This window comes from Pyxicephalus adspersus, chromosome 3, assembly GCF_032062135.1.
Source record: "Pyxicephalus adspersus chromosome 3, UCB_Pads_2.0, whole genome shotgun sequence".
NCBI lineage: Eukaryota > Metazoa > Chordata > Amphibia > Anura > Pyxicephalidae > Pyxicephalus > Pyxicephalus adspersus.
The window spans coordinates 104,925,751-104,992,519 of record NC_092860.1 but is presented as its reverse complement, the minus strand read 5'-3'; the positions used below and the strand labels follow the sequence as shown (position 1 = coordinate 104,992,519).

At 35.2% G+C, this 66,769-nt stretch overlaps 1 protein-coding gene across 1 annotated transcript; it reads right to left on the bottom strand.

The window, feature by feature from the left end:
- Nucleotides 1-15,021: 15,021 nt before the first annotated feature.
- EDNRA (endothelin receptor type A) lies at nucleotides 15,022-55,446 on the bottom strand. The gene is made up of 8 exons (XM_072405890.1): nucleotides 55,292-55,446; nucleotides 50,279-50,711; nucleotides 35,125-35,252; nucleotides 29,199-29,397; nucleotides 23,829-23,981; nucleotides 22,904-23,037; nucleotides 21,762-21,870; nucleotides 15,022-21,217 (listed from the first exon to the last, which is right to left on the bottom strand). The coding sequence occupies exons 2-8, from the start codon at nucleotides 50,654-50,656 to the stop codon at nucleotides 21,080-21,082; spliced, it is 1,239 nt and encodes a 412-aa protein (XP_072261991.1). The 5' UTR covers nucleotides 50,657-50,711; nucleotides 55,292-55,446; the 3' UTR covers nucleotides 15,022-21,079.
- Between the last annotated feature and the right edge of the window lie 11,323 nt (nucleotides 55,447-66,769).

The window sequence follows — 66,769 nt, the reverse complement described above, 5'->3', positions numbered from 1 at the left end:
CGTGCAAGGTTTTCTAGGTTGTCCTGGTCTTTATTAGAACACAAAATGACCTACCAGGTATAAGAAGATAGTCATGCTACTTTCTAACTCAGCCTGTTCATACCACACTTTCCACAGTTGAACAATTTTACATCTTTGAAAGCAATTAATTTTTTTAAAAAGAGTTTTCCCAGTACATCTTATCTTGATACACTACTGAGGAAAGGGACCTCCAGATAAGCATCTCTTTTTTTTGATTATGAGTAAAGGAAAGTCCACTTGGGAATTTATTTTTTGGAAAATGACTGAAAAAAGCACTAACTCCTAATTATTCTTCTTATTTTAAATAAAAACATTATAATATATATTTATATATTAAAAACTAGTTTAAAAAAAATCAGCTGTTTTTTCCAAAGTATGGGCCTCTATTCTGCCACATTACTGTGGTTCTTATCCAGTATCAAATGTTTATATTTCTTATTGCTATATTTACAAGGATCCATACTACATGCCTAATGCAATAGTTGTTGTACAGGTAGTCCCCGGGTTACATACATATAGGGACTGTAGGTTTGTTCTTAAGTTGAATTTGTATGTAAGTTGGAACAGGTACATTATTTTAATAAATGCAAATAGGACAGATGTTTGTCATAACATATTATTAGGCAGCATGGTGTCAGTTTCTGTATAAAATCCTCAATCTGAGCTAATCACATACAAAGCAATAAAAAAATATATGGGGCCTAGACATTTTTAACTTCTGGAGCAAGCTGTGCTTTGATATGCAAAAAGAACCAACTGCAGAGTTTGTCTTGGTCATTAAAGAGTTACAAGAGCTTACAGAACAGCAAAAGACTTCTTCTGCAAGTCATGAGAACTGCCTCAAGGCTTTGTCCTGCACACGAACCAGCAAGAAAGCCATGTTCGTATCTAGGAGTCGTCTGTATGTTGAATGTCCCTAACTTGAGGACTACCTGTACTGCACACACCAAATATGTATTACCAATGATACGTGACCTATATATATTTCATAAGATTTTGATGGGATATCAGAAGCGTTTTCTCCATCTTTTTGTGCCCCTCTTTTCTGTTTTTATTCTCCTAATTATTGTTTTGTTGCTGCTGTATTTGTATGTTGGTGCCCTTGTTTGGATTATTTGTGTTTTGTGTCTGTTCTTTTTGAAAATTTTATACAAAATTTATTGAAGCAGAACCCCAATCTATTTAACTGTTAAATTGACTTTCTATTGGTTTAATTGATAATATTAACACAATTTTGTGAGTTTGTAGGGCCAATGACAAGGCAACATACTGGAACTGTGACTTAGGCCATTCTTGGAGAAGAAACTTGCAATATACACACATCATGAAAATCTCCTTTAATGGTTTTAGATTCACAACAAATGAGTCTTTATAATAAAGGGTGTAGTTAGCAGGATAGGCAATCAAAAGTGGTAATATAGAGGTGACAGAAAGCATGTCCGCCCTGTGTAATAGAAAATGATGTAGACTGTTTGGGTGTGAATTTGCTCTCTCCTACAACTTCCACAAACGTTTCTTACTTTTTTCCTGCAGCACAGAGTCTTCATTTCTCATCAGCATTTTAATAAATAATCCGACAAAAAAATATGATCACTTACAAGATATATTGCCACTGGAGTTTCCAGAAGTACTGTAGTTGTTGAGTGATTTTAGTCATCATTATCTTAATATTAACCTTTCAAAAGTGCTTTTTTAGGCATACAAACATCAGTATGTTAAATTCTCTTAGTTTTTCAAAATCAATAAAAAGATTTTTACATACAAATAGTAAAACTACCACAACTATGAATTTATATTACCTTCCCATAATCCCTTATATTGGTATATGAAGAAAGAGTATCATTACTTTCAGGCAAATAGCCTAATTTTATGGTAGCAATGCTGTTAGACCAACATCTTGATTATGTGTACAGAAGGGCAGAGCACAAGAATGATTTCATGTATTTGTCACTTCTCTCTCAGGCTGGTAATAGGTCATTGACCAAGGTATGATCTCCAGTAGGGAAAAGTAAGGTCACTGACATGGCTGTCTGTCTGGCAGGAGTCCTTTTATTACAAATCTGTTTAAACAGACAGATACACTGTATATGTGTATGTTTGGGCTTTCTGGCTACTCAGTGATTCTTTGGTATGTACATTGATATTATGTACTTCCTTTTTTATTGTCTTTGCAAATAAGACACCACATAGTATTTCATTTTTAACAGATTTTATTTTCTATTTGCATTGTTCTGCTACAGTATACATGTTAGATCTTTGCCCAAGATGAGCATGATCATTCATTATGGGCAACATTTATATAGTGTGTATACACAGCCATAACAAGATGAAGCAATACAAATAAATAGACTCTTTTACTATCTTAACAAAGTTACCTTAACAAAAGCTTACTACATTAACAAAGCTATAAAATGTGCTCCTGATGACCATAGTTTGGGTAATCATAGTAATTTTGTAATTTAAAATCAAACAGACTTGATTCCCTATGCTTCAAGCTGTGGCTGCAGTCTGCAGCTAAGCAATCATACTAAACGTAATGCCACTAAAATCAGGTATAGATTACCACAGCAGCAAATATTTCAAAGTAATCATGGTTGTAAGACTACAATCTCTTGTTAAGTAGATGCAGCCTCCTACTAACAAAAGCCATTAATTAATGCCCTCCCAGCATGGGTAATTTAGTGGAAGGAAGTCAATTTAATAACAAAAAATAGCTAGTAATTGTAAGGTAATGATGTATTTTGCCATGTTGATATTATATTTGAACTATGTAATTATGTTTTTAATTAGCTTATTTAGATAAGAAAATATTTCTATATTTTGTCTTTGGAAACAATTCTGATTAGTAGATAAGTAAACTCACAATGAATCCATGAGTGATCACTTGATATTAATTTGCTTAACGCTAGCTTTCTTATTTGTGTGCGCTAAATAGAAACAGCTTAATGGATTAACAATTTTTTTTTGATCAAAGGATTTACTGAAGCTTCAGGAAGACTTGAAGTTCAACATTGATAAAACATTAAAGACAGATTATACAAATAAAGCATTCATCTCTTTGTCAAGACTGTTAAATTTTTAAAAGAAAAAACTAATGTCTAAACACAGCATTTTATGTATATGTGCAATGGCAGAGCTTAACCAATTATACTATACAAGATCATGCCCCAATTACAGTCTTGCTTTAAATACCCACTAATGTACCCCAAACAGGTGTGAGGTGCATAATTGAGAGCTTATTTAAGAGGACATATACTAAGTGAATATGTAAGCTGGCATTGCTGAAATCATTCTAAAGAATGTTAATTGTCTTGTTGTGAAAAATGATCCTATGGCTTTAGCTGAAATAGTCACACAGCGTAAACAAGTATTCATATAACTGCAAGTAAGTTGTGTCACAATTAGCTGGACACTTAAGCCCATACTGTGATTCCAGGCAGAAGATCAGAACAACAGCTAGGCAAGCAGATCATTTTAAAACTAGGTCAACGATGCTGGCTTGCAAAATATCTTTGTATATGTTCCCATTAAAGCACACAGCAAGACAATAAGAAAATTAGCTTTTTAGGGTTCCTTAAAAGTTTATTAAATGGGTCAATAGGAAAGGTAGACTTCTGGCAAGAGGTAATCTAAGCAACCAAACAATGCAAAAAAAATGACTTCCATGTCATTTAGGAGGCAGTTTGAGAACATAGCAATATTTAAAAAATATCTAAGAATTTTAAGAGGAACCAGCCAGCATTAAAACAAATGTAATTAGAAGAGGTCATTATTCATTCCTAACAGAGAAGTAAGCCATGAAATTAAGGTACAAGTACGCATGAAAATTCCTTGGTCACTAAGAGAATCCCCTGTAGGGACTAACTAACCTCACATTTGTCTGATCTGTTTATTTCCCAGATAACAGTCCATTCACCAAGCAGCCTTCTCACTGAACGGGTAGGTCTCAGGAAATTTGGTTATTTACTTAATAAACCTCAAAATAATATCACACAAGCTTCTCCTTGGTTCACCCAGTCAATATGTGTTTTCATGCTTTTATATACTAATGTTCAAAATATCCTTGGGTTTTGTAAGGGTCATACTAGGACATAACTGTAAACACATTTGGATAAAAACTCCTACTAAATGCTGTTACTAGTTCTCAGTGACAAAAACAGCTAAAATAAACTTTATTATTCAAGCAATATCCATGCTGAAGAATATTTTTGGAGTAAATTCTACTTGTCCATGATAATAAAACCTGGCAAATGGTGATAATAAATACTACATGTATTTTTTTACTACAAGCCTTCACTTTTGATCTCGGTGCTTCACTTCTCATGAAGTTTTAATAAAATGTAAAGAAATAAAAATGTTTTGACCTGTCCATGTGAATTTCATCCAACTATAGCCGTGCTATTTATGCGTTCTACAGATCAAAATATTAAACTGCTCTTTTGTTTTATGTAGTTGTGTTTGCTATTACACATAAGATCGTATTTCCAGTTCTGCAGTGTTTGTTCAGGTGCAAGAAGTGCATATGAGTGTTGTGTATGGACTGTGAACATAGATTGGGGTAGGGGGGTGTTTGAATGGAATGGGGATTAGAAGAGCTAGGTAAAGAATTACAAGCAGGTATCCTTTTGCAGTATATATTACATTTAATACACATTTAAAAAGAAACATTTTCCATGTTTGTACTGCAGTAAATTTTTGAGTATTTGACATTGTCCCCCAACATTTACCCTTCCAGATTTAATGACAGCTGAATAGCTATATCTGTATTTTTCATGAAATATCCCCTTTTTTCATTTTCTTATCCTTTCTCCCCAGTTGTGTGCCTTTTTCCTGTGCTACTTTTTAGGTGACATTTCTGATTATTATATTTAATATATACACATGTGCAGATCAATATGCTTTTATAAAGCCAAAATACCAATTCAAATATTACCAAATAACCTGTCTGCAGCTATTTAACAATGAGTTGATGAATAACCTTGATTCAAAGTACCTTTAAGTTCCTCCCCGATATAGAACGAAAAAGTGTCCCAACTGTACTTACCCACTTCATGCTCCAGTGCCATCCCTGGCTAACCTATAAACCCAAATTGTCATTTAAATGGTCCCTGGGGTTGGAAATAAAACATTACCATGCAAGCTGCGCTGTCTGGTTTTACGCAGACACCTTCTGTGGTGACTGACTGGTTTGAAAACAGAAGGAAAATATATGTATAAGAATTTTTTTTTTAAATACAGAAAGGATCTAGGGAAGGGGCTGATTCTTGAGTGGCAATTTTGTATTTACAGCTGGAGATCTGCTTTATTTTGTTTTTTTAGAAGCAGAAAGAGTCGGCAGATTTGACCATCAGTGTCTTGTTGCTTCTCCAGTGTCCAATCAGCAGACAGGGTGGTGTCACCTTTATACCTTAAATGTAAAAAAAAAGTTAGGAACAAAATTTACACATTTTTGGCAAGAATTTACATGTCTGTCTGAACTCCTGACAGCCATTTCAACTTTTGATTTTTATTTGTCATTTAAGAATAAATTGCAAAGTAAGATTTCCTATGACAAAAATGTCACCAGAAGTATTTTGAGTGCCTGGGGGCACCGTACATTTCAAGGTTTTTGGCTGTGTATAGGGTCTTTTAAACTTTTTAAACTATCAAATGCCAGAACCCCTGTAACCACTAGAGAATCTGCTCATTGACAATGGAAGAGAAGGAGGTTGAGCAAGTTTATGCTAAGAAATTTTTCCCACTGGACTGTGAGCAATATTGCCTATTAAACTGTATGCAAATCCGAACAAATAACGTCTCTTATTTGCTCCATTTGATCTGAATATACCATACATAGCATATATCATCAATATACCTTACCTTAATCTTGTATATCTGTTTTATACATGCTACACTGTTTTTTTATTATTATTACACAGTATTGTGCAAACTCCATAGTCATGTCACTAGCTGTCCCACAAAGGGGCTCAAAATCTAATGTCCTCAGTGATATGTCTTTATTACAGTCTATGGTCCATTTTTTTTTTGGGGGGGGGATGCCAATTAACCTAACTGCATGTTATTGGGATGTGGGAGGGAAACCAGAGGAAACCCACGAAACCCCCATGCAGATAGTGTCCTGGCCAAGATTTTAACATGGGACCTAGCGCTGCAAAGGCCAGAGAACTTACCTCTGAGCCACCATGCTGCCCACTCTGTTAATCTGACATTCACTCACACATTCCTTGGTGAGAATCAATTACTGCCAGTGAACCACATGGACCTGGAGAATTCCCACAAGAAATGTTTGAGGAAATTTCAGATACCCTGTTCTCTAAATTTTTTTTTATCCCTTCTAGTTCTTTTCCTGAGACTGCAAATCAGTTAGTGCCTGTGCTTTTTAGATTTGGCCAGTGCAAGTGGTTAGGTTGTTAAGCAAAAGAAAACTAAACAAGGCTGATATTACTCAGTCAACAAAAATGTTGTGTGTAGTCAGCCCACTAGAGGAAATTAGGATCTAAATACATATCTGGAAGATCAACATTCATTTTTCTGAATTTCCCAGGTTTCAATGGAGAAAAATACAGGGACATGCACGTATGTGGCAGATTTCTCCTGTATAGTTTCCATTTTACCCCTGAAGTATATATATCCCAGTAACGAAAGTCCACATATTGCCACTATGTCACTGCAGCCATGGTAAATCAAGTTCATGATTTCAAACTTCCTTTTGTCCATTTATGCATTATCAGTAAGCTTTTAGAAAGTACTGTACAGGGATTCCTGAAACCACCAGCTTGTATGTGCTTTTATTTCTTCTAAATGGTTAAAGATTCTAAAATAAAGTACATCACTTCAAAGGTAGTGCTCCACTGACTTATATATTGTATACCGAAAATAAAGTACATCACTTCAAAAGTGGTGCTGCACTGACTTGTTTACCGAAAATAAGTTTATAGTACGGGCCACATAGGTGCAAATTATTATATGACAATACAAACTTCAGCTTCCATTTTCTGAATATATCTGGAGATCTAAATACTAAACTGGAGAAATAAATAAAATACTAATGTTTCCTCTTGCACAAAGTGTTAACATTTATTCTAAGCTGATTTTAAAAAAAGAGAGTTTGACTGACTTCTGTAACTGAAGGAAACATAGCAGAGTCATTTTCAAAAGTGGTTTATTTAGCAGAAGGCATAGGAACAGAATGTCATTGTTAGATGGCAGGTTTTCGGTAAAGTATTTGTCAGATACAGCAGTACAAAAGTGGTCATTGAAATGTTGCAATTCATTGTTTACTTGTGTTCTTCCATAGGTAATGGAGCATTGAAGATATGTGCCAGACTATCTGTTTGCTAACATCAACAATTAATCATGTATTCAAGATAATGTCAGAACTCTATTAGAGATAATGGCATATTGTTTGACATACAAAAAGATACTTCATAACTCCTTTCCTCTTGTTCCTGTACCAAAGGGTCATTAAAGCAAAATGCTGCTGATAAATCTGAAAATACTGTCGAGTCTGGAAATATGATCTGCTGAAATATTTTTGTTTCATGTAAGAGTAGCTGTTATTAGGCCAAAATGTAGCCTGAGCCAAGATCAGCTGCTTGGCACAACAGGAAATGTAGTGTGTTCTTACAAATAGACTACACATTGGATTTATTACAGACGCTCAGCTAAGCCAATACGATACAACTTATTATACTACTTATTTCCACTTTAAAGGATGTGGGCTTGAAATTTCAAAAGAAAAAATACATCAAATATTTGTGTGAAAATGATCATGTTGAAAATTCAAACTGATCTTTGTTTATTTGACACTACCCATACTGTAGGTTATTGGCTTCTTTAAGCTAAAACATTTGATTTTAGATATAAGCCATTTTGCAATCAGTAGAGATGTTAACCCAAAGTGGCATGCAATACAGAAAAAGATGGAGGTGGCTTTGTAATTTATAAGGCATGACTACATTTTGTAAAGAGTGTGGTTTGTAACATGTAGAGGTCTATTTATAAAGCAGTAAATCTGACATTCAATTGAAAATTCACTAGTGGATAATCAATTACTGCCATTGGCACACATGGACTTAAAAGATTCTTCCCCAGGGAAATGACCGATTCACTGCTTTATAAGTAGACCCCCATTGATTCACCCAGTCAACTAAAAGATGATGAACAGACACAGATGAATGGTGCACGTGGATATCCCAAAGTCAGTGCAGTGTCCATGCTTATATATTAATACACACTGAAAATGATATTCAGAGTATAGGACAAGAGAAGTGATACTGTGCATGGTTAAGCCAAAATAGGAACATAATTTAGGTATTGCAGAATAAGAGAAGTGGTACTGTGGTGGGTTGAATCATACAAAATAAGAACACATACCAAGCATTACAGCCAAAATACAAACAGTGAAACTGAGTTTACTCAGCAAACAGAACAAGAAAAGTGATGTAGTGTAGTATCCAAACATACAGAATAACAACAGCAATTCAGAATTATATTCAACATACAGAAAAAATGCTCCTAGGCATGTTCCATAAATAAAAAATAAGAATAGATACTGAGAATTGTTTTCAGTATACAGAATAAGGAAAATGGTACAAGGCAGAGTCTATACATACAGTAAAAGAGAAGATACTGAGAATCTGTCTTTAATTTGGTCTCATTCTAGCATGAAACATACAGAAAAACAGAAGTACCAAAATACAATGTCAGACACATACAGAATAAGAACAGAAATTATTCTGTATAGTAGGAGAAATCTTATCCATTCCCTGGGTGATTACCCTGAAAGGTTCAACAGAGAAGAAAAAAGAACTGCTTTTAGTAATGGGCTGTTGTATTGTTTTGTATTGACTTTGTATTGATGAATAACAAAAAAATCATTACTTTGTAGAATAGGAACAGATACTGAGAATAACACCCAGTAGTGCTGTGTAGCTTCCAGAAACATAGAATAAGAGATAGAAATGGTGAAAATAATACCAAGCACCTATGCATGCAGAAGTTGTGTTTTTTGTTCAGTTAAATGAGCATACACACGGAAAATTAGCAGTAGCAGGCCCAAGACTCTTAGTACAGTTTTTTTTCATGCATTATACTTCTAATGAAAGAAGTAATTTCTTAATAGTAAATACGCATCTGTAATTTCAGAGTGGGAAGTATGTGCCCTGGGCAATGAAAGCTAAATTTTTAACATCTAGACTAATCAGGAAACAGTTCATCTAATGAATATATCTGGCCTGGAATGAAGTGAATGTGCATATTTAATGTTGCCAATTTAGTTATAGCTCCCAAACTTTGAAGCTATGGTAAACGTAGTTGGAATCATGATTGTGTCACACCAAAAGTCAGAAGATGAATGAAATCCTTGTTCTTTGTGGGAGTGACACACCTTCTCACATGCCTAAAACTGATTATAAACTTTGTTTTGAACTTGTGACAGGTATGCCTCTAGCACAGGAAGAGTTTGCCAACATTCTTTATATCTTTGCCAAGCCTTCTTCTCCAATTTAAATGATCAGGATAAAATATTAATCATTTGATGAGAAATAAAATAAGCAACTTCACATAAATGCCAATGTTTACTTAGCATGGGTATTTAAAAAATCAATGCATGCCTACATTATCTAATGCCAATCACCCATAACAGCACAATTAAGGCACTAATACTATTCTTTCGGGGAGCTTTCGGTGCTTAACTACAAAGTACATTCTCTCCTGGGTGGGATGGAAACTTCTTGCTAGTATTTTGTTTTTCTGTACAGCCTCTTTCTCTAAGAAACAGATTTCCTTACATATAAGTTATCTGACAGACATGTGTTTCTCAACCTTTTTACCATGGGGGAACCCTTGAAATAACTTTCAGGTCTTCAAGGAATCCCTTTTATAATTACTATATCCACTCTTCACAGTAGATTTGTGTGGTGGTCAGTAGGTAAAATGTCTCCTAATTTGCTGACCAGTGAATAGAATGTCACCCTTACAGATAGCCAAAAAGATCATTTGCATCACTTAACTAGTAGACCATAAAATGTGTAGAGTATAATTCATGAATATTTCAGGGTCAGCCTACCTGGATAATAAAAGTCTTTGATGGGCTGCACTGGGAATGCCCAGCATACATAATCTCATGATCAGCCTTAGGTGTGCCCAGAACAGCTGATAACATCAACCAGGGATTTACACAGTAAATGAACCTACATAAATAAGGCCACTTTAGAAAGAAAAAAGAAAACTGGAGCATAATGTTAATTGCAATTAAACACGGATAAGGTTATCTTTTAGTGAAATGTACAGATATTTGTGTGAGAATGTAAATCCAACAAATGGATTATTCACTTTTTTTTAACCACCTAACCGATAAGCCCGACCTTGGTACGGGCTAAAAAAAGTTACTATTTTCGATAACCCCAAACTTTTCTCACTGTATGTAAATACAGTGAGAAAAGTTCGGGTTTATCGATCACTTACCTGGTCCCGCTGCGATCGTCCATCCGTCGTGTTAATAGTTTTAGTTGAGCTTTGTGAATGGAGATATTGCCTAATATAAACATAAAATCTTCTTAAATGAATTCTAATTCAATTCTAATTCTAAATTTACCCTCTGCATAAAGCTTTTAACTTTTTTTTAACCTTTTTATTGGGGACATTGAGAACAACCAGGAATGTGGTCATAAGTCAATAATAAGTCCCTCCCTAGCCCCTGCTGCTCCAATATGTGTAAAAATTATGCCTAAAGAAGAATCTTTAGGTTGTCCAAAGTCACAATTCTCATAGGTCCTTAAAACAGAACTAAAGTTCTGCATTACAAAATTGGATTACAAAAAAGGGAACAGGACATAGGTAGACAGGGCTCTATGGACCACAGAAAAACACTGAAACTTGAAAAGGAGGGCCTGGTACTAATGTACCGATGCATTGCTTGGAAAGTGACATGCTGCTGTGTTTAAATGCCTGAAATTTGTCTCCTGATTGGGCAGGGAGTCGATTCTCTGAACAAATCTGTAAGCACTGATGGATTTGTACTAGAGGACGGTCCCAGTGCTGGATCTTAGATAAAGAGCGGTGTGTAATGACCATATTATCTTGGATTGTACAAATATATTCTGGTCCTAGGTTGTCAATCCTTTTTACATGGCTACAATGACAACCTATTTTTCACTTAATTTTAACTAAATTGTGGTACAGTATTATATATATTCAAAACCAAAGTTTCCTTTTTGTTTTGGGAAATCCATGACAAACAAACGTGTTGTTTCTACTATACAAGTAACTTTTTTTTTACGGACAAAGTCCTCCTGCATGTTTACGGCATTGCTGAGTAAAATTAAACTTGCTTGGAGTGTTCCTGTAAGCCCCAGGCTTGTGCATGGGTATTCACTGCCAATACCAGTTGAAGCCCGTCTCTATACAATATATCCTGTCTGTGTTTCATTAGATTGTGAGCTTCCCTGAGATAGAGTTATGGTAAATTCACACCTGCCCCCAAATCATACTTTCCTGCATGGCTCCTCATAGGTGGCACCTTGCTAACTGCTGGGACACTTACACGTAGCACTGGTTCTTAATGAGTTTGCATACAGCTAGTGGTGATAGTACTACTCACTACCCCCCATTTATTTGCCATGGGGTGCGGCAGGGAGACACTGCTATGTTGCATCTCCCAAGAGGCGACAGTTCCTGGCATGAGGAAGCGTTAAACACATTGTAACCTCACTACATGTAACAATGTAGCCTATATGACATGACTATGGACTCTGTAAAGCGCTGAAAAAGAAGTCAGCAATATTTAAATGCATAAAAAATGGACTGCCAATAAAATAAATTGTTTCCAAGTTTCTCTACCGTGTGTTTTGCTGTGGGAATCAAGATTTTACAATAGGAAAATAACTATAGGCTGATTGTTGTATTCCACCTACAGTATTGGTTTTACCTGGCTTGCTTAGTATGTAAACTAGACTGTTTCACACAGAATACTTGTGGCTTACATGATGAAACAAGTGTACATTGTTTTCCTGTACTACTTACTGAATTAATACATTATATAGAAATTGAATGCATAGTTTATGTTGAAAATATAATGTTTGTTTTAATATATTTATTTGCAATCATTAATAACTACTTTCTTTCTAGTTGCATTATTTACACACACGCATATGTAGGGGTTAAAACATTTTGCAGGATTTCAGATTTGAAGTCTCAGTATATGATTGTTGCATGCAAGGTAGGCACTAAAGGAGGTTTGCATTGGTTCTCTTCTAGCCCTACATCATAATATGACTGTCAAAGCAAAATGTAACAAATTAAGATAGAACATAAGTGTCTACTAGTTTTATTATCTGTAGCTATCAGTACAGTGTGACAAGGTTTCTGCTTTCCATCAGTAGCCTTGTCTGTCTACCCCTAGCTTCAAAAAAACAAAACTTCTAGAAGAGAGTCTCCACCTATACATTTAGGACCCTTTTTATACAATTTATACTTTACAACAAGCATCATCCAATCATTAGTAATCTTAATAATAAAACCTCAAAATGAAATAATCAAAACCAAAATGTTCTGCACATTTTAAGCTGTTCTTGTTGTCATATGCTTATCTGGACACTTTCTGCCTCTGCACTAAGCATGAGAAGTCTAGGTGCTCCGACACTCTAATTGGCTAATTTCAGGGACACTGAACTCACAAACTTGACAACATGCCAGCTAGTTATATGAGTTATTCTGCATGTGTGTCTTATGTCAAGATAACTTTTAGTCCTTTAGTTGTCTTTGACTGTGGGGGCATTGCCTACCAACAGATAAAATTTTGGCATCACTTTGCACATATGCAAGGGCAGAGAATGAATACACAAATTTATATTTTCTGTATCACTAAATGTTGTTTCAATAAATGAAGAATAAAGCACACATTAATAAAGAAGGGTCAGTATATTGTGATTTGTATTTATCGACCATTGAACCATTCTGATTTGGGTACCAATTTACAGAAAGCTGGGGTGTTATCATTTATTAACTCTGTATGATGTTGGTGGATGTATTTTGAATATCTGCCTTATATGTTGTGCTTAAACTTATTGGTCAGGCAGTGTACTACTAATCATTAAAGTATCCAAAAAGATAGTTTTTTTCTTTATTTTTTGAAGGGAGGGCTGGGGTTATACTTAAATTTAGTGATGAAAACTGCACTCTTTCTTAAAAATAGCTGGGGCATTTGAAGACCATTTCTGAGGTTTAATTTTAATAGGCGTGGCAGCAAAAAAAATAAAATGCCATTTTTTTACCAATTTTATTAGTATTATTATTTTTTATTTACTTTATTATTATTTTAGAAACTAAACTCAAATAAATATAAAGCATATTCCTACGTTCAGTATAATGATAGTACTTATATAAACTAAATATATACAGAAGCATGTCTTCAGCTTTATAGAAAAAAAATAGTATAACATTTTTGATGATCAATTAGGAAATTTGCAGAGTTGAAGTAAAATCTTGCCTAGTGTGGAGGATACGGTTTATATTAGGGAGGAAATCATACAGTTTTGTTTATTTTTATTCTAAAGAATTTAAGCCTAATTGAAGGGTGTGTTTCCTTTCCTGATGTCTGAATGGATGTTTGGGCATAGATCCAGATTGCCTCAATACGAAATTTAGGGGAACATTTTCATTAGTTGGCAAATGACAGGAAGGGAAGCAGCAAGACATCAGAATAGGGAAAGTGGCAGTGACAGAAATATGTAGCCATTGCTGATCTCTGAATATTAGTTGTCTAGGTTTAGCATCTTTATCTCTGATCCGAAACCAACATTGAAGTAATGTTATAAGTTGTAACCTGCATATTTCTGCCAGGTCAGTGACATAAATAGACCCTGTTACCAGCTTGCAAAATTGCAGGGGAAAGGTAAAAGCACATACAAATGTTTCAATGTTGTACATTCTTCAGTCTAATTACATTTTTTTCTTCAGTAAGAATTTGAAGTTATTAGTAAGTCTGATTTCTATATAAATCATTTATACCTTATACAACTACTTTCCTATTTCCACATTGTAGCCCTCACATGTTTTTTAGAGTCCCAATGCATAATATTCCAGGCAAGCTCCTCCACCCCTCCCCTTACCATGTATGTTGCTAAAAGGGGAAAAAAGGCAAAGGAGAATCTTATAGAATGTCACATCATTGACACTTTTAGGTCTGGTAGGGCTGCTGACATCACATCATAGATGGCAGTGGACAATGGTAGTCCCTGGACTTTTCAAAGTCTAGACAAGGGAGTTTTTGTAAATAACATGTATAAAATATGTTAAATGTGTATATCGTTAAATAGCAGATTGATGTGGAATTGGTCTAGTGACACAACTCTTTAAATTACTCAAGTGTCCAGAAAAGCATTACAGAAATTTTCAGAAGGAGAAATGAGTAACAGAAAGAACAACTGCTTGTGGAGGGGGAAACAGGTATTCAACTCTATCTGCAGTGGTCGGGTAGTAGTTAGGTTTATCCAGAAAGGTAATTAGGAATATTGTAGCTTATAATAAAGGCTGCCTTATTTGTAAAAGTGACCCTTGGGTGACAGGATGATTTTATGGACTGATCACCAGAAATGATAAACTATAGTTTACAAACATGAAAGTAATACAAAAGTAATTGAAAATAATTTTAAAACAAAAAAACGCTATCATGTTATTAACAAATTTGAATTCTTTCCCAGACAAGTTCTTTTGTAATAGGTTATTTAAAAAGTACTAATGTGCTATAACTTGGGGCATCCAATCAGATTTTTAGATGATGAATATGAATTGACAGTGATTAATTAGTGTCCCTTGCACACTACCATTTATTTAAAAAAAAGGGCTCATGAATGTTAACATTACTGGACATGAATGAAATGCATTCAATGCATTGCTTAGTAGACCAAACATTTTAATTTAAAACAGACCCTGGGATCCTGTTTTAAAAACAACCACATTAGTAAAAAACAAACAGATTATAAATAACATGCCACAGGCTATATTCTAATATTTTATTGGAGTAAAATACTCTCTCAAAGACCACAGGTTAATGGAAACATACACAGTAATTTATCAAACTGGACATGTTAAAAAAAATGTGTACGCTTACTTTACCCTAAAATCTCTTTTTTTAAATAATTCCCTTTAAGAGAGGAAAATGTTCTTCAAAGGATAAAATCAACTGATTAAGTTATGTGTGGTATTAGAGTATAAAAAAGTTTTAATGACATGTAGCTCCAATACTAAAAAGCAAACAGATTTAGGTAACCCTGGCCATGGTTTAATGAGATATATACGTATATATAGGTCTGGTTACATAATAGAATTTGGTGATCAGGAGCCTACAAGAGGCAAAACCCTTGAGAGAAAACCTCTCAGAAACCCTTTCTAGTTTTCCAAACGCCATAATTTAAATCTATGACCAAGTATCTGCCGTTGGGGTTGAACATGAACTTTGGACACCATTGTTTTAACAGCTTTAGAGGGGTTAGTAGCCGATTACGTTTGTTTTACTTCAGCATTTACTCCCATAAATCTTAAAAATTGGGGTAAAATGGAAATGGAAAATACAGCTCCTGTTGTAGTTCCAAATCCCCAACACCAGCCTAGGTATGATACACAACAAAGCTGGTATGTTGGATACATTTGCCTGTTCACCATTTGCACCCAGTGACAGGGCTATGTACTTTGTGAATAGGCAAGTGTAGCGGGGCAGAGACACATGCCAGCACTGGTGGCCATATTACCTGCAGTGCTAGGATTGGGGGCTGGAGTATAGTGGCAGCTCTATTTTGGCAGTTGAAAGTCTACTTTTTCAGGTGAATGAATAAAGAAACTCTGAATCTCCACACAATAGAGGTAACCAGTTACAAACCCCTCTAGCACTTTCCAAATGATGTTGTCCAGAGAATTACATTAATGCTGTTTAGTCATCGTTCTATATTAAATAAAACCCCACATGCAATGCTCAGTCTGAAGCCCATATTTTGATATATATATATAGAAATATATATATATATATATATATACATACATACATACAGAAAATGACTCTAATAAATAGATTGGATTCCTACACATAGCTGCACCTGAGTATAATTACACAGCATTGTCCAAAGGTTATATTTAACATTAAACACTAAAAAAAACTGCTATGTACATTTATTACATAATCATGAACTACCACAAGACCACATTACAAAACTTTACCAGATTTACACATGATAAAGGGACTAGTAAAATTTTACAGAGCTTGGCATAAACCGGAAGCTCAAAATGTATTTCTAAATTTATGATATTGTTCAGTTTTGTTCAGAGACTTTATGCCTCTTGTTATGAAAAAATATTTTATTTCCAAAATAAGTGCATATAAATGTAACTAATTATAAACACATTTTCAGATTGTGAAATAAAAATTGCATCAGAATTAACTGCAGCAAAATAAAGACAAGAAGAAGACATTGATGCCTTCTTGTTTGAAAGTTTTCTACAAAGTGTGCCTAATTTATTAAAGCTCTCCACGTCTGGAGAAGATAGACTATCATGGGAGAACTTGGATAATCTAGAACAATGGGTAATATATTTCTTAAAATCATTTCCTATTAGTTGGCAAATGTTTTCAGTCATGAACCAGATCCATTCCAGGTTTTGGATCACCCATGATAGTGTATTCTCTCCAGTCTTGGAGAGCTTTAATAAATCAGGCACATTGTGTAATAAAAGGTTCCACTGATGACAACATTTCACCTTTAAAGGAGGTCAATTGTTGTACTACATTGTTATATCCTAAGTATTGTTTTTATGTAGTGCCATCAGTGGCCATCCTAAATTGATTATTCATTGTATGATGTTTACAGCATGCTACAGCAATGGTTTGAATATATGTTGAATATGTGAAAAAATCTTTTGTATAACTGCTTGATGAATTGTGATTTTTAATTTTAATGTAATGATAATGATAACTGCAGCATTTACGATATCAGGAGAGTACTGTTTGCAGCTGTTTTCATTAGGTTTTTCTTTAGGTTTTATTTTCATTAGGTTCTGAAAGTATTATTAAAGCAGTTGGCAGGGGAGGTTTGACACTATTTTCGGCACAGAACTGGCTTCTTTAGCATTGATATTTCAACACTCATCAAATGAAGGATCTAATGAGTTGGAACAAGTTAAGGGTTCACGGTTATGGTCAATTTCATTTTAAAAATTAGGTCAGAGTGAGGTTAAGCTTTTATATAAATGTTTAATTTTTATTTTGGTTCAGTTTTATGGTTTAAGTAAAGAAAGATGATTGTTAAGACCAATATATTGTAATGCACAGTTGATGGTGCATTGTGTTATGGTGCATTGATTAAATTTGAATCACACTGCAATGTACAACCAATTTACCAGTTTACTAATTACCAGTTCTTAGTACTTAAAACCAACATGCCATTAATAATATACTTTTTTTGACAGTAGACATGGCTCTGTAAATAATATGTTAAAAATAATGTGGGTAGTTGTTTATGCAAAACATATGCAAATAACACTATCCATTGCATGTTTACGATAAAAATTAATGTTGCAGGAAAAAGGAATAAAATATGATTTAATAAAACTAAAGTGAAGTTATTAAATTCTAGTGAGGTCTTTTCCTAACTCTAAACACATATGACCCTAAATAGTGTAAGTTCACAACATTTGTATAATTTCAGAATACTTTGTTACCATGCCAATATCTGCCCAAACTTTTAGTAAAATAATTGCAAGATATTAAAAACAGCTTACATCAATACTGTGTTTGGTACAGTGTTATAATTTCATCAGGAATATGTACCTTGTAATGTGCAATTGTACCCACAGTGTAAACATCCATAAATCAATGTGGACTATGTTTACATAAATTGTATGAACACTATGGGCTGACTAACTAATTACTAACACTATAAAAATTATGTGCTGATTTTCGCTTTGAAGCAGCATTTCTTCATTGGAAAACCCCTCTTGCTTGATTAGGCAGCTGCGCAATTTCAACCCCCTAAGCATTTTGTGCATATAGCTGTAAATGCATACAGGATTTAATGGAAAACACATGAGAGATCTTTTACCAGCTACAAACAGTATTGTATCTATGACAAATAAAGGGTCTGCTCCTAGTTAAGGTTGGCGTCAGGGTCTGTTAACTGAACAAAATGTAAACTTAGATGGCAAAACTTGTACAGAATGATGCCTAAAACATATCAGTTGCCTTGGTGCATGGCACAGCTAGTGAACAATTCAGTATATTATTGACATTCCAGTGTTACTGAAATAAACGGAATTCCTATTTTATTATAAAGTGTCTGTTTATATAGCAGTGAATGTGGCTTTCACTAAACATTCTGTGGTGATGAATTAGTCACTGTAAATAAAATACATTCACCAGAAGGATTCACCCACAGAGAATGTTTGCTAAATGTCAGATCCAAGGCTTTAAAGAAAGACTCCTAAAAGTACATCTGTACCTGGTGTAAGGTGGCATTAGAAAGTAATCTTCCAAAGCACTCATGGAATTGTGGTGAGGTTAATTGCTTCCCTATGCTCAGAGGTACAAGTGAACTGTTTTAATTCGATTATAGTGTTTCATATCAATGAGCAAAATAGTGCATGAGAATACTCTCTAGTACCATTATTTATCTTTGTAAGGCTGCATACAAATGATGCTTTATAGCAGGGGTGTCAAACGCTGGCCCAAGGGCCATATCTGGCCCCCAATGTCCTTTTTTTTTGCCCCCAAAGGAATCCTAAATATGAACTGCAGCTGGCCTGCCGCTGCATTGAGAAAAACGTCGCTACTACAATTCCCGGCACCCCTCGCATCTATAGACCAGCGAGCTTTCTGCTATGCATGGCCCCGCATTGGACTGTTTTATAGACGCAAGTAAAGCCGGGAATGTTAGTAGCAGCGCTATTTCAGTGAAGAGGGAGTTCCAGCAGTGGGCCCCACATTGGCCGGACCTGGCATTTTCAGCATTCCACTCCAAGGCATGGACATGAATATTTGGATTTTCATAGAAGAAAATTGTTGTTACTATTGTTAGCCTGTGCAAAAAGGTTACCAAAGGCTACAAATAGAGGAAAAGGCATAAGATTTTTTCTTAAATAAAATTAAAATAAATTCTTATGCCTCTTTCTCTATTATAGGCTTGTTCCAGACTGAATGTGCAAAACCTCTTTGTTTCCATTTGAAAAGGTTTTATATCAAATGAGAAGGAAAAACTTTCTCAGTTTTTTAAATAAATTTCAAGGTTGGCCTAAATTTTTAATTTTGTCCCTCTGTGCATTTGAGTTTGACACCCCTGCTTTATAGTGATGTAAAGTGACAGATTAATTAACAAGCACTGTACACACAGCGCCTGTTCTGTTCTACGGAGGGGGAGGGGACAAGCAAGTGGCACCCCGCTGTGCTTTCCTCCCTTGACTTGCATAGGTCTTTCCCACTGGTCACGTCGTGAAGAATGTTTTGCGACCACGGTACATATGTCAAATTCTCGGAAAAGACGAACAGGAATTCTATTCTGTTATTCTCGGGTGATAGTCATCTGACCTGTGTAGGGAGCAAGACTAGTCCTACCTCCCAAAAGGAAGATTAGCCCTAAAACTTGTACAATTGGAAACACCATTTATTTGAGAAATGGTTGGTGTGATCAACTAATTATCATAACATATACCACTGAATTCAACCCAATTTCATAATTTCCAAGGGCTGCTTAAAATGGCAAAAATGTTTGGGTCCCCATAAGCTTCCCATAAGAATCCCTCCCGCTCTCCATCTTTTAGATTGGGAGTCCTTGACGAGGTCTTCTTGCTTGACCTGGTCATAAAAGCCTCTCTGTTAACCACTTTGCCTTAAACAGAGTTTAGTTCCAATTTAAAACTTGTTATCAAAAGTCAATTTGAAGACAAAAAGGATTATGACTTGTAATGGCAGGGCAAATTACATTCAATAGCATCTTTTTTTATGTTTCAATGCTAATACATTTGGTATTAGTATAAAAATAGGAGGCATTGATAAACCATTGGGATGCTTGCTTTTCCATCTAACTTCCAGTGGAAAAATAGTAGACAGTATATGATTGGTTGGCATCTACACTTTAATTTTCTGCAGCTTTTTTACACAAGGCTGGCTGTGTTTCCTACTCAATACAATGTAGATGAAATAATTTACTCATTTCACTGCATTTGTAATGCAGTTAAATGAGTTAGAAAATTAGCAATTTTCAATGAAAATGTAAAACTTTTTTTTAGTAAGCTTTTATAATCATTTTTTAATTTATGATTTACATACCATTTGACCTGTGATAAAACTCAATTCTACATTAGATCTCTTTAAGTAAACTCATGTTTATCTTTAACACACATTATTGTGTCCTTTCCCATGCTTGAAAATTACCACTTAGGTGGGCAGTCTTTGAATACTGAAGTGCTGTAAAAATGCATATCGTATGCCTAATATTTGTGCCAGAAAAATGCCAGCAACACATGCTTTTATACAATATCTCACAATCCTCTATGATTTACGATTAAAAATATACATATTTATATATGTTAAATAAAAATTGTTATATACAAAGTAATTATAGTTTTATATAATAACTCCATAGAAATACTGTTTGTTTTTTCACCCTGTGCAGGACGAGCAGTACATTCAATATTATTTGGAAATGTGATAAGTAGAAGCTAATTGCATTTCAATGATCAACCTCTGCCTCTAGATTCTTTGGTGGTCTTCAACACTGACGGACAAACAGTGGTTGTGTGTCAGAATGACTTTGCACATTCCAGGTCTGTAGAACATCAATGGTCCAACGGCTCACCCTGCCGAGCATTAGACATAAAAGACTGTATTACAGCCAATGGAGAAGCATATGCTTGCAGCTTAGATTTGACTGTGGTCCAGCAAATCTAAAAAATGGAACAGTGGGCCCAGCATTGTCTGGACAGTTTTTCTTTTTTTCTATCACAAGAATAGTTTGTTCCTCTGTGGAAAGTAACCACTTTTATGGGGTGGTTTACAGTCTTGTGCTGAAGATTGTGGCTAGTTGAGGCTGTCCTTGTGAATACTCCGGTCAGCAATAAAGTAATTTTGGTCATGATTTTTCCACTGAATACTGGTTACATTCATAGGGGAAGTGCTTGTGATGGTCTTTGTTTGACAACAACAGCACAGACATGACTAGAATAAAAGAAATAAAAATAGGTAAATGTTATTTTTTGACTTTGTATACATGTATAATTATATAATGCATGGATAATGATGATATACATTTTTGCTGTCCTTTTTTACCGGCCTTGCATTTTTTTTAGAAGGTTTCAGGTTTTCATGTTACTGGACCTAGCAATTAAATTGCTGTTCCATCTGCAAATAAAATCTTTCTACAAACTGAAGGTTTCTTTTAACATAATACTATGGATCATAGGCATTTGTATTCCTAATACAAAAAGCTGTGAATTGACAAATCCATATAGCACATTTCCAGTAAACATAAAAAAAAAAAAACTGATACTTGAATGATGGCGTCTTTACTTTGCAAACTGAATTTTGCATTATTCACTAACCTAGGTGAAATATCCCTTCCATAGGGAATAATTGATTTTGCTGAGTGAACAGCCTAAGGTATTACTAATTTTCTAATAAATCAACCCCAATGTTTTCTGAGAACTACTACATTCACCCCAGTGTGGACAGACTATTTCAAAGACACTTTACAGTTTCTTACCTGAAAACAGTTTTTAAATTTCTTGCTTACGAAGTAGAGGGCGATCGGATTAATACAAGAGTTTAATGCTGCCAAGTTAATGCTGATGAAATCCATTACCAGCAGAAAGCTAAATATGAAAAGAAAAAACAATATAACTTCCGTCTGTCTGAATTATCAGTATACCCTCATAATATAATTATCTGAGTCTCAGTACTGAACATTTGGAGACAGACATTGATAGAAACCACAGCAGTACAAATCAGATCTTACTAAGAATGAAACAGACTGTATTATTCTGTAACACATCCCATCTGTGTGACTTTATTAGCTGGATACACAGACATGAATAATACATTTAAACATCTGAAAAGGAAATCATCCAATAGGATTCCACCATAATGCTGTAATGCTATGACTTATGCATATATACCTGTGGTGCTTAGAAGGTCCGAGTTCATCCAAGATTTACAAAAACTTTTACCTGAAATGTACACTTTTTTGTTACATTGGATTCAATTAGAAAATGTGTGAATCAACTTTTACTTATGATTCATATTTAGTCTTATTGAATCTGAATCTTGGGTGAAAACATTTACAGACCCTAAGTGGGAATGAGTTTCCTTTGCGTATTTAGCTGTTTTCTTGCAGTTAATCTTTAAATTAGATCTCACCCTAGGGTGATTTAAAGAACTGACTTTCTCAACTCTCTCTTTCAGAGAATGATGGAATGAACTATAACATTTTAAAAAATACTTTTGTAAAACAACAATATGTCATGTTGTTATGAGCATTGCTTAACCTATACATAGAGTTTTAATGAAAACCACATAAGCATATTGCAAAATAATGTGCTCATCCAATGGTTGTTGAGTATGCTTTGGCAACCTTTAAATTGAGGCCATCGGGATCATTTATAATGCATTGACTCTTGCATTCATCAACATTCTTTGGTGGAAAATCTTTCAGGTGAAAAGTTTTAAATGGTAGTGATTCATTCTACACTAAAATGTTTTTATCGTCAGATTCGCTGCTTTTAAAATCGACCCCTATATGTTCTAGTGCTTTAGCTATATACTGCACCACAAAACACTTTATATTTAGACTGGGAATATGTTACATTAAAGCAGAACAGATGCAGTATTTGGAAAAGTCCAGTTTACCTGAGAAGCTCACAGCGTGCAGAATCCTTCTCATTGTACACGGTCTTCTTAATAATTCTGCTCAGATGCAGAGGAAACCAACACAGGGCAAATATCACAACCAAGCAGAACACAGTCTTTGCAACCTCACGTCGCTGTGAAGACATTTGTACACATTATTTTCCTTCCTTTGAACAATAGCCTTTAGTTTTACAGCTTAATTGATTACACAGACATTGTACATATTTACATAATGTATTCTTTTTATGAGACTCTGACTCCATATTGTACATAAAAACCTTCCTCTGCTATAAATCTCATATAAATAGTACATTATATAGTAAAAGGAAGGAGGGCTTGCTTGCCAGGAACACCAGCCACAAAACAGTGGAAGAGCAAGTAAAAAACACATGGCAGGCAAATATATAGTTTGAGGACCCCTGATCCAAACAATTCAATAGCCAAGTTGATATCTTTGAAAGGTATAGGCTGCCCTATTCTTGTTCTTATTATCCTGATCATTCTTAAATAACACATATTAAATATGAAAAGTACAATGCAAAACAAGATATAATTTAGGAGCCCATAGAATTGAACATCAAGTAGAGGACAAAGATGAATAAAAGCCAGATCCCAAAAGATACAAACAATTTGTTACAATATGACTCCTCCTGGTTTCGTTAGGTGTTTTTTGTAATGTTTTGATATATTTATATGTTAAATAAAATGGTTTGTTTCATTGTAACTATACATCTCTTGAAATGCCACTTTCTTAAACTATCTTGTTCAAAAAATTTCTAATTACAATGCAAAACAAATGATTTTTTTCTGTTAAGGTAAGGTTTTTAAATAAGTTTTTTATTCTACTAGGATTAATGACAACATTAATAATATAGGCTGTACATAAATTATGTCAAATAAAACAACAAGCCCAGTTTTTACGTACTTGTTTTAGGTGCTCACTCAATGCTATGCGGAGACTTCCCTTCCTCTGGTGTAGCATCTCACATGTCATTAAAGTATAGAAAATCCCAGTACATGCCAGGGGTACACAGAAATAGAAGCCAAATAGCCACCAATCTTTTGCATCTTTGTAAAACTGAAATACAAAATAAGGGTCACAGATGTCAGATTATTCTCACTAAAGCAAATGTATTAAATTGAAAATATTCAAAATTGTAATTGATTAATGGGTTGCAAAAGATAATGCATTGTGAAAAACACAGGAGGGTCCAGATTTCTATCTGAATGCAATACAGCTGGAATAGCTGTATATATCATAATATATGATTTGGTTGTTTAAAAAAAACACATAGATCTAGAACACATAGATCTCATGTGAATCTTAGTATTATACCCTGATATGGTTTTTACATTATATGTTTTTTATATTCAATTACAATTCAGATATATGTGTTTGCATTTAAAAGGCAATATTCCAACCAGTTTCATAGCAAGCTATCAACCAAAGCCTTAACTGCAGGAAATAAAGAATCTTCAATAGGGGCAAAGTTAGTGATGTGTTTATTTCTAGAACTGAATGCAATGAAAAAAAATATCAAAAAGAATTGTACTTTACTTACAAGTCTAAAGCTGCGTACACACGTGCAATTCTTTACGTTGGATCTTTTATGATCCTTTCCAACGATAAGAACTGCACCATGCATGAACAAGTACTGTACATATAGCAGCATTCTGCTCTATGGAGAGGGGAGAACGATGGAGCAGCACACCGCTGCGGGCTCTCCTCCTTCCCTTGCATTAGGATCGCTCGTCGTTCATCGTCCGTGGATCCGCCTGGACGGATCCACTGACGATGAACGACGTGAGCTGTACACACGCCAGATTCCCTGACTACATGTTCATGGCTTCCGATGTACAAGCTCAAGAAGGTCTGACACATTAACATACAATATTACAATAATACAAATTCTCCCTAATAATAGAATTCAGTTGTGCATAGTCAAAAGCATTAAAAAAGTGGATGTTGTACAACAATTGATGAAATATGGAATCGATGACTGGCTTTTAAAATGTTTTAGCCTGTAATAAGTTATCTGATTTTTTTATTGACTAGAATAATTTTGCTAACAATTACTTTTTTTTATGTGTTGACTGAATACATATACTTAGAAAAGGAATACATATTATAAAATATTATTATAATAATAAGTTACAGTTAAAACTGAATAGGATCTATCTGATGGCAAAGCTTCTGGTTGTACAGCAGCCTCGTACTCAACTTCTTCTTCAGTTACTGCGTGGATTGATGGAGGTCAAAGATCACTTTGTGCCGAATTAAGTCAGAGAGGCTTATCTCTTTCGCCTTTTCAATATATGTAGTGTTGCTTCTTTGAAGGCATTGATAGACTATGAGATAAAGCCAATGGGAGGCCACAAAAGTTCTATTGTTCTTTTTACTCTCAACATTCCTTGTCACTATCACTGTTACGTGTTTATGTGGGAAATCACTGACCCTGTCATTTCATATACCACTTTTATAACAAACCTTTGCAACGGTTTCCAAACAAATGTATGTTGCTACATACAGAAAGTAGGAAAAAACTGCAAGTGAGACGTGTATGCTTGCTTATACAGCCCCTATAAATGAAAGAATGAAGTTTATGTGGAGAGTCTGTGACTGATTAAATATGGGTACTGAGAAGGGTGGCCCTCTCATCTTACATCAGGGCTTGATTGAAAAGAATAAAAGTGCTTTTGTTTTTTCCTTCAGGTCCAGATGTTAACAATTCTGAAAAGGAAGTGTGCATTTAAAGCAAGCTTCCTTGTGCGCAGCGATAGTCCTAGAAGCCTAGGATGCAGATTTCTAACAGAGATAGTGCCCATTTACAATAAATTCACGTTGCAGCTGTGTTTAAATAATGGGACTAAATAAGAATAAAAATTACAATCAGCAAGGACATCATGATTGAACATGCTTTTGTAAAAAGGAGCATAAATCAGTGTAAGTATATGATTTACAATCAGCAAGGACATCATGATTCAATATGCTTTTGTAAAAAGGAGCATAAATCAGTGTAAGTATATATTATCACCCCGATGATACAAAACACTCACTGGAGTAAAGCAAACTGTTACTCACCAATCAGAATCCATGAAACACACAGTTGTACAAATAATAAGGAAATAGGGGTAGTGGACATCTGAACAGCTCAATGTATATATATGGGGGCAATGGGGTAAAAAAGAAGAGGTAGCGGGCTTAAAACTATATACAAGGCGGAAAGCATGAGCCCTACTGTATACTACACCATGATATTGTGGCAGGTTGGTAACTGGTTAAAGTGAACTAGGTAACATTATATGGTTGCCTGAAAAAGTATTTGAGGAAAGTAAGGGTGGGTGGGTGCCAAAGGATGTGAGAAATGTCAGATGTCCACTACCCGTATTTCCCTATCCTGTATGTATCAGAAAGAAAAGAGGTGACTAAAGAAGATCAGAAGTAATGTTAGTATTGTGGAGATTGGGTTTAGGATTTAGGTTTAAATACATGGTGTATATACAGTTATATTAGGGTGATCCAGACTGTAGAGTACTTTGTAAGTAAGACTTGGAATCTTGAAGCGCATCCTTTGCATGATAGGCAGTCAGTGGCTAGACTGACTTGGTGGAGTGGAGAAAAGCAACTTGTGCAGTAGTAGCAGTCACATTTAAATGGATTTGTTCTTTAGACATTCATGGGGCTTATTCAAGCAACATATTTAGCAGACATCTATGACAAGTGTACCAGATTTTGTGTAAATGATTGTCAGGTCACTGGGGGTAAGTTCTTCAATCAATCAATCAATATAACTAAAGTAGGCTTCTTGGATGTGGTATGTTTCTCTCTTTAAATGTGCATGTTTTAATCCTTCATGCTGTTTCTTTTAATGTTTGTCTATTGTGTATATGTATATTCTGGGTGTGTAAGCACAGACAATAAACACATTCTAGATGATGTCCCAAGAATAGGAAATCTATGGAAAATGCTTTTTTCCTACTTGTTCTGTCACTATAGAGAAGCAGTCCTCCTAGGTATGTGAACCACATACACCAGTGATCTAACATATTGTGTATCAATTTAATTATAGGTGTTACAATGTTGTAAAAATTCATCTTAGGGTGGTTTGTAATATTTCAAAGTATTCTTAGGAAAGCTGACAGCATTGTTTTTATGCTCTTTCATAATAATAAACACTACAATGAAAGAGCATTTAAACTTTCATGCTTCCAATAAACCACTACAAATTAGTACTTCTGAAATCAACTGAGTGTGATGTGTCCTTTGTTTTGCCTCTTGGGCCCCAGCCCTGTTTACTGCTGCTCTGAAGATGAAAGAGCATTGTTCTTGGGGTATGTCTTTAGATGAAGGAGTGTCAGTCGAACATCACTGGATACTTTCAGAGAAGTGTGTCTCTCTGACAAAATACAGTTCATGCATCTGTACTGTACCGATGTGTCATTTTTATTTGTACTTATAATATGCATGTCAGCATTATCAAACTACATGCCAAGGTTTTCCCTCTGGGAATTTTTCTCTTGTTAAGTTCCCATGTCAGTAAATCCAAAAAACATTTTTCATAATTGCCTGTTAGTTAGACACAGTGCAGTCATTGACAATGTTCCATAAAGTATGCATTGATCATAAAAAGGGCATATGTACCAGAAATAAATAATGCATGAGACTGAAATATGAAGGTTGCCTTGCAGTGACACAACATTGTTATCTGGAAACATATACTTCATATTTGAGTGCTGTGCTATCAGAGAACTTGCATATGACTCTAAACAGATGTAAATGTTCCATGTATTGTTATGCCTGTCATCCCTCCTATTGTGGAATGTAACAAGTAGGTGCTTTAGAAATAAAAGTTTGCAACCATTATATGGATAGAAGGCATTAAGTGTCTATGACTTCCAAACCAGTGTTCATCACTATTTTACATTTCCAATATTATTGGCAATTTTGTCCACTTCTTATTACGAATCTTTAATTCTAACATTTTTAGTGTGTATGCTTATTCCATGTCCACAGCATATATATACTAGGGGATTTAGGCAAAACATGTGGGCTTAATCAGTAAAGCAATGCAAAAAGGAGACCTGCAATTCTCCCTTGCTAATTACTAGGGTTGCTGGAAGGAGTATTCCCACTATGGCTACACTCAGTGGGCCTGATTTATTAAGGCTCTCCATGGCTGTGGAGGATACACTTTCATCAGTGAAGCTGGGTGATCCAGCAAACCTGGAATGGATTTCTCCAAAGTCATTTGGTAATTTATAGCAAATGTTTTAATTCCTAGACAAGATCCATTCCAGGATTGCTGGATCACCCAGCTTCACTGACGAAAGTGTATCCTCTCCAGCCTTGGGGAGCTTTAATAAATAAGGCCCAATGTGTCATTGATCTGAATGGGCTGCTGAACAGCAATACAGCTCAGTGTTGCACCCTTTAAGCTGTGTTTATCCATTTAGGATGAATAGCAATGCAGCACACAACCGCATGTTTTGTGTATTGCCGAGCATTATGATAATGCATGCATTCGTGTAAACATGTGCATTAGCACAATGTAATAGTGGGAACAGTATGTCATTCTTCAAATCAAAAACTTCTGTTTTTATGGAGCTGCACAGAATCCAAGCTTTGTAAGGGGTGCAAAACTAGCACTATGTCTTTCCTTGCCAATGCTAAAGACAGCTGTAGAAGCTCTTGTATTGAACTATTGAATATTGGGGTGACAGTGGGGCAGGGTTTAGTGTCTGAAATCAACAGATACAGACACAGATGTATTGATTTTAGACTAATGCACATATTTTAGGGCTCAAACGATTAGCTTAGACAAAGTTTGTGAATTGATAGTATAACATTTAGGCTAATATAATAGGAGCTGGCCAGACATGGAAGAAAGAGAGGCATAAACTAACAGTTATATGTAGATCATGCAGATCTAACACTGTTTTATTACTGTTTATTACTGTTAGAAAAAGAAGAAAACAAAAAAGTCCAGCATGGGTGACAACTATAGCTCCATTTATAGGTAATATGGAACATTATTACATTTACATATGAAAAAGCTGTCCTCTGTATACAGACATATTAATTGTTGCCCACCCAAATTTGTTAAAGAACAAATCAGAAAATGATAAGGAAGGGGGGTTTAGCGACTAATAAGAATTTATCTCTGTTCCATATATGTAGAAGACCTACAATATGGCCATGTATTGTATGCAGGTTCTTATTAATTTTTACATGTTACAAACATTATAAAAATGCACGCAGAGGATTGCACCTAAAACAAGAATTTATCATACATACCTCCATGAAAGGAGTTGTAGCGTTAAACATGCAAGTCCGTAATTTTTCACCCCGGTATTCAAAGGGCACCATGACAAATCCAATGGCCTCAGGGATTGCCAGCACAAATGACAGAACCCAGATGGAGATTATTTCGATTGCTGTAATAAGTGGTATTCCATTGCCTTGAACTCGGCTCCAGGATGCAACTGCTCTATACCTGGAATACAGAGAGACATCCACATAAATGTGATTCATCAACCACAACTCAGAAGAATCTGCCCTGTGTGTTAAACTGTTTGTACAGACAATAGCGGTAATGATTTAAAAACTTGACCATTTGGCCCGCCTGCCACTAAATTCTCAGTGTTGCTCATTGAGACTCCCAATCACATTAAGTTGTCTGATTTTGATTAACCATTCTGCATCTGAGGACAATTCTCATGCACACCACAATTTTCAAATGCTGCTCGTAATTTACAGAAACAATCACTGAACCAAACACAGGTCAAACAGAGCTGATGCAATTATTTTGGTGTTTTTGTGTACAACTGCAGATGGTTCTTCTCCGCTTCTAAAAAGTGTGAGTGGAAATGAAATAGACTCTACAAAAATGAACTTCACTAGCTAAATATTATATATGTACAGAATAATCATGTATATAGCAGGAAGTGCAGAAGAAATGACATAAAATACAGGATGTCATGGTGAAATAATACCTTCATTTTGTGAAAATATTGAAACTGAAAGACAATATTATATTGCATACATATGTCTGACAAGATCATCACATCACTCAGACAATGTTATTTCTAATGTTCATGACGAGACCTGCGTAGGTGAATCTAGACAAAACACATGAAATGAACACCTGTAATGTTGAAAGCATGTTGCTGACATATTTTCTAACTTGCAGTATCCGACTAATATGACCATTATGCATTGTGCCCTCATTCCTGAATTTGCATTGTGATATTATATTAGGGGCCCTCAAAATAGTAGTATGATACTAGAATATTTTGATTTCTAATTTCTGCAACCATGAAAAAAGTGATTGAGGGCCAAAAAATCATAAAAGTGCACATTTTCTACTTTTCAACATTAAAAAAGGTTGTTTCATGTTCTCCTTGATACTCTAGGTCTGATTTATTAAGGATCCCAAGACTGGAAAAAATAGACTATCATAAGAAAAGCTGGGTAATTCAGCAAACCTGGAATGGATCTGACCCAGGACTGCAAATTTTTGCAAACTAACAGCAAATAACTTTTAAGAAATCGATTCCAGGTTTGCTGGATTACCCAGTTTCTCCCATGATAGTCTATCTTCTCCAGTCTTGCTGAGCTTTGATAAATCAGATCCTCTGTGTCATACACATTCATATATAAAGATATCTGTAATAAATCAAGTACTATCCTGCTAAAAGTGACACAACTAAGGTTTTTGCCTGGAAGTCATACATGCCTGGTTCTTTCCTGGCAGCAAGATGTAAAATGTCAAAATATCTTATCATTTGGATCCTAACAAGGGCTCTTATATAACTGACCTTAAATTACAGTAATATTAACTTTGTACCTGCCACACACTTTAAGAACATGGTAAAAAAAAATACCTAAGGTAAAAACTGCACATTAATTATTCAGATCAAAAGACATCCAACATTATGTTCAATTTTAAGGTTTCCTTAACTTTCCTTATAAAAATGAGGCTGTCCTGTACATCCTGACACCTAAGTAATCCTGATGAATAGTTGCCGACAACTTCAGCTGCTTTTATATCTAAACATAGGTCATGCAGGTTTCAGTAAGAGCTTATTTAAACCCTTGTGTTGTAGTGTTTGACAGGCATAGTAATGCTTCTTATGTGCTGTGGCATAAGGGCACTGCACATTGGGAGCTATTTGAAATAATGGCACCAACGACATAGCAATGGTGTGAATGGGCACTAAAAATAACCCCTGCCTTTGTGTTCTTTATTATATGCTAAATATAAGTCGCAATAGACTGTGACAGGCTTACCTTAAACAGTACCCAAACCAAAAAATGTTTTAAACTGTAGTTTCCCAGTTCTTAATTTTACATGGGAATCCAACTGATGTAACACTTAGAGGTCTATTTATAAAGTGGTGAATCTAACATTCACTGAAACATTCCCTGGTAGGGAATCTTTTAGGTCTATATGTTTCAATAGCAGTAATTGATTACCACCCAGGGAAAGTTTCAGTAAATGCCATATTCACTGCTTTATAAATAGACCCCTTAATGTGCTGTATCTATAAAAAAACAGCTTTGTAAACCTAGGCTGCGCTAATGTTTAAAACTACATAAACCTCCTATTTTCTTTCCCCTAAAACACAAAGAAGGGATTCTTTGGTCCTCACAGATAGTTGGAAACACTGTAATTGATAACAGCAGTTAACATTTCTGATGGGATCAATGGATATTTTTTGTGCTTATTGAACAGATATGGCAAAAAACTTTCAGAGGTATATCAAATAAACCAAAAGGAAGCAAATAAGAGAAGTTTGTTGTTAGGTTTACATACCCTTTAAATGTCCCACTATGTAAAAGACTGGGGTACATAAAGTATATTGTTACAGACAGATATGATCCTGATGGATAGGCCAGGGCTTAGTGAAATAACTACTGTATGTCTTTGTGCTCCATTTACGAAAATCCAACCTGATTCATGGTAAAAACCCCATACTTATGTACGCTTTCTATATATCTGTTTTTACTTTTCAATAGTAAACTCACATATTAAGGCAAAACTTAAAAGGACTCTGAGGCTTTTGTTCATAGGAACCAAGCCATTTTTATTGTAGATCGTATATGAGAAGAATATCATGATATTGAGAGATCATATGGAAGAATGGTTTATTTATCTTTAATTTCCTTTGGGAGTTACAGATTTTAGTTGTGTACCTGCTGCTTTGAATTACTGAACATTCTACCAATAGCTTTGATGGTAAATTTCTTCTCTGGTTATTCTGAGAAGTGAGGTCACTGGTAGCTGTGTAGGATGTTCTGTCTGGTGCTGGTCCACATCTGGCTGGATGTATTATAAGAGCAGTAATACACATTCTCTAGGCAGATGTTGTCTGTGTTGCAATGTAAGCACAGAAAGATCATAGAAGTGTTGTTTGATTCATGTCTCCTGCTGTCTGGACTTAATTACTGAAAAACTGTGGTTACCGGATTCATTAATGATCCTCACTAGAGAAATTCTAAGCAAATGCGTCAGATGGTAAAACTTACTGTATTTACGTAAAAGAAAAAGCAGGGCAAGAGCATTATGTGGCATGAAAGGTAATTCCAATGCCCTAAGATTGTGGTATATTTTAAATGAATACCTTCAGTGTGAATCATGTTTACTACAGTCTGTGTAAACAGAAATTTGAGGCTACAAAGTTGTATAAAAGTATTCACGTTATATAGTTTCACGTGCATGTTACGTTTCCTGTTTTTAATTCAATAAATGTAATTGCTGTAATTACCAAGGGATCACTTTTAAAATATGTATCCATTTATGTACAACAAATGGTTCAGACAAACAAACCAAATATGAATGAATGTATCATATTTGTTATTGTGCATATTTATGTACCCTTAAGTTACCCCCAATTGTTTTTATATATATATATATATATATATATATATATATATTTACACATACAAAGAGAGAGAGAGATAGTATTTAAAAGAGAAGGAGCAAATATCAATATAAAGCAAAGTATAGTTATAAGAATATAGCAACATTCAATTGGACTTGTTTTGTGATGATAATGATGCTTAGGCACCCCATATGGCTTAATTAGTTCCCAATTAGATGGGTAGTGAAACGTCTTTATTGAGTATAGTAGTAATGTTAAAACAAGGCACAAATGTAGTGTGTTATAACACATATTAAAAGCTTTAAAATGGGCTTTGTGGTTTGAATCAACCCAACTGTGGAAATTGAAGCTTTAAGATACCACAGTGGTCCCAATGTATTTTCATTGTTTTGAACCCAAAAACTTGATTTTTTAACAGTCTAAAAGACTGTGCTAAAAGTCGATTTACCTATTGGATGAGATTCATTTGTATTCTGTTGATCTTTTTATATTTTTATTTTCTATATAAGGCTGGGTCTACACGGACTGTTTCCCCAGGGTTTAAAAACCTGAGGCTTTAAAAGTCCATGTTTGAAACTCGCATGCATTTTAATGGGCTAATCTACACGCTTCTTGCAGCGTTTTAAAAATTAAAATGCGGTAAATGCATCAATTCATTTCAATGGGGGCATTTTCCTGATTTTTCCCACGTTTATAAATGCTTGAAAACATAATCGCTGTAAAAATACAGTAGAAATGCGATAAAAAGTGGAACAGACATTTCCAGCAGTTTAAAGGCAAACTTTAAAACGCCTGAATTTCAAATGTGGGCTTTTAAAGCTTTAAAGGTTAAACGCTGGGGCCGAACATGTTTGTGGAATGTTGTTGTTTAACCATATCTGCTTACTAGTTGATTTGGGACTAAGTTTAACTATGTCTTTTAGGATATAACCTGCAAAATCACTCTAAAATCTTCCTCAGGGTAAAGTTTCAGAACACAGCTTTATATTCTCTTAAAATGAAAACACTGACTGTGCTAAAATATCTCGAAAATTAAATTAAGCAGTTACATTCCTAAAATCTGCTCATTTATTTTACATATTTGGTTTATCATGGAACTGCTCCAAGAATTATCCTAGTTCCCATAGAAAGAAACATCCGTGATACTGATATATTATTGTCATTTAGGTAAAATATGTTAAGAGTTTTTTTAGCTATGAATATATTATACGCAAAAGCTGATCATCATAGATGTAATCTAATTACAATTTAAATAAATGCTGGGATGGTTTGGCACCACTTAATCCAGCTCCGTGCCATTATGCACATCTCCCTGCCAAATCATCTCTACTTGTGTTTATCCGCTCTCGACATGTCATGTTGGAAGTTGTCGTGTGAGTGTTAACAGATGGTCGGAAATGTTCTGGTTAAAACTTGTTCTTCTGAACCCCTGTAAAAACGAATCATGAATCCTCTTTAGAAGAAGAAAAAAAAGAGAGACACATGATGGTTAAGTTAGGAGTTGTTGTTATCTTGATGCATCTGGAATAAACAGACATCTGACATGGATTTGTAGGGGAAATCACTCAGTGTTCTATGAATGCCAATAAACAGTGGTAAGAGAGCCTTCTTAATATTCTGCCAATACTGTGCAAGGGGGGAGGCTCTGCTTTGAAGCTATCGGCCAACAGATTTTGCCACGTGTAGCTAACTGGAGTAGGAAACAAAGTCAGTAAATAAAGGGCTGATAGACCACTGATAGGCAAGCATCAACTTTACACGCATCTGGAGATATTCATAGCTGATCCACAAACTGTTGCTGAATTTATAGCTTGGATCATTTAAAAATATCTACAATTAAAAGAAGGAAAATATCTTTTTTTACTCCTAATCCTTTTTTAATACTAATCTTTTGGTCATTCTCCTATTTCTAACAATAAGCAACCAGTAAGCCATACAAATTAAATAGGGATCAGGAAAGATCTGGAGCTCCCTGATATCACATATAACATATGTTACATATTTTAGGCAATTATGGCCTTATCCAAGTGTCAGACCTGGATAATACAGAAAGCGGCACTACCGTTATATGACAATAGATTTCTTTCCACAGTCTTAAAAGTTGAGGGACTCAGGACCCTATTTAACCCCCAAGAATAAGGACATTATGTGAATAAAAAGGTTTTAATGTGAGTATACTGGTCTGAGCTGATTTGTATTCTAACATCTAAGAGACAATGAAAAATTAGCCTGAAGTTAGGCTTTATTCAATTACCTGGTCCGGTGGTAGAATACAGTGGATAAGAACTCTTTAAAAGAGATGGTGGTCAATATGAAAAGTAATATATTAGGCATACCTGTCTACACTCAGAGCACACAGGTTGAGCACTGTGATTCCAACAGAAGCCTTCTGAATGAATGGAAAGAGCTTGCAAAAAACTGCTCCAACTGTAGACTGATCAAATGGCCACCGCTGTGCAAGAAGCTGGGGAAGAAGAACAAAAAGAGGGCTTTATTTAGTTTACATAAGTGCTGTATACACACATTGCATATTTTATTTAATTCATATTATTTTTTGGTCTATAAAAAAACGAGAAATAAAAAAATACAATGCCCTAAAATAATCATGCACCAAATCAAAACATAAGAAAAGTAAAGAACAGATAACATAATAGGTGTTCAGGTGCACTCAGTATTATTCTTTTGGCTTTATTTATCTATAACTTATATTAAAGTATCACTCTCATGAGGTTAGTACAAAGTCTGTCACTACTGCTCCCTCTAAGAAAATACTAGTTGTCTTGATGCATCTAGTTACATTGGAGTCACAGACCCAAAAGAAACATGCTGTAAATAATTACCAGAATTTGCAATTTTTAGACCTATTTCAAGAATATGAAGCTGAATTTGCAGAGCGATTTGGAACAATACTGTTGGATCACATATAATTAGACTATGCTTATAAATATATAGGAGTCCTCCACTGCCTTTACCCCCCTTCCTCCTCCACTGAACATGCTGGTGTTACAAACATCGGTGTAACAGATACATACACAAAAAAATTTAAATACTTCAATTTCCAAAATAAGCATATATGGTATCAATTGTGTGATACTATACAACAGCTAAGAAGACACTGGTTCTATGTTGTGGTATGTAATGAACAAATAACAGTGGGGAAGAACCTAATATTGAAAATACCTTTTTTAAGTCTTCAGCCTTATCAATAAAGCAGGTAGTCATTACAGTTAATGTCATCAGGAAATTAGGATATTTTTGAAGAAGAGGCAAATGGTCCAAAGTGTATCTAATGCTTCTTCAAGGCACTTCTGTCATTTATTATGCACATTTCTCTTAAGAGCCAATTCAGCATCTTAAAAGGCCGAACTCTACAGCTCTATTTTCCCCATAGACCTTCTTAAGTTAAAACAACATCATGTTTATTAGCTATATATAGGGTGGGGGGTGAATATGTAATAGTTATAAAATCCAGGTAAATAGCACCTAGAAACTTGCAGGATGCAATAAATGAGCCCTATTCTGAAGCATTTCTAAAAGATGTGTGCTTGTAATCACACCCATATTGCTCCCAATAACCCCCCTCCCTTAAAATTTAACCTGTGTTTTGCCATCGCCCTGTACTTGGTGAATCCTCCACCACTGTCCATTAGGGGGAGGAACAGATTTACTTGTTTGCTGTCAGTGACCACAATAAGACCCCTAGCATTGCTCCTAGGTAATGCAATAATAACCTAATGCATTGCTGTACTATCACAGTACTATTAAACCTAAATCACCCACATTGGTGGTCATGCATTGGAGTTCAGGGGTGGTGTTATCTACCAAAAAACATTGGTAGCCAGCAGCAGCCATCAATTTAGAGGAGCTGAATTTCACCCCCCCCCCCCCAGTATTAGAGGTCACCAGGTACTAATCTGTTCACACATCTCACTTTGATCTCCCCCAACTAACCAGGACTCTCAGATGGAGATGGATGAATGTCTATACTTCAGTGTTTAGTGCTGAAATGCAAAGTTTGTTTAATCGACCAGCACACTGCAAATCCACAGGTGGCAGGTAGTGGACCAAGCCCCCACCATAGACTGCATTCTTTCAGAGGGCCACATGTTGCTTGCTGGCAGCATTATGAGCAGCAGGGAATCAAACGATTGATGATTGGATTGCATTCTTGGATGTATTAATAGCAAATTACCAAAAACGTACTTAGCCATTTTTTGGGGGGTTTTGGGAAAATATTAATTAATTCAAACTGTTACTGTAACAGGAGCATAGAAAATCAACAGAAAACTTATCCAAGATGTTTTGTGTTTTCTTTAATTGTTTTTACAAAATTACTGTAGTCCATTTTCTGTTCCTGTTTATGTTTCTCATCATCTGACCTACCATGAAACTGGAATTAACTAAAAAAGCAAAGCAGAGATTAAACATGTCTAATTGTAACAACTCCAGGCTTTACAGTTCTTCTACATTAAACCAACCTGTGGCCAGGAAAGGATATGGGTACAAAAAATACTACTTTGTATGCAATGAAAGTATTCATTTTACAACTATGCCTTATACAAAGTAGCAGACATGACAATAAATGGCATAGTGAAGTTGTTCAATGAACTCGCTTGTTCATGATATATGAGTATTTAGACAAATGTACCTATGTATGTATTGTATCAGGAGATGGCCAAATATGCTTTATTGAACTTGAAAGGTATTAGTTAGACATGGACCAATGGACTGAAAAGTACCGAATAGTGCTCTACACACAAAGTAGAAATGACTATGTACTGTAATGTGCTTCAACTATTAATATTGTAATTGCAGCAAGTAAATTAAACATGCAATATTTACTATATACTATACACAGCATAGTAGGATAATGAATTGAGTATTATGAGATGAGCATTATGAATGGTAACTAGTCTATACACTGTTTTTTTCCAGTTACTAAAGTACAATGTAGCCACCCCTATTGGGTGGGGAAACATTACAACATAAAGGAAGTAACACCAAAATTACTGTCTAGCTTGATGTTTGGATTGTGAACAAAATTGGGTCATGGCTGTGCTTGTTCTGCTTTGCAGATCACCTGTCTGCAGACTCTAGTTGACAATGGGGAATTGCCACCCTGCTCACTTATTTACAGATAGCTACAGGGAGCTAAAGTTATAAAGTTCTAGTTTCCAAAAGTGCCTGTGCTGTAGATCACAGTATTGCAAAAAAAGTGTTGTAAAAAGTGTTTTATTTGTATGCACTTTTCATTTGGTGCTGCTGGTGTTTTTTATAGTTTTTGATTTTTGTGAATTCTTTATGGTACGCTAGGGAAAGAGGTGCAAAGAGGTGAGTGTATAGCATTATAAATTACTGCTCCAGGTGCCACCAACACTAGTGAGTAACTGCTTCTTGATAAGGAACCCAGACTTGTTAAATGTGATTTTCATTATCCTTTTTATATGAAAAGACGTTTTTTAAATTCTTTTGGATTTTGATGTTTTGCTTTTTTAAATACTTATTTCTGTTTGTTAGTTACTTTAAAGTTACAATATTTGAATGTGGGGTGTGTTACTGCTAATAGTATAAAGTGTTATTAAATGAATAAAAAAAGTTTACTGAAACAACCTACTTTACTATCAAACTGCTTGGTAATTCCAAGATAGATAAGAAAAGCTTGTTGGTTGTATGCAGACATCTGCGGCACAGCTTGCTCCCCCTGGAATGCACGAGGTATACACATCTTTTCCACAGAGCAGTCACACAGCAGAGGAGACATGTATCCTCTAGATTTTTTTCTCAAGTGTAAATACAACTAGTTTCTCAAAATCAACAAAAGCGGAAACCATTTTCAAGAGCGGCTATGTCAACTGCATGACATTCGAAAACATGATCAGAGACACATACACAAGCTGCTTCTTTAATAAACATTGCAGAGGTCGTTTACAATTGCATAAAATGGGGATTCTTGGGAAACAAGAAAATACACAAAACATACAATATTAATATTTATTCTGAGAATTTATGAGAATGACAGCAATTTCCATCTCACACAGCTTCATAACCTTGTTTCTCTTTTATAGATTTAGGATGACTTGCCGGCTCTTTGTCCATGACTTGTCTCATGCCTGGGAGACTCTCAGGGCCAGGATATACAAGGAGCTCTCTCCCATCAACCTTTTAACCTTCGTAACTCAAGGTCTTCACCTATGCCCAGAAACCTTCACTTCATCAACAAATCCTGCTGTCTAGTAATTTACACAAATACTGCCTTGTAAATTCCACCGTCACTAATGGATTCATGCACCACATTTGAAGGGGAATAGCAGAGTTCTAGTTCATATACAATGCACAAAGCCATTTATTTTGTGTCAGTCTGGAAAATAAATGTTTTACATCACCAGATAAAAATTGGTTGGCATTTATGTACAAATAAAACACAAGACCATGTGTGGCTTCTGTTTCGAAAGCTGGTTTATACTTTAAAGTACTAATTCTTTGTTACAAAGTATCTTTGTTACAGAGGAGCAGTCATTAAGTTCACATTCCTGCTCCATCATAAATACCCGTTCAGCTTACCAGGCCATGTTCTAGCTAGGTAACAGATAAAGCCTATTTAGCATTAATGGAAGTGCTTATTTAATGCTAAACATGCATATAATAATAATATAAAAATAAAGATAAACAAATGTCACCACATTAAAAGACTGGTAAGCTGCTATATATTACATTTCTTAAATTTACATTAACCAAATAATTTGAAGTAATAATTTTGAACTAAAGATAAAACATTAAAAAATGTAAGCTTTCAGGCCATATACTGCAATGTTTCACAATAAAACAAATTTACCTGCCTGTTGGCAATCTTTCCTGTAATGTACACTAAAATGTTTCCAAAAACATGCAGTTAGGTTAATTGGCTTTCCCCCAAAATTGACCTTAGACTGTGGTAATGACATATGACTGAGGTAGGGACATAAGATTGTGAGCCCCTTTGAGGAACAGCTAGTGACATGACTATGGACTTTGTAAAGCGCTGTGTAATATGTTGGCGCTATATAAATACTGTGTAATACTAATATTAATAATAAAATTTCATGTACAGTTAAGGGTATTATCTCAGTATAGCTAGTTGCTAGGAAAGAATGAACTCTTGTGCACATGTGCGGGAGTTATGTAATTCTAGCTTGGCCAATTAGGATGGCTGAAGATCCTGAACTCAGAGGAGGACCAGATAAAGATGCCAGTGAAGGAGCAGGGAGAGGTTTGCTTAAAAGGTTTTACCCTAACTGAAGTTTTACAAAATTTTTACAAAATTGTAAATAGAGGTAACTCTCTTTTACTGCAGAATAATTATCACCTATCCCTTCTGCAATCAGGAACCTGTGTGCTAACATTATTTTTTTACTTTTCCTGCTTAAGCCAAAATTATTCCTTCACTTAAATCCTCGTAATGTATTACTGCAAAGTGGTTATTATTATTATTAATATTATTACACAGTATTTGTTTAGCACCATCATATTACGCAGTCCCTCAAAGAGGCTCACAATCTAATGTCCTTACCATAGTCATTAATGTAGTCTAAGGTCAGTTTTAAGGGGGAAGCCAATTAACCTAACTGCATGTTTTTGGGATGTGGGAGGAAACAGAAGTACCCAGAGGAAACCCACGCAGACAACCTGCAAACTCCATGCAGATAGTGTCCTGGCTGGGATTCGAACTTAGGACCTAGCACTGCAAAGGCCTGGAGTGCTGACCCCTGAGCCTGGTTGCTTAGCACTGCAAAGGCCTGAATGCTGGTTGCATATACAATAATAAACATGCTTTTTTAAGCAAAGAGCTGTAACCAGGGTTAATTATACTCTGTGCAGGCAGCACCTAAGACAGTCTATTTAGGAAGCAGCTATCTAACAACCCCCACCCAGAACACTGCCATATTAAAAACAGCTCTGTTTACAAGTGCTTAGTTTCTGAAAGCCATGGTTCAACATTTCTATGTGCTAGTAGCACACAGTTTTTAAAAAGAGTCTGCACATGCGTGAGATCAGTGTCTGTCCCCTTTTTTAAAGAAAAATGCTCCTCCTGCACATGCCTGAGATTGCCACCGCAATCAAGACAGAAAGAAGGAAAAAAAACGGGAGTTGCAATTAAAAAAAGAACACTATTTTTAATTTATATAAAAAGGGTTGTCTACCCTTTTATGCAAAGTAAAAACTTTGAGTTTAGGTCCATTTTAAACCTGTAAGAAATTCAATGACCTTGACATTTTTTGTGAGCTGATCTGATAGCACAACATAAGTAAATGTTTATTAATGTAGGTTCTTTATCTTTATAAAAGAGAAGACCAGAATGACCCTTTTGAGATAAGGATTTACTTTTAATTTCAGATTTGCAATCATGTTGATGAACAGAAGACGTTAAAAGGTTAGCACAATGCTACAGAAGAAAGCACTAACTATTGACTTTAAATGGCCAGATTAGTGGTAAAGGTATTTTACCCAGATCAGACACTTCATCCATGAGATCAGACAGAAATGACTTACACAATGGAATCCTCAAATTACATTCAGGTGTAATTTTAAATTAAAAAGTGTAGACTACATCTCTATGTGATGATGCAATTCTTTCCTGATAGTGGGATAGAGATTTGTACCAGAAATTGCTGCAAGACACTGGCTGGGATGTATCAATTCTCACAACTAAAGCAGTTAGGAATTTATGGAAATAATACTTGTCTGTGTGACACAACTGAGCAACAGACATGAAGTAATCATTGTTACTTACCAAGTCTGTGGCCTAAAAGGTAACTGCTTTGTGTTTAATACTATCCTGTTTTTAACTACAGATTACAAATAATAAGTAACATATCATTAAGTATCTTTGTTAAACATTTACACATTTATAGAATTTAATTTTAATTAAAACTTAAAGTTACTGTGAAGGACTATCCATCATTTTTTTAAAGTGGACTGCAGAACTAAAACACCATATATTATATATAACACCAAATTATTATAAGTCTCTGTTCATTTCAAGATTTTATGTAATATATATATAATGATATATACCTAACTGTTGTATTTTAATTAAATGTAGTTAAATGTCAGTAAATGTTCTTTAATTAATATAAGAAACATATTCACCTATAAAGTGTATCAGTTTTAAACATATTCACCTATAATTTGTATCAGTTTTTTACATTTAGAAATATAAAAATAATGCACCCATTACATCTAGGGTAACACTTAAATATAATACATTTTGTTTTGTTTTTCAATAAGATATTAAATTAAAAAAAGCAAACATTGGTGGAAACAATTACACTTTTCTTTTATGCATATGCAAACATTTAAGCCTTATTTCAGTACACACACTCAACCACATAAACAAGCTATGGCACAACTAATCTTGTAGTGTTCGTGCCATGGTCACATCACGGTTTCTTTCACAAGGAAGTCTTAAGTCATAATATCCTGAGTCACCAAGATAATAAAGAAAAAAAACAGGAGAAGAGTTAAGGCTTTATAGTAAATGAATACTTGAGGTATCAAGCGTGGTGGAAAAACAGCTCCACTTCTTTCATCACATTGTCATCCAGGTTGCTCTTTATAGAAAGCACACTAAGTTTAACTTGTTTTTTTCTGTTGTGAGCAAATTAGGCAGATGCTGTTTACATGGGTCATGCAATTCTAAGGTAGGCTCAGCCACCATGTTTTGGTACTTACAATTAAAGCTCGACTTCAGGAAAACAGCCAAAAATACTAATATGTATATATAACTGTTTTAGCTAGCAAACATTTCTATTCCTATTCACCAAAAGTAGAGATTTTTAGAAAGAAAGCACAGCTAAGTTGATGACCTGAATGTTCCTTTCTGCAGTTTTGCAATACAGCTTGATCATGTCCTTGGCCCCAGCCCATGAATAGACAGAACATGAGCAACAGACTGATGAGGTCAAATATTTGCTATCTTTTCCAAGCAGCATACCTATGCAAGCGTTTTAGGCAATTCCTCACCCGTCCTACCTCCATTGCACCCAGCACAAAATATCCAGTGTTGCCTGGTGCCACCAATGGATGGAGCACTACATCATGGAAGGGGATCCCATGCCCCACCCCATACCTAGAAGCACCAGCAAATTTGCTGTTGGCTATTAAAGAGGCAAAAGCAGCAGGGAAGCATCAGTGGGTCAAGGATGTGACTTTTAGTACCTAATAAAAAGTAAAAGTATAAGTATAAGCATCTACAGCAGCCAGAATCTTGTGCAAACAGATCATTGTGACCAAAGGTGTTTGCATCATCTCAGAAAAGTTTTAAATGATAATACACAGAAATATTCTCACGCAGTGACAATTCCCAGTTCCTGGATTGTGTTTAACTATTAGAGCAAGTAAATGTGGGAATGAGAGAGGTAAGCCAAAACGTACTTTGCAGCTGCATTAAACATGATTCATAAATCAGTCGGTGCCTTGCTATTCCAGTTACCAAACTATGTTGCCAGTGCGGCTAAACAACTATGAATCAATTTATAGGAAATTGAGCAATATAATGAATTTCCCAACAAATCTAATATGCTTGGCCTTGTATACTTTGTAAATCTCACACTAGAGACTAGGAAATACTAAAAATCACTAGATGCTGAGAGGCTGACAAAAGTTTCCTGCACGGTATGTGTACTAAGCTTTGCTATATTCACAAATGGCACATGTAAGTTGATTTAATCAGCTATTTATCATAAAAGTTATTTTAGAACTGACATGCTGAGCATGTCTGCAATACTTGTAGACAGTTATTACAATGAAAATGATTGACATGCACAACATACAGGGAATCTCTCCCATGTCTTGGTTGAACACGCAATGGTAATGTTTGTTTATTGCACAACACATCTCCATGGAAAGCTATGCACCGGTAGGTCACTTTCCATCCAACCATAAAGATATCATCTGGTATTTGTCCATCCACTTGTCAACCCAATAACCCTATACCTGCTATATCTTTTCCCTGACATGCACAATGTTTTCTTATATAGACACATCTGAAAAAATTGTTATTTCCAACAAGGCCCCTCACACATTGACGTGAAAGTATTGCACTTGGCATGTGTTCCTAATGGTAACAAATGCACACTGCCTTTGAGCTTTTTTTGTGATTTTGTTAACAGGAGACAGTAACATTTTATCAAGAAAATATAATGAGTGTGACTAATACATCTGAAGAATAAAGAGTATTTCAAACAATGCTTATATTTGTGAATCACTTGGATCCACTTTATCTTTATGGATTTGACAGCAGCTGTATGTGTAAACATTCACTATTGACTTGTTAATGGTGATTAATATCAGGAAGAATGTTTTTGGCTAGCACAGACAGCCCACATTCACTTGGAAAATTACATTTCTGTACATAGATTAGTATATGCTCTACTCTCATTTGCTTGGCATTTTGGCAAAATAATAAACCAGTGATGAGTTGAACAGAAATGATCATTTTAAAAATTCCTTCTCTTTTTAAAAGTTCCATCTCTGGGCAAATAATTTCCATGTTTACCCCTCACTACCCCTCCAAGACAGCCCCCCTTTTTTACTTACCATACTCCTGTCGGGAAAGAAAACCCATTTAAAATGTAGATGATGTCTTTACAGAGATTTACCTAAATTAAGGATTTTTACCCTATGTTATATCATCACATTTTAAAGGTCACTTAGAGAACAGATATCCAGGCTGAGGTGACCAGTCTCGCCAATTGGAAATGCTACAATACACACTGTGAATAGGCAGCATCTCCTAATGAATTAAGGTACAGAGTAATGCATCTAGTGCCACTGTGCTAAGCCATGTGCAGTTGACTATATTCTTGGAGAGAAATCTTCCTTGTCTTGGATCATATATTTCAGATTGTAAATCTGAATCCTAACAACCCTTTCATTCAGATTTTATATTTGAATATTTATTGACCCAGGTATCTATGTAATGGCTACAGTAGGCATGGTGCAGGTTGATGAAAGGCAAGCTAAAGCCATTGCTAATGCACTCTTTCTAGTTCAGAAACTCATACTTCCAGACTAGAAATCTGAACCATCTTTCCTTAAAAAATCAGTGCAAATATCAAGCCACTTTCATATTTCTTATACAGACATTACTAACCAAATTCAAGAGACTTTATGATTCATGTGTAAAACGTCTGGTTTTTGCTTATACAGATATACCTAGAGGTTATTAGGACTAGTCAAAAAATCGTTACAAAATTCCACATGGAAGCATTGTATGCCTTAAACGGTCAAAATACAGATTACTAATTTATATTGACTGTAAAAGTATAACCATTTCTACTAAATGACATTTGTTTTACCAGAGCAGAACATATGATATAGGTGACCAATATTTCCTCCTGGATTATGTTTTTTTTATTTAACTATTAAAACTGATTTAAAGGCACAACAAAACAAACCTTAGTTGATTCATGTTGGAGCACATTTAAGATGTCTGATCATATACATGTATAGGTAAATCTTTTTGTAGCAGAATAGAGTATACAATGTACATGATGACAATATATAAAACCTAACGCAGGTGGAAATGGTACAAACCTGATTTAATAATTGCCAAGGGTTACAATATCTGCAAGACTACTAGCTGTATGTGAATACAAATCGTACTAGTGTGGTTGCATGTAGGCGGATTTAATGTATCCTAAATTAGTGATGCAACTGTTCTCACGGCTCTACTACAGCAGTACTATTATATTCTGATGTATTATTTCATACAATACAATCTTTCACTGATTGAGAAAACAGGCTGGTTTATTGAGATAAACCTGAATGAATGTAAAATGTGAAATGAATTTAAAAAAATGACCAGTTTCATTAGTGAAAAACATATCAGATGCTTTCTTCAATTTATCAGTCATGCATACGGTTATTTTACATATAAATTGTTTAATATTATTTATTTTTTTTAATGATTCCCCTTCCTCCCTGGGTTGCCTTTCCCTTTCTCTTCTGCACTTTTCCCACTCCTTCCCTTTTTAACTTTCTATTCCCTCTCTTCTCTTTCCTATTCTGGTTCTTCTGGTCCTTCCTTATATTTCTCTTTTCCTTTACACACCTTTTTTTCCTTTTCCCTCGCCTCCCTCTACATTGACCTCCCCTCCTTTTCTCCCTCCCTATTCTTTTTCTCCTCCTCCTTTCCTCATAGCACTACACATAGTAGGATAAACGTTGGGTGCTCCCTTTATTGTTTTTTATGTGTACACCTAATTATCTCATGCAACATTTGCACACTACTAGAGACTAGTGGTCTAGAGGGGGAGTAGAGGAAACTTCTACTTCTTCTACTTCTTCTGAGATTGGGCTCACATATAAGATTGCTGATTCTCCTATTCATTCATTCATTCTGCTATATGAGCCAGTGGTAGTTTTATTCAAGCTAAACAAACCATACCTAATTTAATAAACAGATGAGCTTAATCTTTGAAGTTGCCTGCATGAAATCTGATTAGGTGGGTGTTAAAATTTGGCACCAGGGGTCCTGTGAACTTTAGGTATAGCTATACAGCACATGGCTGGCTGTATGTGCTTGCTTGATACTTTGACTTGCTGAAGACCTACCAGATATTTCTTATAGCAATATGTTTTAAAGGGATCCAGTCTCCAAGTATGTTATTAAGAGTTATGTGACCTAACACTTGAAGAAAGTTCAAGAGCACTTCCTCAATCAAGCTATGCCTCTGTGAATGATTTAAGTAACTGGACACTAATGATGTTAATGCTTGAGGCTACAGTGTAACAATAGGACTATGTGAGTTTTATTTCACGTTTCTCGTACATCAATGCTTCCACGGTTTCCCAGTGCTTTACCAATTGTTACTGTATAAATAAAGCTGCGTTTAGTCTTTTAGAATTTAATGTTTTAAGAAGAGTTTCCTAAAAACATTTACTTTTAGCACACAATGAAAGAATAAATGGTCCCATCTGCTGCACACATTCCAGGTTTTTAGTTTTGAGCTTTGTTTAAAACAAAATCTACTCCGGTTTGCTGGGGGCATAAAATGTTCCTCATTTTCAAAGGCCACGTAAACTCAACACTGTTATTTATCCAATTCTTGTAAGAAGCTCCCAAGCAGATTTGGTTGATTTTGCTCATCAGCAGAGAGAAAGTAATGGACATTTGAATGACCATAGTGTTTTCTATCACAGACAAGTACTGAACTTATTAATATGTTTGTACACTAATGTCTGTTTAATGTGTGTGTTCATTTATTATGCAGTAATACATTATGCATGTTTCAATTGTCTTTAGGAATATATGACATTAATGTTGTATGATGCATATATAAATACTGTATGTTCAATGCTTCATCTAATTTTACAAATTTAGCTTTCTGAATTTACTGTTTGCTCTAAAAGTTGCCACACATTTATTGCCATAAATTATTAAGAGGTAATTTTCTTAAACTGATGTTGTTTGGTGGTTCCTTGCATGGTAAATCCCCTAACTGTATTGTCATATCTCACACTGACCTTAATGGGAGCTTTCCCCCCATATATGTTTGCACGTTGCTGCAAAATAGCATTGAATTGCCGCAGAAAGGATACTGGTGTATTGCTCCAAAGCCAGCAATTTGCTGTGAAGCCGGGCACAGGGAAATCATCTAAATACATGTTGTCACATATTTGATGCGTTAATAATAAGATGTTAGCCAGCAATTCACTTATATTGGGTGAATATTCAGGGAATGTGAGCAAATCTAAGCATGGAAATACACCTGGCTTATCCAAGTGTGATACTATGTTCCTTAGTCTGCTTACAATAACTAAAGCAAAGAGAAGTACAGAGAGGTACAGCTTTCAAAACAAAGCCCAACAACTTTTCCTTTAGGAAAAACTTTACATGATGCTAAAAGTTCTGTTTATTTATACTGGTTTTATATACCCCATAGAGAAAAACCTTACCATATGTTAGGCAATAAAGCAGCACACATCTGGATGATATAAATGTCTTGATGAAAGCACAAATGTAAACTAGGATAATGCAGGAATGTATTTATTATAAGTAAAAAGAACAAACCTAAAGTCTAAAAAGGTAGCAGCAGCTTCAAATATTTACGAAATATTGCTAGATAGAAATCTAAATCATAGGAAAAGAATTGTATTAAACATTTAATAATATATGTGCTATTGAGTGACAAATGAAAAATTACAAATGTTTCTCAAGAAATGGGGGTTGTTATAAATCTCAGTCTGACATTTCAGCTGATGCCCAGTAAAAATGATCTCCATATGTTAGGTGAATGTTAACCTATTGCAGATGTGACCTTGGAGACCTCTCTGCCTAACATGATGCTTTGTCATATAGTCAGATGTGAAACGATACTGTTAGGTCCAAAATCATGACAGCTATAAACATTCTGATTACACCAACACAGCAACTGACATGAAACCTTGCAAAGAATGTGGAGTGATTTTGATATATGTATCATAGTGCTGGGAACATTTACGTGGTATCCAGGTAATAAAGAAGGCATGCAATCATACATATGAGGATATCCAGCCATAAAATTTACACAACAGATCAGCAGTACATACCATACACATACATTACAGTACATACCAGATCACAACATACACAAGGAGCTCAGATAATGTTTTAAAAGACCACAGGAGCATAGTATATTTTAATATTTTAACTCCTCAACACTTCTGTTTTGTTGCATATTTAAATGAATAAAACGAGGGAACAGGTACATGTATCCCAGGACTTTTTATGCCTTGGCATATGTTTCTAACTGAAAAAAAGGAGTCTGCTATCTACAAAGACAGTGATGTGACAGGAGGGAAGGATATATTACTCCTCGATCATTTAGCTGTGTGTCATCTTAGGCTGTCTTATTAAGCCCTGTAATCAACAGGCTTTTTTTTAAATAGGGAGCTAAGAAGAGCTTTGAAATCACGTGAGCCCCACCTACTAGCTGCAAATAATATAGGAAATATTCATTGCTTGCAAGAAATCATTAAAATTATTTTCTTTAAGCCACAACCTTTATAAATATACACAAAATCATTACAGATCCTTTTAAAGTGTACCTAAACTAAATAAAAGGTATTTGTATGTTCTCATCTGACACAAGATAAGCTACATGCATTTACTTTGCCTCTATAAAGTTGTATGTCTGATATAGTCTTAGTTTTTACCTGTAGACTGGTACACTTTAAAAAAGCCAGAAGCAAATACTATTTAGGTTTTGAGTAATAACTTGAGTGAATGCATCATACTTTCATGAGGGTGTTGAGCTTACCCCAAAAAGCTTAATGACTCTGGCTTCCTTTCTTATAGGTATTTCTTGTCTTGCTCTAAAATCACCTATATGTTTTTGACATTGCTACATTAGGAGATTTTGCTTCAATCCCTGCCCTGTACACACAACAGGAAACTCTTGGAAAGGGAGGCAAAGGCCCCCTTGACAGCTGTCATCACATCCAAATAAATGGATAGGTGTAATAGTAAGTAGTAGTATTATTATTCCTCTGTAGTGACAACTCAAAATTTTGAATTTTCTCTCACTTTCTGTCTACTTAACTAGGGGTTCTGATGACCTGACAAAAAAAAGGGGGCACATCTCTCTAACAAAAACCCAGGCAACTTCAGAAACTCGATAAGTAACATGATAAAAGTTACAATAACTTAAAAAAAACTACAAAAGCTAAAAATGATGTGCACCTTCTGTCCTAGCTGAATAGTAACTACACCACCCACCCTTGTGTTCTATTGATATTATATCTGAAAAGTGAATAAATAAATACAAATTCCATAAATTAGCTTTAGGTCAAGGTAAGCAAAAGGTTTACAGATCCAGCATGCATACATGCTTACATTTTGAACCATCATTATAAGTGTTCTTGAGGTCATGCCTGTACTAGTCTAATAAATGTGAATACGTTTCTTTCTGGGTATGCCAAGGATCTCTTTATTCAGTGAGACAAAACAAATATAGAATTTTTAAGATTTTGTGATATATTTTCCTTTCAACAAGCAGTTCAGATTAGATCTGCACTACTTTCTGACCTTGCTAGAATATATCTCTTTGCCTGACCAAAACTTCAACAGATTTTAGTTTAGGGTGTTTGAAAGTTCCCTAAGAACATTTTACATGCTATTATTACTATTCTATATCCTCTAAATTGTAGTATGGGTTTACTGGAATTTAACATCACCTTGAGAAGTTTTCAGATAATCTTCCTAAAGAAAATACTGTTTAACAGCATAGACAACTTTTGCAACAACAGTATTTAGTATTCTTGTTATATGTTCACCAGAACATTGATGGACAACCTGATAACTACATCACAGTGACACTTTTGTTAACAGTCCTATGATGTCACATCAGGGTCAGCTTGTTTAAAATGTTTCCCATATTCCTGAGAATAGCACTGTGGTTTATGAGACAACGTGTCTCTCTCTAGAAAGGACACTTAGCAGGGTAAAGAAGGACTGATGCAGTCTCTTACCTTAAACACAATGATGGGAATATCAATAGCAATGTAGATAAGGTCACCAAGCGCCAGGCTGGCTATCAGTGCATTGGGGCCATTTCTCATGCACTTGTTACGGTAGATTATTCTGAGCAAAGTTGCATTCCCAACCATCCCAATGATGAAAATAGCACAGGACAACGCAGTGTTTATATACTTGAAGACATTGTTGATCTTAGTCCTTTCAGGGCACCACACTGTAACGTTGTTCCCATTCCCTGGAGGTTTGCTCCAAATCTTTGTTATGTTTGTAGTAATGTCAGTATGATTTTGTAAGTAATCCCCAGCTTCTCTGCTGAAGGTAAGTCCACTCAATACCAGGAGCACAGAAAGTCTCAAAATGATTGAGCCCATGTTTTATTGTCCACCAGATGTGACCTCTCAACTTCTTTAGATCCTCAGTGGTTGCCTAGAACAAAAAACATATTTTTATTAAAGATTTCAGATTGAGAGTAATCTGGTTGCCTTTTATTCTGCTTAAACATTCTGCTTAAACAAATTGCCTTTACTTTTTTTACCCACAAATACATAACATATAAGGCTGATGTACAAATCATTTAACAGGTAAAACAGCTCCCATTATTGTGGCTTCCCCCCTAAAAATGGACATACATTAATGACATATGACTATGGTAGGGACATTAGATTGTGAGCTCCTTTGAGGCAGAGTTAGTGACACGACTATCTACTTTGTAAAGCGCTGCATGATATGATGGCTCTATATAAATACTGTATAATATTAATAACATTGTGTTTCATTTTGTATTTAGATTAAATTAGTTTGTCTGGAGCTCTCCTATGCCTAAAGCTAGGTACAAAGACTAGTTACTTGTCACCTGAGATTACATTTTTGATTTTGTCAGGGAAAAACCTAGTGTGGTTCCTTGATATCATTTAGCAATCCACTATAAGAGATCATGAAATGATTTATCTGGGGCACCTGCTGTAATTTCTTTTGGTGGAGAACACAGCTTGATGCCTCCCATTCGTACCCAGAAGGCACCCTGATGATCCCCAATGCTTTGGGAAATTATTTATAGGTAGATGAGACAAATGATTAAAAAATGGTGTATACATCTCCAATTGTATCTGGCATAACTCAAAACCCTCTCTCAAAGTAAGAACATCACACCAGTGGTTAAAGTTGGTGGTGGTGGTATGATGGTTTAGGGAATTAGTTGCAACCTTGACATCTTGAACAATTATTTTCTCATTATTTTCAGTGCAAGAACATATTAGAGACTTGGCATACATTTAGCCACCCTATAACCAGAGGTTCAACCTACAAATGTAGTTACTTCTTTAACAGGTAAGCATTTTTATTTTGACGATTTCCCTGTAATTGACAAAATAGTAGCACATAAAATAATCTATAATCGATACCAGGCACCTCTAAAACTGCTTAATCTGGTTACATTTTCAATACATTTAGGTCTTCAACCTGGATTTGATATGTTGCAGGAGTGTTTAACTAGTTTTTAAACTAGTTTAAAGTGGAACTAATCCAGGTTTGTAGTGTTCTACTCCATAGTGTGCATTGATTGCAGACAGCAGAGAGGATAGGTCTGTCTTTTTAGAACAGAAACTAAATCCTTGCCTTCTTTTTGTGGGAATTTAGTTCTGCTTCATTTAGAAATCCTTCGCCAGTTAAAGCAATTTCCATATATGTAAAAAGTATGCATATATCTCTTTGCCTGGAATTTAGCTTTAAAAAGGGTTTCTAATATAGGTATTGATCTTGTAGAAGAATAAAACACCCCTGAGTACTTTCTCCTCTGACACTATGAACCATATCAGAAAACAAAAGAATTAGAACTTTATTGAACTAGCTGCATTTTTCTTCTGAAATTTTGCACATTAGACTACAAAAACGACACATAGATATTTGTTTTAAGCTTTAAAATGACACTGGAAAATCTTTTGTAGACACTTTTATTGGTGGGTTGGAGAGCAATGTCAAAGCAGATTGATTATTGCCCAGTAGCGTTCAAAGCTTTAGCCTTCGCTCCCATTATCCCCGCTTCATGTCATAACTGTGTCCACAAATAACTTTGCAATGTAATTTTAGCACCTCAAGCAGTAAAAAGATTAAATAATGACTCAAGCTAAGATAAATTATCTCACTGATGTCAGATGAGTGCATTTCATATAATGGAGGCTCTTTCAGATTACCTAATGTAAAATAATTCCAATAAATGCAGCTGCTATGATATAAATAGAAATAAATGATCTGAGGCTGATGATGATGGATATAAGGTGTTTATAATAAGGCAATGTGAAAGGGCCCAAACAGATATGCAACTTGATGGAAAAGGGAGAATAAGTAGCAAAGGTGCAGACAAGAGGTACAGTATAACAGCTTAAAATTCATTTAAAGAAATGATCTTATATAATAGAGTGCAGTAATTGTATTTATTATATGTTTAGGATCAAATAGATCTTAGTTAAGATACACCTAGGGGTCTATTTATAAAATGTCTTCACCCAGGTTTAACACAACTTCAGATACATTTATTTTCTGATCTAGTTTAAAATTCATGAATAGTTGTGTGTTTCTTGGGTGAAAACATTGATAAACAGACTACTTTGCCATTTGTTTTCCTAAAGCAGGAATGAGTGTGCAAAATTTACTAGCCTATACTTACCTACCACCATCACTCAGCATCTTCCAACTGACAGGTGATATCTAACAGGTTATTTTCATTTACTGCCTATCGGTGCTTTTTACAAGGACTAACCAGCACTGGACTAAAAAGTCCTCTATTGGGGAAGCCATGAATGACTATGGTAGAGTTTCCTGCACTTTAAATAGACTTATAAAAGGTTTGAGGCTAAAGTGTAAAACACCTCCGAATGTTTCTTTAGCCTAACTCCAAGGTTTATTATACAAGCTCCTGGAGTGGTACAAGTGTGCAGTTGCTTGCATGGCAGAAGTGCAAAATATTTCTACATATTGGTGCAAGTTAGACTGTGGAGTTACTTTTAAAGCAGGCTAATGCACATGGAAAGTTTTTAGACCACACCACAGTGATAAGTCTACATTTCAAGTTCACTTCTGAGTGTCTATCATTGATATGTATTACTGAAATTGTCCCCATGTCATGTATTCCCTTTATTCCTGTTTTAGGATGGTATAAATTCAGTCTTGGTGGCAATGGTAACCAAAACAAATTTTGGGGAAAAATCCCCCCAGCAGAGACATAGACACAGCAATAAAAAACTAAAAATAAAAAACCTCCTCTCTACCTGTCCTTAACCCCCATTGCCGTGAGCCTAACTGCCTCTTAACCCTTAACAAACTCTTCATAAACCGGTGCAGATAGCAAAAATAACAGGATTTTAGCTTCCTAGTACTGTATAAATTAAAAAAAAAACATGAGCCTGGGCATAGACTTTAAATAACTTTTAAAATAAGCTGCATGCACATGTTATTGTAAAATATGATTTGTTGTTCCATTTTATTATAGAACATATAGTTGTGGCTTATATTTACCTCCATTGGCCTCTACTTAGCACTGCATAGTAAAACAATGTCTAAATATTTGGATTGTGACTCTGGGAAGTTCATTTATTTCAGACTAAAATCTATTCACATGGCTATTTATAATCAGGGCTCCAGAGCAATGTAGTATGAGAAACGTGTTCCCCATGGGATGAGCGCACAGTGAGCAGTCATGTCTGGAACACTAATGGAATGTGTGGTACAGGTCAGGTAGTCTCTCTTCCTTGTACTGCGTTGTACCATTTTTACTATTACAAACAACACTGCTAATGTTTTGTCTACAGCTGTCTGTGTCCTATATCACACTGCGAAATACACATTTCTGCTACAACTATATTTACTTTCACTAATGGACAGTTATAATCACTTGATTACATTGTAGGACTCTACAAATTGATCCTAAGTGACCTTCTTCAATGTTTTCTAATATTATCATACCTATCTCAGGTTATTATGTAACCCATATGCTTGTCTGGTGCTTTTTTTCTTAATACAAACAAATGACTGCAAAAAGTAACATCTAACAACAAATAACCAATCAGTTCACAGTGCTCAGAGTTCTCACTGAAATAACCTGATGAAAGAAAACATCTGATTGGCTATTGTGGATAACTATAACTCTCCAATCATTACTGCTTTGTGAAAGAAAACACACTACAAATGCTGATAAATTCCTAACCTCTAAAGAAAAAAATAAACTGTAATACAAACACAAACATTAAATCAACAGGTATACAGATGCCTGTTCATATCTGTGGCACACTCACATACACATTATCATATGGGAAAAGCAATATAACATAAACATTGACAATACTAAACCATAGAAATAATAATAATTAATATACATAAATATGTATCAAAAAGATGAACAGACAGAACCAACCAAATTTACAAGACTTGAAGAAGCCCTGAAATGTACTTTAAAATACAGATAGGTCATGTAATATTTTTAGTTGATTAGGCAAAAACAGAATGCCAATCAAATATTGATCAGGAAAGCATTGTTGTTTGTCAAACATTTGAAAACAGAAACCACTTTTTGTCAATCATGCAAAAATCAAAACCTTTTTTGATAAAGTCAATATTTCAATACATAAAATACTGAAAAAATTGTACCAGTCTCAAATTGAATGGGTAACCGGCACGCCAAACATTCAGACCAAAATGTATTAGTTAAGCAAGCAATATCTACCAAAAATGCCATAAAAAATCACATATAGTTTTATTAACTTGCCCATTCATTGATAGACAGAGCCAGTGAATTATTATCCTTTATTCTATCCTCATCCATACACCAACAGACCCAACATTCCTGTTCTTGAATACTGCATAAAATAAGGATATCTTTCATAAATACAGCATTGAATTAAGAAAAGCTAATTTGGGAAGGTCCAGTTGTTAAAAGCAATGATGTATCCATCCCAGCAGTGGATGGCAATGTATAGTTGGCACATACAGATAATATATTAATAAGGATGTATTACCAGGTATTGGAGTGATGGGGGTAAGCGATGTGTCCTGGGACAGCTGGGATCGCAGAGCATCAATGGCTGGGAAGAACTTGCTGCAGCCAAACTCCTCCACAGCTCCTCCAGGCTCTGAACTGATTCTGGGATCAGAGCTTCATCTGAGCTATGCTGTCACAGAGCCTGGCTGGGTGGGATGGCTAATCTCCACCTCCTGCTCAATACAAAAGAGGCAGGACACAGAAAAATAAAAGCCAGAGCATGCTGATCCTCTGCCAACCTCAAACACATACTTCAAAAAGACTCTGCCTTGGGGGCTTAGGAAAGACTGTGCTTATTAACCATTTCCTTTCTGTAGCTACACGTCTCCAAGGGCTGGGTTTATTAACCATCTCCATTCTGTAGCTCGAACTGTCCTTAGATTGTGCCTAATACCCATTTTTGAATTGATAGTTGCTCTTAGAAATCCTTCAGTGTAAATCAGGGGTGCCCACACTTTTTTGGCTTGCGAGCTACTTTTAAAATGACCAAATCAAAATGATCCACCAACACTAAAAACTTGGACTTAATAACTCCTGTGTGCGGTAGAGTTTATTTGGAAAGGCAGGGCTCTGCGATCTACTTGTGTTGCCTTTGCGATCTACTGTTAGATCGCGATCAACCTGTTGGGCACCCCTGGTGTAAATGCATGCAATGCTCTGGAATTGAAGGTTGAACACAACATGTAAAAAGGATTTTGATTCCCTTTGCTGTTCTCTATTCAAGAGAACATATGCAGAAAGTCAAGTGGAAGAACTTGAACAATTCAAAATGCCCTGCCTGACCTTTCAACTGTGGTCATGAAAGTTGGGATCTGAAAAAGTGGGGACTGTATCCTGTAGTATGTGTCAGTCCCCTTAATTATAGAAGGCTGTTCCAATTACCTATTTGTCAATGTGTTTGGAGCAGAGTGTGTAGGGACTGTATTCTTTTACAATTTTGTGGATTCTAGTTGGGTGGACTACAAATTACAATTTACTTCATTGTGACTATGTTGATTTTTTTGACTAATAAACAGTATTAATATTGTCAGAAAAATGATTTAACATTTTTTTTTTATGGCATATGCAATTCTACAAAAATGCTTGAGACATTTAGGGAAAAGCCTCTTTCACAACCATTCCCCTAATGTATTCATGTCAACTGGAGCTAAGACTTTGAATATATCCGCTTGGGGAGATATGACCACACTTTATTGAGTTTGAATAATAATCTAAGCACAATGGAACAATTTGCTCTTGCTTTTTGCTGCTAGAATATGATCCAGGACTGCTGGTTTACAGCACAGATACAGCCTGAAAATATACCCATATATTCCATATAATACACCCATATATTCCAGACTGTGTAGGGCTGTCTATGCATGCAAGGTAATAGGTTCATTTTAATTGTTGTTCTACCATTGGCAAATACTGTCTTCCTTTTCTCCCAGTAGCCAAGCGGATGGATTTTGTTCTTTTTATTAAAACAGAGATAAAAAGATAACATTTTTAAACAAAAAAGTGTTATTATTCTAAAAGTGTTTATTATTATAGACTGGTGGATATAAATTACCTAAGCAATTTGGTCTATCTTTTAAATGGTAAAGGAGTCTTTTTAAGTTGTAACCTGCCCAAAAGCAATTTAAATATGATTTTAAACAAAACAACTCACTCTACATTTCTACATAGCATCCAGACACTGAGCAGAGATGGGACCAGGTTAGCAGTGTTCCTTATCTGCTCCAAAAGTTGAGCTCCAGCTGCAGCCTTGCTTTGGAGCATGAACAAATCCTTGGCTCCATAAACTCCAACTCCAGGGCCAAAAACTTTTGCAGAAATGATTCCTCCAACTCCAAAACACTTTTCAAGCATCTCTGCTTCACTACAGCTCTTTTTCCCTAAGTAATAGGTCAGAAGAACGACAAAAAAAACAGCTGATGTTATATGACAATTCTATATCAACATGAAAATAACAAATATGTTTACTGAAATAAATATGATTTATTTAACATTGTGTTTCCTAACATGGGGGAACAAAGGAACCTCTAGCAACCTCTGGAGGAACCCTGGTTGAAAAACATTGTCATATGATAAACATTTTTTATCCTAATATTTTCCACTTTTAGGCATTGCACACTTGAATACAGTATCTGTAGGATAATAAAGTTTGGTATAAAATGTATTTTCATGGGGTAGTTTCACATAGAGATCCAGAAAATGAAAGTATTAGTATTAAATATCACTACATGGCTGCTGGTTAGGCAGGACTTTATAGAAACCTGCCACATGAAATAATTTAAAACAATTTGGAGATGATTTATACTTACAGCACTCAAAGTCATACACATTATTCTGATAGTGTCTGACAGTAACAAGTACGCTCTTTGCAATCCCCTGCATCATAGAAATATTGCACATTCTGCTGTTCTTGTGATACTGCTTTCCCGTAACCTCAGCTTACTCATTGGTATTTATTTACTACAGAAGTAGAAAAATCACTCAGGTCAGGGCCAATATGATCACTTTAGACTTAAAATGTAATACCCCATTATATTTGTGTTTGCCCTATGTGTATGAGCAATGATTAGGTAATTCAAACATGTATATTGTAACCAATGGCTCTCTTTGGACCTGTGAGGTTCAGTTAAACTCCGTATCACAATAATTCCCCAGAGGCAGGCTTGTCTTTTAACAGAAAAGAGTTTAAGGTCTCTTCTTTAGAATTACACAGTACTAGAAATCCTGAGCTAACCGCACCATAGGTAAAGGATGAACAGCCTGGACTGTGTTGGAAAAGGGGTGTGCTGTTGTAAGGTTGAGTTAATAGATGAAGGAACAATGATGAGTAGGGTGCAGGAGACAAAGAGTGTAAAGGTTCCCTGTAGAATGAAGAAGGTGCCATTCCAGGGGTGACTCTGGAAGCAGAAAATCCTGTCTGCCCAAGACAAAACATATTTTATTGTTGGGTGGCTTGGTTAGGTTGGATTTCGCCTTTTTTGTTGTTTTATGCTTAGTATATGTGACATTGTTTCTGTTGCTGCATCTCTGTCACAGGGCTGGTAGGTCCTTGTCAGTACCAAATAAATAAAACCATTAACATCTGGTATATGGGTTTTTAGGAAGTACCCCCAAGCTGCTACTGGTATCTGGTATGGTTACGGTCATGGTAATTATACTTGGGGACGTGTCAAGAGCATTAACTATAAAATATATTCTGTAATACCATTGAATATCAAACATTGATGATTTTATCATTGGCTTGTCAACTCAATTGTTACAATAAAGCTGTAGCCAAGATTCTCCCAACAAACAATAAAGTATCTGATATGTCATTCTTTATAAAAGATTGGTAATATGGTAAAATAGGGCTGGTTATAAATCCTCCCCCACTCGGCCCTACCAATGTCACTGTCTGTTTGCTTTTTTCATTATCCTGACCAAAGACTTCCAAAATATGCTGTGAATTTATGAATTAAGCAAGGACTGCAGCTTCCAGTCCCTATAATAAAAGTACACTCAATACTGCAATATATTTGTTAAATGTATAGTAATTTAGAAGAGGTGTTTGAGCTCTAAATCCATTCACTGCATCCAACAACTAATGTTTCTTGAATAAATCTTCATGAAACTAGACCCTGCAGGGGCCCCCAGAGTTTTTTCATAGCTTTTAAAAAATCGTAATAGTTTAACCAAATATGGGGACACATTTATAAAAACAGAAGCCTGACAACATGCCAGCAGCAACTAAGTATTCAATTCATAGTAAATTTCCCAGTAATACAATAGCAAAATACATATAGTTCCTAAGCAAACAGACAACATCCAATCAATAGAGTTCAGCAGGTCAGACATAGCAAATTCATTCTAGAATACCATTAAGAAACAAAGTGCCCCTTTTTTATAAAAAAAGTTAGTGTTTATAGAAGGGTAAGCTTTAAAAAATATGTTAGCCGATTTCTAAAATAAATTTGTTATAATAAGTATTTATATACATATATATCACTATTACCTAATAACTTTATGATGTTTAATACATTTTATCAATTTCAGATCATAACTGCATAGAGTATTTTATACCTGTTTGAATATTTTTTCTTTATTCCACATGTTTTAACATTAAATAAAAAAAATTAATGCTTCAGTGTATGCTGTACATGTTGTTGGGTCGTTTAATAAGAAAGCCCAGCACTAGCTCTGTACTTCTTCACTGGTCTTGCAAAATGAAGATATAGATGGCATCAATAACACAGGAGAGTGTGCCACTTCTCCAAATTAGCTTCATGTGTAACTTGAGTTTTATAATATTAGGGTAATATTCAAAATTTAACAAACAGACCAGTAATCTAAAAACCTGGAGTACCAGAACTGTGAATCCACATACATGCGTTTACATTTTTAAGTCAGTAGATATGTTGAAAGATACTAAAATTACTAGCTAGGAGGTATGATTAGTTTCTGACATCATTGTCCTGATAGATTGTGCCTGGGTATTGGTTAGTAGACACATTGATCCATAAAATTATTATTGGCCAGTATTTATATAGCGCTGATTTATTACGCAGAGCTTTACAAAGCCATATCACTAACTTTTCCTTAAAGTATCTAATGTAAATTTTTGCATTGTGTTATATAGGATGCTGTAAATAATTGGTGTCAATGGCCCTGATTTAATAAAGCTCTCCAAGGCTGGGGAGGATACACTTTCACCAGTGAAGCTGGGTGATCAAGCAAACCTGGAATGGATTTATTCAATGTCATTTGCTATTTGCTAGCAAATGCTTTGAATCCTGGACCAGATCCATCCCAGGTTTGTTGGATCACCCAGCTTCACTGGTGAAAGTGTATTCTCTCCAGCCTTGGAGAGCTTTAATAAATCAGGGCCAATATTACAATTACCCATTGCAAATCAAGGATCTCATTATACATTTGATAATACACAAATTGATTTAGACCAAATAACTATTCAACATATGGCCCATCACATATGCAATGGGCACTTTTTTGGGTATATAAGTAACCACTTTTACTGAACCAATCATGTTCTAAAATCAACTCATACCTCCGCCTATATGAATATTTCTAGAACTGCTCTGCAAACATTTCTACTATGACAGCACATGTAATTTTAATGTGTTGGTCATACTTTTGTTGTGCTAGGTTGAGTACTTGTAATATTGCCTACCAAGCATGTTGCTGAATAGGGAATGTTTTGCATACAAATGAGGAAAACCATTTATAATAAATGAAAGAAGATAAAAAGGGCCCTGAGAAGAGTCAAAGCATACACTTAACACACATTAGATAGGTACAGGGATCAATATGCTAACTTTACTGTTTAACATAAGATGTTGAAAACTATTTACAAACTCAAATCATTTGAGTAAACTCAGTAAAAATGTTTTTCTGTAAACACAGCAGTAAATATATATTTATATATTGGTGCTTTTCAGTCTGAAATTAAGACATGTACAAACAAAAATAGGCTTTTATTTATCTGTATTTACTTATACAAATACTGTATTTACTTTACATCTGTATAACGAAGTTATAATAGCAACAGTAAAAAAAATCATAATCAGTAGGATGGATAAAGGATTACTGCCCTCCTACAAACACATGTAAACTCAATCAGATTTAACTAATCTATTGTGCACCAAGCTGCATAATTGGCTTTTGTGATCAGTTGTTATAATTTCAATCAGCCAGTTGTGAACAGGCACAATTCAGGAGATGGATGCCAAAAACATTTCAAAGGCTTTATCCGTCCCTGGGAGAACAGTAAAAAATGGCAATTTCAACACATATTAGGCAGGTATAATCTGCTGTAGTGACACACCCTGAGAAATGGTATGCAGTCATCCCTGGAGTGCATGCATGTAGACAACGAATAGCTGTATTTTATTTTAAAAATGTTTTGCTACAGTTAGTTGATGGGTTTATTATGCAACAGTTAAACCAACTGGCATCCAAGCTATGATTAAAGACCTATCAGTTAGCACTTAGTAAATACACATGCTCAAACTTGGAATATTTGCCAAGTTTCTTTAATATTTAATAATGACTCACAAAATCATTTTATTAATTTCATGAGCCAGTGTTAATGCTTGAACTGGCAGGATAAAATAAATGGGGTCATAACAAACAATGCCAAAATACATTGCAGTCCATAATATTTTTGGCATGAAAAAACATTAAATAAATTATGTGATATTTCTTAGTTTATGTGGTGCGTTATATGTTTAATACAATAGCAATGATGAGAGTTTAATAACCATCAGAAAATGATGCCAAGTGTCACTTTGTCTTGTGTGTGTGAGTCCTAATTATTATCAGTTGATAATTGCTATGTATAAAGCAACTCCACCTCTTTATTGTCAACACAGGACTGTAAAATACAGCCATTCTTAACCAGGTTTCCTCCAGAGTTTTCTAGGTGTTCCACATCTGTGACTGACTGACCTCCAATGGGATGATTCCTGTGTAGTTGTGGGGCCACTTGGAAGAGACAGCTGCCTGATTCCATGATGTATTTACTTAAAGGTGATAATCTTATCGTCACTGTAAGGGGGCATTCCTTCCACCGGTCATCATTTTTTTCTTAGTGAGCCCCAATAAATTCATTTTAGTAGGGGGTTCCTAGACACCTGAAAATTATTTCAAGGGCTCTTCAGGGGTAAAGAATATCTATATTAGGGACTGTCAAGTAATACATTGGTCTTTAAAAAAAAAACTTAGACATGATACCAATATCATCATTGCAAAACACATTCCCTAATATGGTTGGATTGGATGTACAACTAATGTCTTTGTTACAGTAAACATCTCTAATTTTTTTTTTTTTTTACCATAAATGATATTGTAACCCTTAAATATAAATGTATGACTGTAAAGTCTTTTAAGATTGATGTTTTGTGTTATGTGAAGAAGTGGTGAATGTGGCACTAAAATCTTTACCAGTCCCTGGTTCATTATTAAAAATTGTAGGTTATACAGTTGCCTTGTAGGACAGAAAGAAAGCATCAGAAATATATCTCTTAGACCTGTCTATAGCTCTCCTCCAACTGTCAACTGCGTCTGCTGTTATGGGTGCAATATGTTCATTAAATATGCTATAGGCAAATAGGTAATAATTATTTTGACCAGTAGAGTAGGAATTAGCCGGCAAATTGGTCACCTAAATGGAATTTGCATGTGTTGCAATATGCCTATATTTATACAATAGTTTGCTGGACAATTGGGGCATTTATAGAAGCATACAGAGGATCATTTATAAAAATTGCCCCTATATCTTTTAAAAGATAGTTGAAATATTAGTGATTGGATTGGAGTCCACCATGTTAGAAAATGAATGACCTCTTTTTTCTCCGATGGAGGAATAAACCCTGATGACTTCCTAGCTCAAGTTTTGTTGTGCAATTTAGGAATTTCCTCCTCTCCTGCAGTCTAAGTGACCAGCATATTGTTGATATGACAAAATGTTGGCATTGGTTTTGGGAGTTATGTAAGATAAGTATGCCTCCGCTTCAAGTGTCACTATAAAAAGATCTGTGTATTGTACCACAAGCCGACATTTTCAGGAAAATCAATGTGCCAAAGCAAAAAATGTTCATAAAATATTGTTTGATGGGAAGCAAGTCTATTCATGCAGCGGACTGTAGGCCTGATAGAATGATGATACCACATGTTACTTTATAAATCTTTATAACTGCTAGTTTTGCTTACAAAACTGCTTTATCAGAATATAATGCTGACCCATGACTCCGATTGCATTGTAGATTGCATACCAAACTCAGACTAGAAGTTGTAGAAGATTTAGTGTTTTAATTATTCAGTTTTGCAGAATAGTAGATAATAGCTGCAAAACATCAAACACAACTAAATTGCTGATTGATCTTGAAATGTTTACCCATTCATGTTCATTTGACAAGAGCGAATATAAGTGATCAGCCACCATCATTCAACTTCTCTGTGTCTGGTTGAAATCCTGTATGGTTCTATAGACCTGTGTGCAAAGCAGGCTGCATGTTACTTGCTGCCACACGGGACTACAATTACCTGACATGGCATTCACATGTAAAAAAAAAAGGTCAGTGTGCATTAGTATTTATGCAGTATGCTCTCTAACCACAGTCTTTCATTGGCTTATGATATGTACTAATGACTGCCCATATTTTAACTTTACTTCAGCTAATACACTTCCGTTTTCAGCATGGGGCATTTTTAGAACAGAAGGTGAATCTATACACAATATCATAACAAGATGTTTTGTGTTTGCTCCTGTTTTGCAGCACAGGTATACAATATGCAGGTGGCATGTACAGAGGATGAATGTTATGCTGTGCAAATTAAAATATTAGGACAAAGTGTATGTTCAATCTGTGGTAAATGTTGAGTGCTGGAATTGAATTAGGGGTGGCAAATCACAATGAAATCCTATGTCTCGTAGTTCACCATGTAAGGGTTCCAAATGTAAGTACTTGCAGTAATACTGACCATTATGTAAAAATATAAAAATAAAATTTTCTATTAAAGAGTGGGTAAATTAACATGTAAGGGCCAGTGCCACAGGACTGAAATGCTCTGAGCCACGGAAATCTGTAGGGCTTACTGTAAACATGTGTCAAGTGATAATGGAAGCTATAGCCCAGTAAAAGAGGCCATGGCTGTCATGCTGAGGTTATCAAGCAGTTGTGTCGGACATTTGTATGTTAACTATGTAGGGAGCTAGAGAATGGAATCTAATATAGTTTTTACTAGACATGATTCTACAAATTAGGTACAGAGGAGCTTATCAGGACCTGTTATCTGGATCATAATAATATTTTGAGCTATTTTTCCTACTATTGCATTGTGCATACACATTTACATTTGTGATGTTTGCCAAGCAAATTAGACTTAATGGGGGAATTAACAGTTTAGTATTTAGTATATCAAAAAATTGACGTATTATAACAGGCATTTATGGCTGAATGGGTCTATATTGCCGATTACAAATGTCCTTTGCCTTTAGAGTTGATATATAAAAGGTGCACATACAAGTAAATGCTTTGTTGTTTAAAGCAACCATTTAGAATACTTCTTGATTAATGGTTGATATGGGCAACAAGAAAGTTTGCCTACATTACATTCTTGAAGCACATCTATAGGTTTAATTTCTATTAAAAAGGTCCTCCAGGCAGTGTAAGAATTAAAAAAACGCTCAAGTTGTAATACTCACTTTCAAGTAAGTGCAGGGTGTCATAAATCTACCCCTGAGGGTATTTTTCCAAAGGTCTTTTCTTCTACAGATATCATCACATTGCCACTTTTTGCATCTGTAAAGACTGTTGGCTTGTAGAAGAAAGGAAGAGAACAGATCACATAACCAACTGAAAGAAATCTGGAAATGGTAAGTATAAAAAACCAAAAACACATTGAAGGGGTGCTGTAGAAGAGGTAGCGGATGTGATGTAGTTGGACTTTATTATATTCCATTTGTTTATTTTGTTACATAATAAAGAAATAACATAACTGGCTTCTCTTAGAAAATGATTGTAGATGCTTTTATCCATAAGGCCCACCCTGTTTACCAGCATTTCCATTAATATCATGTGACATCTTGTGTGACTATCATGTGTATCTTTACCACGCCAGTATAGTTCTGCTAATCTGAAAAGCTTATTATTTTCCAAGCAATTTCACAATTTTCAAGTTTAAACAAATGTGTTTGCACTCAAAGCAAGCAGTAGACTGCCTTGTTATTATTGGACAAAAATTAAGATTTTTTTTGCAGATGTTTTTTTTTTTAGAAATAAGACATTTTCTTCATCATATTTACTATGAGTTTGCAAACTCAGTTGTTTATTTGTAGATGCAGACTTGTTTAGGCAGTTTACCTCTTGCCTGCATGCAAGAAATGAAAAGGCCTACTCTAATCTGTCAGTGCTACTTTACTCGCTGCTATTGCTGCTAATGCCAGGTCTTGAACATGAGCCAATTTCCACAACTGACTCTTTCCAGCAGACCCTTAGCTGCAGTTCAGGACAAATAAAATACTTATCTTGCTATACTAGACTGATAGAGGTTAGGGGATAAATGAGTCTGAATCCTTTAATCTTTCAATTGATTGGAGGTGTTAAGTATGTGAAACGAATGCCTGTCAGACTGTCTTTAAAAATAAAACTCTTACCAAGTCCTTGTCTGAATAGCTTACATCAGGCAGGTGTTCCACATATGAGGTTGGTGTGATCCACAGTTGCAAAATGAAGAAAAATGTACTGAAATCTACTTTGTGTTACTGTTATCATTACAAAAAATCAGACCCATAATTACCATCTAAAGTAGGTTGTCTAAATGGGATTACCTAACACAGGCTAGGAGACAAAGCAATCAATGGTAAAATTGGCCTATGTTGTGACACTGACCCCATTCATTAAATTAAAAAAGGGCAGTGCACTAAAATGTGTGTTATAAGGCACCGCACTGCCAAGAAAGTCAGACATTGTTTTCTAGGAAATGTTTGACTAACACTGTTCTGATAAGCTATTTTTCCATGGCTTACTTCTCGGAGGTCTCTTTTAGGTGCTGTTATTTGCCAATGTCACTGTATAGCTGGTTTACATTATCTGCTTTATTAAAGATCTTACTGTTTGTGTGCTTCTTTTTTAAAATAATATCACCATTTTGTAAGCTCTATCTGACTACAATGTTTCTGTGCGGTTCTCACCGATGTTTTAAAGAACAGGTAAGAGGTGCATACATTTATTAGATCTGGCAATTCCCATAGAGCCAAAAAAATGAGAATATTTCTGCTGCTGTATACAACTAATGCAGATAATGTTCACTTGTAAACATTTAATAAAATAACCTGCACCGGTAAATTTTGAACAAGCCCATTGCACTGATTTAACAGGTCTAGTGTAAAATAATATACTGTTTGCATATAGTAGTGCTGTTTCTTTTAGTTCAGTTGTAATAAAAAATTAAAGTGGTGGGGTTATTTCCCTGGTTTGGGAATTAGAATCCATATAATATTTTATGTTATTGATAAGTTTATTGTGTGCTTGGTGGTGATGCATTATTTTAGTTTGTAAGGGGTCATTGCTCCTTGGAAGGACAATAATTTAAACCACTGATTTAACCACTTGATCTCGCACAGCACCAGAGCTTTCATTTCTGCAGGGCCTCCTAAGATATCTATGTTATGTATCGCAGGAGGCTTCATGCTGCTCCTTCTGCACGTGCATGTGTTACCTCAAAAGGAGAAGTACTTTTGCTTTTTCTTTTTTTAAACAAAAGCTATTAAAGGGGGGAAAAACACATTTTACTTTATATAAAAGGATTACCGTACTTACCCCTGTGGTAGTAATTGTGGTGAGAGGTCCACTTTAAGTGCATATAGACAGAAACTGTCTGCAGGAAATCAGCAACACTAGGTTTGAAGAAATAAATATATACATTATTAAACAAAGCATGCCTGTAATGAATGAAATGTGGA

Coding starts and splice junctions, on each gene's coding strand:
- EDNRA (XM_072405890.1), bottom strand. CDS start 50,656: ATGGGCTCAATCATTTTGAGACTTTCTGTGCTCCTGGTATTGAGTGGA. Junction 35,253..50,278: donor TTCCCATCATTGTGTTTAAG/GTAAGAGACTGC, acceptor CTTCTTCCCCAG/CTTCTTGCACAGCGGTGGCC. Junction 21,871..22,903: donor GCACGCTGTGAGCTTCTCAG/GTAAACTGGACT, acceptor TTTCATATTTAG/CTTTCTGCTGGTAATGGATT.